Consider the following 71,527-nt stretch of genomic DNA (forward strand, 5'->3'; position numbering starts at 1 on the left):
TATAGCATCTCTTTCCTAGTCTCGAGGCTGCTGTGTGAGGATTTACAGCTGATGCCTGAACAACGCATATAGCATCCAGCAGATGGGGGGGAAATCTTAAATCACATGATTTGACTGACTCATCCAAGTGGTAATACCTACTTTCATCACTTAATTCTCTGAAACTATTCTGATTTAAAGTTTGTGTTACAGTGTTATAATGTTGTTCTAGGAGGTAGTGCTATGGTCTTTCTAGTGATTTGGGGCAGACAGAATTTAAGATTGAACTGTATTAACCTGTAATTCCAAAAGGCTTTTCATTTGTCTGTCAATACTGACCTCTAGTGGCCAGCTAGAGCAATAGCATAGGTAGCTCAGCAGGCAAAGGTTTGTTCCCTGAGGAACAATCATAACATTAAGTTTAAAATATATTAGACCCTCGATGCCAATTTATAGCTTAAATCTTTAAAATTCCACAATAATCCACTGATCTCATAAATATCTGTGTACTCTTATTTAAAAACTAAGTGATAGCTGGCAAGTTCTTAGCTGTTTGTTTGTTTTTTAAAGAATTAAGGAACTTCAATGGCTTAGAAGCAGAACAAACTAAAATGCATGTTAATGTCAATCTTTGCATGCAGGAAAATGAGGAAGAAAGCATTGTAATGGCTTCTTTTCCTGGAAAGTGTGCACACATGATGCTGATATAAAGAATGACTCTGTCTTACCTCAGAGCCCTGATAGCATCTCCCTCATTCACCAAGGACTTCCTTGTAAGCCAACCATGCAAAGAGGAAAAGTCTTTATTTTTCAGGAATAAGTTATGTACTTCTATTAACATGTTGCTAATTCATTGGTTTTTAAAAGACGATAACTCTGGTAAGTCCACCAAAGAGAATCGCCTCTCTTTACAATATTAAAGTGGATCATTCTATACAAATAAACTGGGAAATATTTCCATGTTGCTTAAGCTATATTTATCATTTTGGATTTTCAAGGTAAAACTCTCTGACTCAAGTCAGTCAAAAATAATCAATCCAATAACTAGACTTCCTGGTTTTAGTTATTTTCTTCTAGTTACACTAGATATCCTAATGAGCACCTGAAAGCTAGATGTGAACATACTGCAACTTCCCGACACCAATCTCTCATCCTTCCATCTATTCCATCACCTTTACCTCACTGGGCCTGAAGTTCACGGCCACCTCTTTATGTTCCCTGTCCAAGGCCCAATACTCCACCCGCTCTCCTGTCACTCACTACCCTCTATTCCTTGCCTCTACCCCAGTTCATGCCACAAGGCTAACATAACCCTAACCCTGAATGCCACCTCTGTCTGCCTATGCTTAAGGAGAACTTGGCAACTTAAGAATATGTTTCAGATCTATCAATAGTCCCCAATAATCTACACAGCATCTCTGAAAATAAATAAGATATGGTTTGTTGGTAAAAAACTATTACTTTGAAAAATACGCTTCTACACTGTGGGATAAAAAAGGAGTTATGAAAAAAGCCAATTCAGTCCTAGCCAGAGCCACCAGGCCTGGGAGGGGCTGAGCGCTGACGCAGGCTCTCACTGTAGGAGGAAGATGCCTCGAGGAGCTGAGGGTACCCCAGCGAGGAAACGAGGGCCTCCGTTCTGCACCCGAGGAACCAGCCTCTGCCAACCGCCTGAAGGAGCTTCCGGTGCATTTTTCCTGGGGCCCCCCATAAAAGCCAACACATCGACGTCCACCCCGTGGAAGGTCGAGAAGAGAAACTAGCGGAGCCCACCCAGGCTTTTGACCCCCGAGACGGTGAGATAATAAACATGTGTTGTTGGAAGCCAGTTCCTTACGGCAGCCTTAGACCATCTGCCCTCGGCCAGTGCTGAGATGACTCTCAGCCACAGGAGGCCCCAGCTGAGCCTCGCCAACTGCCGCCCCACAGACGCTTTGATGACGTAAGCCACCCAGCGTTCGGCTGGGCAGTCATAAATAACGGGAGTAGAAATAAGGCCTAGGGGTGGAGTGCGTGGTGTTAAAAATCTCAAGCAAATGGCATTGGTGAAGGGTGGGGCCTTGCAATGAGAGGACAGGGTTAGTGAAGGCTGAGGCAGGCACCCGGAACTAAGGGAGGGCGTTGTCAAGGCAGAAGTCATGTCTGCACATTTACGTTCCGAAGACAAGGAGATGGTGAGGAGGGTTAAAGTGAACCTCTGAGGACAGAAGTGATGACTCGTTTGAGAAAGAATACCCTTGAAGACGTGGGAGTGGATGGGCTCTAACACCCAGGAGAGGCACTTCCCTGAGACAGAGGGAAGATGGGCATCAATATGGAGGGCCCACGCCTTTGGGAAAAGATCGCCTTGGTCTGTCCCACCTCCAGTGGACTTCCATCTGAAGCTTGAAGAATGTTCTTCTTTTTTTTTTTTTTTAAATCCTCGCCTCAGGATATTTTTCCATTGATTTTTAGAGAGAGTGGGAGAGAGAGGGAAAGACAGAGAAACACATCATTTGGTTGCCTCCTGCACGCACCTTGACCAGGCCCTGGGCCAGGGAGGAGCCTGCAACTGAGGTACGTGCCCTTGACCGGAATCAAACCCGCAACCATTCAGTCTGCAGGCCGATGCTCTATCCACTGAGCCAAACTGGCTAGGGCAAGAATGTTCATTTTGAGCCACAAGTTTGAAAGCAGCTATCATCATCATCATCATCATTTCTTGTTTTCCCTAGTGTATTATAAAAGCATCCCCTCCCCCACAAAAAACGGTAAACTTAGAGAGGTATTTTATTGAATTAAACACACACACACAAGACCATGAAAGACATTTCCTTACTTGAGCAGTGCCTTATCTAAACACCTTGCCCCCAAATCGTGGCTAGGTCCCCGGTCCTCTCACACAATTCAGCCTCAGTAATGTGCATTCCCACTTCATACAAACACAGGTTAGCACAAGGTCTGTGCTTGTTCCCTCAGCACTTGGAATTAACATTTTTGAACACTTTTAACTTTTTGGGTTCTGTGAAAGGAACGTTTTTAAGGCATTTTTGGCAGGTGCGCTGGCTAGCTTCACTGAACCCATTCATGAGTACAAGGGAGCTTTCTGCACTGGTTGCAGACCAAACCTAAGATGGAACTTACTGGGTAAACACTCCTGTTTACTTGTCATGGTAAATCATTTGATTTACGGTTGAACGAGTTCACTGTGCACAATCGTTTTGTGTGATAAATAAATTAATAGGTAACATAGAGGGGCCAAGACAGGCGGTCGCTTCAGGACAATGGAACACTGTGAGGCTTTACATCATGTGAATTATAATTTGTGTCGCTATACATTGCAATTAGCATCTTCATCATCATCATCATCACCATCACCATCATCATCGTTTTACTTTCACGTGGAACAGAAGTTTCTCCTAGAAAATGACCTTGAACATACACCTCATGGAGTAGCTAGGGTAGCGATACCCTTGTGTCTGTCAGGGTTCTCCAGAGAACCAGAACCAATAGGCTGTGTATGTGCACAGAGATTTATTTCCAGAAATCTGCTTACCTGGTTGGGGAGGCTGGCAAGTCCAAACTCTGCAGGCTGGGCTGGCCGGCTGGAGACCGGGTGGGGGGAGCCGGCAAAGGCCTTCTGCTTCAGAATTCCCTGGCTTTTCTGCTCCTCAGGCCTTCAACTGGTTAGCGGAGGCCCACCTACAACAGGAAGGGCAATCAGCTTGACTCAGACTTCACCAATTTGGGTGTTAATTTCACCCCCAAACACCCTCACAGACACATCTACAATAATATTTGGTCACAGAGCTGGGCACCATAGCCCAGACCCGTGGTCGGCAAACTGCGGCTCGCGAGCCACATGCGGCTCTTTGGCCCCTTGAGTGTGGCTCTTCCACAAAATACCATGGCCTGGGCGAGTCTATTTTGAAGAAGTGGCGTTAGAAGAAGTTTAGGTTTAAAAAATTGGCTCTCAGAAGAAATTTCAATCGTTGTACTGTTGATATTTGGCTCTGCTGACTAATGAGTTTGCCGACTACTGGCCTAGACAAATTGACACGTAAAATCAATCATCAGACTCTTTCTTAATTGTAATCAACTGCAATGCAACTTTTAACATTGGGCTGGAAGGATACACTCGTGAGGAACAGAATTGGGTGCAACAAGTCACTACCAGGGAGAAGCCTGTCGGATGCCCACCCCTGCCTCCATCACTTCTGCTCTGCTGGATAGAGCGTGTGCAAGGCATTGATCTCCATCCCCTCCACCCCTAATCTCTGCTCCTGCTCTTTAGTCTACATGGACCTGGTGTCTGGAACCATGAGGGGGAGGAGGGGAATGGATGATGGGCATAAGTAACCAGCAGAGTTGACCACATATCTAAATCTGAGTTAACAATTAGAGAGATATGAAAGCGTGTGATTGTGTGCACTTGTGTAGATGAAGAACACATTTAGAGGAAATCGTAGGTAGTGTAATTCATAGCTTAAAACCCGTTAGTATTGCAGCCATCCATCGGCTCTTGTGGTCACACGTTACAGCTCTGCCAGCAAGGATTTGCTTTAGGTCACAAGGCAACTAGATTCGTTTGGATTAACTTTGAAAAAGGAGACGCTGTTCAGACTCTCCTTGATTTTAACTTAGCAGAAGTGAAGACTCAATAATTCGCTTTCTCACTCTTCCATTATTACAATGTTCTTGACCTCATGACTGATACTGCTAATTCTAATTCTTCTCCGATGTACCTAATCTGCTATAAAGAATAGTTGGATAAGCCAGGGAGGATTTTCTGCTTCCTGGCTGTCAGCATCCTACCAAAGTGTCTGCCAGTGATATTCTTAAATTGAAACATGATATGAAAATCTGATAAGTGATTACTTAATGAAATATGTAAATATGAACTTGACTGGATTATTGTCAAATTTAACTGCTAGACTGAGCTTTCAACAAAATTTAAAAGTTACAACAACACGATAATAATCAAATATTATTTAATTATGACAAAGTTGATACTCATTACAATAATAGCAGCTAGCATTCATTGAGCTCTTACAGGCACTTTACATATATTATGTCATTAAATCCTCAGAAATTCTTGAGCTTGATATTATAATTATTTTACAGGTGAGTTTCAGAGAAGTGAAGCGATTTCTCAAGATCACAGAACTAATAATGAGTTTTTCTTCACCCATTTATGCCTATCTGTATATACACTGAGTGGCCAGATTATTATGACCACCTGACGTTTGTAGGCAAATTAGCCATACACTGCATCGTATGGGATATGGAAGCCGAAGGCCTGTTCGAACACCTTTGCTGTCTGCAGTTACCAAAATAAAACGTCTCCAATTCGCACAGGAACACAAGGATTGGACAGTCGAGCACTGGAAAAAAGTCATGTGGTCCGATGAATCACGTTTCCAGTTGCATCATGCAGATGGCAGAGTGAGAATTTTGCGGAAACAGCATGAAAGCATGCACCCCACATGCATGAGTACAGCCCTTCAAGCTGGTGGGGGCAGTGTTACGGTTTGGGACATGTTTTCCTGGCATGATTTGGGCCCTTTAATTCGTGTGGAACAACGTCTGAATAGCACAACATACCTAAGTATCATTGCTGACCAAGTTCATCCTATCATGTCGATGGCGTATCCCAATGGAGATGGCGTCTTCCAACAAGACAATGCGCCATGCCACGGTGCTCGTATTGTGCAGGAGTGGTTTCAAGAACATGAGGGAGACTTTACCTTACTTAGGTGGCCCCTACAATCACCAGATCTCAATCCAACTGAGCGTTTGTGGGACGAAGTTAAAAGAGCCATCGGGCAGCTGGTTCCACAACCATCAAATCTCACAGAACTGGACAGTGCTATTCATCAGGCATGGTGTCAGATTCCTCACATCACCTTTCAACATCTCCTGGAGTCCATGCCAAGAAGAATGGCCGCAGTATTGAAGGCAAAAGGTGGCCCAACGAAGTACTGATGGGGTGGTCATAATAACCTGGCCACTCAGTGTATATCTGTATGTATATATACAGATAGGCATAAGTGGGAGGGAGAGAGACAGAGAGAGAGAGGGAAGGAGGGAGAGAGAGACATCCATTGGTTGTCTCCCACACACACCCAGCCCAGGGACTGAACCGCCACCTGGGCATGTGCCCTGACCAGGAATGGAACTGGCAACCTTTAGGTGCACGGGATGACACTCAACCAACTGAGCCACACTGGCTGGGCTGTAACTTAATATCTTAAATATTAATATGCTTTTCTTCATGTATCCATTTTTTTCTAAGAAACAACCACCCAGATTGTTATCCTGTAAGTTATAATGCCCTTACTAACAGGGCACAAGAAATCACCCTAGAAACTGGGGGAAAAACACAAAAAGGAGGCCGTGGCCCATTATCCCCACGGGTCTTTATTCTGACAGGTTAAGAAACATGCACCCAGGACGGAATGGCGGCGGGCTGCCCGTCTTTACCCTTCACCTTTTCGTTTCACTTCAAAACTACACAATGGAGGTTCTTACAATTGTGCATAAATCAAAAAGAGGTACCGGAATAAAGAACGAAAGAGATCATCTGAGCATGAAGTAGATCCAGGAGTTGGGATTCTTTGGTAGCTACTGGCAGGAAATGCAACAAAGGTGGGTGTCAGGGAAGGGAGGGAGCCTGGGTGCCTACAGGGACCGGCGGGGGAGCTGTGTCTCAGGGAGAAACAAGCCTGCCCCGGGATCAACGTCCAGGCTCCGCTCCTTTTGGAGGCCCTGTTCTGGGGCCTCGCTCCCCTTTAACAACACGCCTCGCTGTTTCCAAGCCACGCAGCGCCCTGTCACCAAGCCCAGCCCTGAAGAGCCCAGCCGATCACAGCGACTTTCACTGGACGGTCTGCTGCTCCCCCTGAAGCAAGGTCAGTGCTGGATCAGGATGGCTCCCAGCCGGTGAGTCTGGCCCTGAAGTAAACAGAGGTAGCTCCATGCGAGCCCCACGGCTGAGAAACGGGGAAGTCTGGAGCAAGCTACCCGTCTGAATGTTCAGAGATTTCTGCATATTTTTTTTGATAGGAGAGTAGGCTTTATTTTACATGAGACTGGTTGCCAGTTTGCTTAATTTTAGATAATTGAGGTATCGCTGAATAATTGTACTGACCAAAATCATTATTTTGGAAAACAAATATTGACTAAACGTCAGACTTCTGTTGTTTAGATGTACCATGAGATTACCCAGAAGACAACAATAATTTGTTTTTGATCTTACGAAACAGGCATTTTCTCTGACTTAATACACTGTGATATACAACATGGCTAAAACTATCTAAAAATAGGTAAAGGCTTTTAAAACCTTCACAGATAGAAGCAACCTTATGCTACTCCCTCCTTTTTGCTAAAAGTAGAGAAAAAATACTTCCACATGCCTTTTGATTATAAGAAGCATATACACACATTTAATCAATTTTAATTGATTGATACTTATAAAATTAATTTTCAAAAGCCACAAACTTTGATCATTTAGAGGTTATCTCATTTGTAGACTCTTCAACACTTTCATTTCTTTCTTTTATACCAGGTGCCTGTTGATAATGTTGCTAAAAAAGGTGAAATTAAACAGGCATAATAGCAGTTTCTTTTCCCAAAATGACATACATTTCGAGCTGGAAGAGAATGAAAATGGCACGTGCCTCACACCCATATAAGTGAGCAATAATCAGAAGAAGAAGAAAGACAAAGTTCTTGCTCAAGAATAAAGGACAGAGGGCATAAGATAGAATGTAACTCATGTTCCAGCCACAATCATGGTAGATTTGGGAACCATCAGGTCAAGGTCTGTGGTTGAAAGAATTAAGAAAACTCTGGTTAATAATAACCCTGTAAGAGACCTTTCTGAGCATTGTTTTTCAATGGGAAGTTGTGAATATTGTAACGAGGTGTCAGTGGAATGAGAAATGCTAGATGTATCATATGCAGAAGATGCCCACTGGCCGCTGGACAGTCTCCTGTGTGCTCTGGGCTCTGCCTGAGGCTGTGCCCAGGGGGCAGCTGCAGCCTCTGACCAGGTCCTGCACCAGGTCCTGGGGCCTCTGACCGGGTGGAGGGGCCAGCAAACGATTTCTCTGGAAGCCCTGACTGGTGGCTGGTGCCCACAAGGACCACATGGAGCCTCAGGCCCCGGAATTTTGAAATCAAACATTGACAAGCGCAGCTGGTTTGAGTTTGGTTGAAGTTTGGATGCTGAAGGGATCTTAAGAGCTCAGCAAATATGGATGTGTGTGGCTTTCTTTAGCTTTTCCCATTTGGAAAAAAATGTCCTGAGGGGAGAATGGGAAAATGGCATCAGTTGGTCCTTAAGTAAACAGAAGGAGAAATTTCTAGAAATGGAAGAGTTGAAACTTCAGCATGTCCCGTTATGTACGCCTCTTGCTGGCTTTGGTGTTAATGTGTTCAGGATTTGATCTCTAGTGAACAAAACGTCAAGGACAGAAGTGCCCACAGGTGACCGTAGCCAGGTCTCGGGCCTGCCCTGCTGGGGGTGAGCGGGGCACCTGGGAGCAGCCTCGGGAAGGGGCACATTGCCCTTTTCCCCACAGACATGCAGGCAACGAATTCATTTGAGACTCAGAATCATAGCGGGCCTCATCCGGCTGTCACAGCAGCCGGACCACCCACGTTCAGCCAGTGTCTGTGTGTGGCCGGTTAAAAACTTAAAAAATAAAATAAAAATAAACAAATCAAATGAAAGATGAGCTAGTCAGAAAGGCAGAGCACATGATGGAATGAAGAATAAAAATTGGCAATCCTTATTTATGATTAAACTTTCATCTTTCTATCCTTCTATCAGCCTAAAAACCATACACTGTACTGTATGACACTCCATCTTCAGTTCCTGGGGCTTAAAGCATTCGCCTTGCCTGGGACAAGCTTGCCATCTAGTGGCCGTGACTGATAACTGCAGAATATGCGGCTGACTTCGGTGCACACACAGGCATGCATTGTTACCTCGACTTAAGCCATTCTTTTTATTAATTATTATTATTATTATTATTATTATTATTATTTTCAACAATTTATAGAGTGCCTATTATGAGCTGGGGTCTGGAGCTACAATGGTGGGAGAAAATAACATGGTTCCTAAAAATCTAGTGGGGAAGACAAACATTACCCATAAAATCAGCAAGTAAAAGTAAAAACAAAGCGAACAACTGTATGGCAGATTCACTGATTTAAAACTTAATAACAAGCTTATGAGGAAGGCGGTGTCTTAGTTTTACAGATCAGAGAACTTGGCAGAGCAGTTAAGGAACTCCCCCCTAAGTCACAGAGCTGAACAGGAATATAAACCGAGGCAGTTTCACTCCCAAAGCTGTGCTTTTAACTGCCTCTGAATGCAAAACGGAAACCCTGACACAAGCAAGATAAAGATAAGATTGGCTGACCCGCCCGTGTGGCTCAGTGGTTGAGCATCGACCTGTGGACCAGGAGGTCACGGTTAGATTCCCAGTCAGGGCACCTGCCAGGGATTTGGACTCCATTCCCAGTAGAGGGCGTGCAGGAGGCAGCTGATCAATGGTTCTCTCATCATTGATGTTTCTAGCTCTCTCTCCTCTCCCTTCCTCTCTGTAATCAATAAAAATATTTTTTTAATCGCACTAGGTACAGTGAGGGAGAGCAGACTGCAGGGTGTGTGCAGTGGAAGTGAGGAGACCGATTGGAGGGCTAGGGCAACATTCCAGGTGGGGGATGATGATGAAGTGCACGAACCAAATCAAACTTAAAAATGACCGGAATACAGAGGAAACCGTGTCATACCAGAAGGTACAAGGCATACGGGAACTTAAAGGCAAGGTCCCGTTTGGATGAAGACCAGGATCATTAGGGGATGCATTTGCCGCATGTCCAAGTGTGCAGAAACAAGAACCCTGAGTGTCTCCAAGCAAGAGCAGACGGTCCTACTTCACTGCTGCACGAGGCGAATGTAGGAGTCAAGCAGGGGTTAGTCAAGACATGAGCCCTGGCCTGAGCGCCCACCGGGCTGCTGTGTGCACGACGACCCGAAGACAAAACACGTGTGTGTTTCAACAGTTAGTTCCGTACACCGGGTTCTCCTGCCGGCGTGGACCTCGCAGAATTGCAAAAAGAACTTGCTGTCTCCGAGGTAGCCTATCCCGACAGTAAACCCACACCCACAGGCTCACACCGCACCCTCCTCGCCGGCTGGCGGGGCGGGAATCCCGCCGCCAGGGCGGCCGACTGCGCAGGCGCCACGCCCTGCCCGCTCCCCGCCCGCACATGCGCAACAGACTCTTTCTGTCGGGCTTCCCTCCTCCTTCCTCAGCTCTCTGTTCCTTCTTTGACAACTTCTTAAATCTTCACACTCTCTCAGGCACGTTTTAGTTTTTAATACCTTCCGCAGCCGCCTGGAATTCTAACCACGTTCCTTTCCAATCACTGCAGAGCCACGCCCTCCAGTCCCAGGAACCGCCCTCCAAAGTGTCACTCTCGCGAGAGTCTCGCGAGAAGGCGACCACCTCTCGCGGCATTTCCGTGCTACCAGAATCCTCCGCGGGAGGCGGAAAACTTACACATTGCTCCCAGCTTGTGTTTTGCTGCGGTGCTGCGCTCCGCGTCCCGGTCCTTCCTTCTCCGGGGCCGATGGCGGCCCCCGAGCAGCCGCTGCCCGCGGCCAGGGGATGCCCGAGCTCCGCTTCGCTGTCCCCGCCGCGGGGCGACCGAACCCTCCTGGTGAGGCACCTGCCGGCCGAGCTGACCGCGGAGGAGAAAGAGGACTTGCTTAAGTATTTCGGGGCGCAGTCCGTGCGCGTCCTGTCCGATAAGGGGCGACTGGTAAGGGCGCTCGCGTGGGGAGATGCGCTCGCGGCGTGGGGCTCCCCTCTTTTCCATCCCGATCTCCCGCGGGTCCAGCGACGTTCTGATGGGCGGAAGCCTGGAGCGGTGACAGCGCCGCGGGAAAGGGAGGTGCGGGGAAAGGCGAGGCTGAAGCACGGACCGTGGCTTAGTTATGTACCCATCCTGGGATCCCAAAACGCCTCGGAAAATGGGGGTGCTGCTCCCAGTCTCCGTACTCTCGGAACTAGGGAAGAAGGACTTAAAAAATATTGGTTCGTTTGTAAGCCAGGAATAAGACAGTCCATGAACATAGAGGAGAAAGTGCAATAGTAAATTGGAGTGAACTAGTTACAGAATTTCTATTTCATTTCTTTTAAACCTGACGATGTTTTATCTGGATTTGTCTGCATTAGAAGAGGAACGGCGCTGTTAAGTTTCTGCAAGGTGGTCTCTGCTGGGGAAAGTCATCCCTGGTGCTCAAGTCCCCCTTAGGACTAGGTGATTGGTTCTGACATGCAGCCAGGGTTGAGGTTCAGTGAAAAAAGACCAGTTTTGATCCAAGTGTCAGGTGCAGTAAGTCCTCAATGTCATTGCTAGGTTCTGCAACTTTAAGCAAAGGGACATACACGGAATCTGGTTTTACCATGGCTGATTGATAGAAACAAGAGTTAATCAAGCTCCTGAGGCAGCTCATCAACTTGTAAGGAGAGGACTTTGAACAAAATGACATTCATTATTCAAGGACCTGCTGTGTGCCAGCGGATACAAAGATTCTATGCGATTCAGTTTAAGTGAACTTAAGTCATCTTGGATCGGATTAGACAAAAGTTACAATGTACTCAAGCAACTTTAAATGCTTTAGGCAAGAACTCTTTCTTAGCATGATAATTTGTTTTCTTTTGACTTAGTGTTCCTTTTCTGTTATAAAAAATATTCACAATTTATATTTTAAAATAGAGTTCCTCCTTTGAACCCTTATTACAAAGATAAAGCCCAAAGGAAACATGCACTCAAGGAATTTTCTTTCTAAGAACATTTTTAAACTCTGCATTTGGGTGTATAAAGTTTAAGATCTTTATATGTATTATAAAATGGCAGATATTTTATATTTTTGGATAGTTTAAGGATAGTCCTTTGGGTATAGTAGTAGTTTTTAAACTTTTGATGTGTTAAACTATTTGACAGATGTCTAGCGAGCGCGTGCGTGCATGTGTGTGTGTGTGTGTGTGTGCATACCTGTAACAAAAAAGGCTACATAGTTTCCATCTCCAGTCTGATCCAGAGAAGATTCTAAACCACTGTGATGAAGTTAGCTTTAATCAGTTAAAATGATCGTGATTTTTTATTCTTTTCCAAGATTTTATTAATGTGTCAAATCACTAATAACTGGTAAAATATCAGACTTCCTTATGAAAAGCTGAAATTATATTTGAAGTAATTTTGTACCTTAATTCTTTTTCAGAAACATACAGCGTTTGCTACTTTCCCTAATGAAAAAGCAGCTGTAAAGGTGGGACTTTTTCTTTACTATCAAAATTAACAATTATCCAGTTTGGGTTCAAAAATAACACATAAACTATAGTTTTAAAAAGCAAAAGGGTTTGTATTTCAAGATTTGGCTCCACAGGCTACCTTGGACTCTTGTCAATTGGCAGATCTTACCCAAAGTCTGGGTATTGGGATCTGAGAACAGTAGATTAACTGTGAGCTGGATTTAACCAGATTTTAATTTTGCTAAGTGATAGGAAGCCAGTAAGAAAGGCTGGGCAGCCTGAAATTAGAAATGGGTAAGAAAGAGCCAGAGAAGTGATAACAGCATTAACAAAGGGCCTGTGGAAAGGTAGGTGGTCTCCAACAAATCACTGTTGGTGCAGTTATCAAATTTCCTATTCTTCCAACTGCAGGCACTGACAAGACTCCACCAGCTGAAACTTCTGGGTCACACGTTAGTTGTTGAATTTGCAAAAGAGCAAGATGAAGTTCATTCCCCATGTCCCTCTGCAGGCACAGACAAAAAGAAGAGGTGCGTAGACAGTTGGGTTTTCCTCACATTGATACATCTCTCTCATTGAATCTGGTACATTAAAACAACGTATTTTTGTTCCTAGTCGTGCATTAGGAGTTGATTTAATATTAGGAGTTAATGTGGGAAGAGAGTTCCGTTAACGACGTTGTATTGCAGACAGTGGGTGTCATGCATAGATAGGGCTTTTGCAATCAAAGACTGGCATTTGGTTTCAGTTATAACTCTTTGTAAGTTATATAACCTTTGCAAATAAGCTTTACACCAGTGGTTCTCGAAGACTGGTAGTCCCTGGACCAGCTGCATCCTCTAGGATCCTGACTGGCACACAGAATTTTGGGCCTTAACCCCGTTTTCTAAGTTAGAAACTGGGGGAAAGGAGCAAGGCAGCTATAGAAATTGGGGCGTCACTGTTGTACACCAGGTGAATTTCGGGGTTTTCCATCTTCAGTGAGGTTTACCACACCGTCTTCCTGGGGTTTCAGTGAGGATGAAATGGAATGTGGCATGTCATGGACAGTACCTGAACATTTTATTTATTATGGAACCGTTTTCATAATGCCATGTGTGAAAAGATAACTTCTTTCTCTGTATGTATTTTTTCACTCTATTTCTAAAGTTCAGAACTTTGATTCTGTGTGTCCTAGGTCTGAGGAGCCTGTGGAAGATGATAAAGAAAAGAAAGAACTTGGTTGTTTGACTGTAGAAAATGGAATTGCACCAAACCATGGGTGAGTGCTTTTTCTTTGTATTTTGTTGTTCTTTTAATTTTGTTCTGTGTGTGTGTATGTGTGTATTGTAAATCAGATAATTTATTCAAAAGGGATTTTTTTTTAAAATATATTTTATTGATTTTTTACAGAGAGGAAGAGAGAGGGATAGAGAGTTAGAAACATCGATGAGAGAGAAACATCGATCAGCTGCCTCTTGCACAACCCCTACTGGGGATGTGCCCGCAACCAAGGTACATGCCCTTGACCGGAATCGAACCTGGGACCCTTCAGTCCGCAGGCCGACGCTCTATCCACTGAGCCAAACCGGTTTCGGCAAAAAGGGATATTTTGTCATGTCTATTTTTAACCTGTTGGTTAAACATTTTGAGCTATAAGAATTGGTCACTGAATTTGGTTCCATTAGAATGTTCCGAGCCACAAGATAAGGTCTGATAAGAAAATTCTTACTTTCCTGTAATGCGGCCAGAAGACAGCTTTCTTCCTAAATGTGCTTGTTTGGGTCTATTAGGCACCAAGCAACCCTAGAGTACTGAGTTACTGGATCGGTTCTGCATGTTACCAGATTATCTACAACGAGTTCTTGACATGAAACTCGGGGGAACACATAAGCGTTTTCAATGTCTTTTCCAGGCTGACATTTCCTCTGGATTCCTGCCTCAAGTACATGTACCCGCCGCCGTCCAGCACCATCCTCGCAAACATAGTCAACGCCCTGGCAAGTGTGCCCAAGTTCTACGTCCAGGTGCGTAGAGGGAACCCAGCGTTCCCCGCAGGAGACGCATGAGGAACTTGACTTTTGATTTTCCTGCCAATTCTCAGAGGTTCCCGTAGGGTCCTAGTTAGACTAATGCCGGCAGCCATGGATGTTGCAGTAGCTTAACGATGTCATAACCAGTGCAGGCTGCTGTAACTGCCACAGAGCAGGCGGCTTATAACCAACAGAAAATGACTTCTCACGTCTGGAAGTTCGAGATGAGGGTGCCAGCGAGGCGGGGTTCTGGTGAGGGCCCTCTTCGGGTGGCAGATGGCCTGGCATGTGACCTACTTACTTCCCAGAGCCCCATCCCTTCCCCCCGCCTCCTAATACCTTCACAGTGGGGGTCAGGATTCAGCTTGTGAATTGGGGGTGGGGGGTTGCGTCACAGACATTTAGTGTATTTCAAATGGTAATGAAATATTACTGCATTCAAGTTCAGGCTTTTATAAACTATGGCATAAGCAGCCTGTTATGTTTAGTATTAATGCTAATAAACACAAGATAATTTGGGAAATGCAGTTTCTGGTAATTCTTGGTTACTGTAGCATACACCTTTAAGTAGAGATTCTTAAAGGAAAAGTCGTGGTTGACCCCGTGGCAAAGGTTTGAAAGTATTGATAGTAACAGGATACTTTTTGAAGTACAGAATGTAGATAATGTTGATTTGTTATTTTACTTCTGTTTCCTAATTTTACAATGATCAAGGGAGAAATAGCATGTGAGAAGATTTTGTATTGTAATAATGAGAATAACGTTTGCAGAGCTGACAAAAATTTAGGAAGGCTGACCTGATACCCCAGGGCCTTGTTCCAGGCCTGTCCTGGGGTCATGAAGGTGAGAGGTCTGCCGGCCTCTGCACCACATTAATCAGTAGTCATCGCAGAGTTTTTAAGTACGTAAAACGTGAGCTGACACCATTTTACTAAGCGGTTCTAAATGCTTTATCACTTTAAGGTGCTTCATCTTATGAATAAAATGAATTTGCCCACACCTTTTGGACCAATCACTGCACGACCTCCCATGGTAAGACAGCTCTTACAATTTTCAAGATTCAAAACTGCTCCCCCAGGGGTGGGATTATTGAGACTAAATGCTCCAGATGCTGGGCCCTTGGCCTCTCCTGTGCCCTGAAACTAAGGAGCAGGTCCAGAGTCACTGTGAGGAGCATAAGGGTCACGTGGAGAATGGAGAGCGGGAGAGCCGCCAAGGAAGGCCGGCCCCCTGCAGAGCTGTTAGCCCTTTGATCCAGAGCAGCGTGCCCCTGTAGGATAATTACGTGGAGCCGACTTCCTTATCTCACCCGCTGCTGCGGTTTTGTGGCATATAGAGCTTTCCTTGCAGAAGAAAGGTTGCTAATATTTTAATTAGAATTTACTATGCACATCTGTCAGGGATGGAGGTAATAGGTTTTGTGTGCTGTGGAATAATTCTAGTTATTTTGCCACAGTCCTTTTCCAGATAACCGCAATGAGAAATCATTTTCAGTGCTGACATTTACATAGAAAATTTTCCCGCCACCGCAGTGCCTGGCTCAGTGCAAGGGTATTAAGATTATGCCAACTGCAGTTAACAAATAAACTCAAGTCTTAGTCACTTGACGCAGTATAAGCTACTTCTTGCTCATGTCAAGTTCATTCCAAAAATAGGGCAGCATGATGCTCTGCCCTACTGAGTCATTCAACAGACCTCGGTTGTCCCCACTGCGCATGTTCCCACGTCGGTGAGGGCTTGCCGTGCAGCCTGCCGAGCACGAAGGAAGAGAAGTTCATGGGTGGAAGGTTTTCATGCCAACCCTTCGTTGGCTAAAACAGTTCCCCGGTGAACTCTTAACTGCCAGGGAAGTTGGAAATACTTGGTTACTTTTGCATACACTTTTAAGTAGAGACTCTTAAAGGTGTACGCCAGGTGCCCAGGAAGAAGCAGCACGTGTTTGCTCAGCTAGCCATCAGCCATGCAGGCGTCCCTCCGTGTGTGGAGTGTGTCCGAATATCATGAGCTACAGAGAGATGAGAATCGTGCATCGAATGGAGTGGTTTATCTGTTCTGGAAACATCATCGGTTTTGTTGTTGTTTAGTATGAAGACTACGTGCCGTTACACGCCCCTCTGCCACCTGGGTCTCCTCGGCCCCCGGAGGAACCGCCTTTGCCGGACGAGGACGAGGACTTATCGAGTAAAGAGTCCGAATACGAAAGCAGCGATGAGGAAGACCGACAGAGGTCCGTGACTTCATGTCATACTTGTTTAGATTCGAAGAGACACATCTGAGAAGAGATTCTCTTGCTCTTCTGAATTTTACTGTAATTCTTGGTAATTTGGGGACATTAGAATTTGTTCATCCCCAACGCCAACCCCTCAAGCATATAGATAGTAGTTATACATTTTTTTTAAGTCTCACCTAAGGATATGTTTATTGATTTTTATTTATTATTTTTTTGGAGAGAGGAGGGGGGGGTGAGAGGGAGAGAGAGACAGAGGGAGAACCATTGATGTGAGAGAGAAACATTGATCAGTTACCTCCTGTACTCGCCCCAGCCAGGAATCAAACTGACAACCTTTTGGTGTACGGAAATAATTTTTTCCTTTCCCTTCCCCCAAGGCAGAATGGCCAAACTAATGGAATTAGCAAATCTTCAGCCCAAAAGACCAAAAGCAACAAGACAGCGCCATGTGAGAAAAAGGCGAAAAATAAAGGACATGCTGACCACACCTGCGCCCGTCTCTCACAGGTAGCTGTGCTTTGGATTATGGAATAAGGGTTCTGTAGGCGCTAGTCTGCTTGCGGAACTCACATTTCTTCAGTACAGTTGGGCAGAGATGTCTGTTTGCCAGGGAGTTCTATGTATTTCAGTACCTTAATCAGATTAAATTACTCTTAATTGTGATTTTAATTTCATGGAACTTTTCTATGTCAATTTCCCTTGCGCTCATAACTTCGTAAATTGAGAAAGGCGTTTGTTAAAATGATCTTTTTCTCCATTTTCAGTAGTCCTCATGTACTGTCTCTCTCACTTGCTGACTGACTATGCAATCTATCTAAACTAGGAACTTAGTAGGACTCACAGTAGAACGTGTCAGGGTTTCTGGAAGTAGTTAATGCAGGTTTTACTTGGTGAAGTGCCTGTAGTGTTGAGGGCTTTGTCAGTGTTAGCTTTTTAAAGTACAGTAAACACGAAATAGTGTTTGCCTGGGACATTCTTTGCGGTTGCGAAGTAACGCTGTGATTGTCTGTGAATGCAGTTTACACCCGGTGCTGTCACCGTCGGATGTATTCGATCAGCCACAGCCGGTCGGGAATAAAAAGATTGAGTTCCATATATCTACCGACATGCCCGCTGCATTTAAGAAAGATTTGGAAAAGGAAGATGATTTTGAAGAACAAAATCCTGGTAAGCACGTTCTAGTTCTTTTTTCCGAATAAAGGAATGCTCTTTATTTTTTATTGAACTTACTGGGGAGCCGTTGGTTAATACAGTTATATAGGTTTCAGGGGCACAATTCTATAATGTATCATCTGTATGTGGTTCCGTGCCAAGTCAGGTCTCTTTCCACACATTTGTCCCTCCTTTACTCCTACCTCCCCCTTCTCTGTTTCCCTCTGGTAATCACCTTACTGGTTGTCTATGAGTTAATTTCTTTTTGTATTTTTTTTTAATCCTTTCACCTTTTTTAAGGAATTTAAAGTAAATGCTCTTTATTTTATTTTTTTCTTTATTGATTAAGGTATTACGTATGTGTCCTTATTCCCCCATTATTCCCCCCCCACACACACACACTTATGCCCTCACCCCCCTGGTGTCTGTGTCCATTGGTTAGGCTTATATGCATGCATTCAAGTCCTTTGGTTGATCTCTCCCCCTTACCCCTACCCTTCCCTACCTTCCCTCTGAGGCTTGACAGCCTAATCCATGCTTCTCTGACTTTGGATCTGTTTTTGTTCATCAGTTATGTTGTTCATTATATTCCACAAATGAGTGAGATCATGTGTTATTTATCTTTCTCTGACTGGCTTATTTCGCTTAGCATAGTTCTTTAAATGCGATGTAAACACGTTTCTCAGTCAGCGTTTGTGTTAGAATTATATTCCATACGCAACGTTTCTGTCTTAGTATTTGTGAACTATATGTAAAACATGCAGTTAGGGCTTCCTCAGTACCGTGGGATACTGTCCATTGTCACCCTTTTTATATGATTAGAACTGGTGCTTTGATGGGAATGTCACATTGCCGGTTGCGAGTAATGGACTCCAAGGAGCACTGGAGTCTGGTTTGTACTGGTGTTCACACTGGAAATGCACTAGAAGGATTCTTACGCTGACTTATTTTTTCATTGCCCGTTAAGTGTGATGTTCAGTGGTTTTGTGTGTTGGTTAGGACACAGCAATGTGACTACCTTGTGAGTAGATGCCTGCAGGCGCCAGTTCTGTTAGTACAAGTTTTGTACATTATGAAGACACTTTCACACTCCTGCCATCCCTGAAATATTTACTGTCTGAACCTTGACAAGTAGACTTGCCCTCCTGTTCTAAAGTAATGAGAAAAACACCAAAGGGCTTAGTGCCAAAGACGTCTTGAAATTAAAAGTGGAAAACAGACCGTCTTGAAAGGAGGGGTTTTTAATGGCTCCTGTTGACCTTAACCCTTAGATTTACCTGCTGCCCAAGGCGATGCGTCCACTGTGGGATTTGGAAAGATCTTCCCCAAACCTAACCAGAGCGTCGCAGAGGAAAGTAAGGAAGACTCGGACGAGACGCCGTCCGAGTGTATCTCCAGGCGGGAGCTGGAGAAGGGCCGGGTCTCTAGAGAAGGTAATTCCATGGCAGGAACCAGCCTTGCTCCCTTTGAGGCTTTCAGATTGATCTAAAATATCTTAACTTTACTTCCTTGTTTTGTTTTTAAATAAGAAATGGAAACGCTTTCGGTTTTCAGAAGTTATGAACCTGGTGAACCAAACTGTAGGATTTATGTAAAGAATTTAGCTAAACATGTTCAAGAAAAGGTAGGTCAAAATTTGTAAATGAAGCTTATTATTTTACGATTAATTTTTTTTGGCTGGACTTTCTTACTTTTTTTTTTTTTCTTCTTATTGAAATCCTAGGACCTTAAATTTATTTTTGGAAGATACGTTGACTTTTCATCAGAAACACAACGGATCATGTAAGTGGCCGTCCTATTCTCAGAGTTTTCTTTTCGCCGGTCAGGAAGTAACCCTGGGTCATCCCCGCGCCGGTCCCTTAGTGAGAAGCGGAGTCGGCAGGCTTCTTTGCCAACGGCAGGTCGTAACCATCCAGGGGTTTCATCTCGGTGCAGGCCACGTGGTCCCGTTGCAGCAGCTCAGGGCTGCGTTCGGAGCGTGAAAGCAGCCACAAACAAGACCTGAAACTATTGGTGGCCGAGTTCTAGTAAAATGTACTTTAGAGAAGCAGCCTCATCACATACCCGGTCCCAAAGCAGAGGTTCGCCTGCACAGGAATCACCCGGCGAGGGTCGGGGCCCCTCCCCAGAGCCTGGGTTTCCGGGCTGAGGCAGGGCCTGTGGCTCTGCGTTCCTCCGAGCTCAGGGATGCTGCCAGCGCCGCTGGGCCGAGTCCACCTGGCAAACCACTGCGGGTGCTTCGCCCTGTGGCCCAGAGCAGTCGGGCACAGCTTCTCTCTCCCCCCGCAGTCACTTCTCTGAGCTGGACTGAGTCAAGCAAGGCTCCTATGAGAGCATAACGGATATGCTTTGTAAATGATAGAAAAGCCGATGTTTGCAGTTACAATTTTATTCTTTGAAATTCCAGAATAGTTGGCTCCCAAGTCCATAAGACTGTTGGCCATGTAAACTAGAAGCAGAAGAGGTGAGGAGAGAGATTCTCAACTACTTAATTTTGTTTTAAACTTCTTGAGCAACCAGCACTTTTCCAGCCTAGTCTGGCCTTGTGTACCTTTTTAGATGGGTATGCACGGGTCTTAAAATTCTCCAGTATATGCATTAGTCCCCGATGCCTCTTAATAACAAAGGTTTTCTTGCTGATCCTTTTTCTTGTTGCTGACTTTAAGTCATGATGGTAAGAAACATAAATAAATATTTTATGTACATCGGTATGTACAAATGTGTGTATACATTCTTTTCTTCTATTTCCAGGATTGCCTGCAATTAGTTTCATGGGGAAAATAATTCTATATGGAGAAAGTTGTGCACAACAAAACGACAGATTAATAATTGTTCCCCATGGGACTTAGTCATGTGAATTTTAAAATTTCATTGCATTTTTTCATGCTTTATATGATTTTCCTAGTCCTATAGACTCTCTAAATGGCAAGCAGTACATTAGTTACAAGTTATAATTGCTTTTTCTAAGGAGTCTCCAATATAGCTTTGTGTCCAAAATGTTAAAAAAAATACACTATGAAAGAGTGGAATTCTACATGTGGAATAACACATGTGCTTCGTATTCCGGTCTCTGACTTGAGCTCATAAAACGACAGTGAAGGAAGCACTGTCTCCGTGGGCATCCCTGTGGAGTGGTGATTAGTGACATCTCTTCCTGCTCTGAAACGCTGTTCTTTTTCTGGGGTTATGATCAGCCCTTCTGTTCTTGGTCAGATAGTTGTGTTTTGTCTCTTGGGTAATAGTATTGAATTGGTTGCGTGGGATTTTTAAAAAATAGAGATATGACATAACTTAAGAAATGTGCTTCATAGTTGCTAGTAAGATATTTTTTAAATCACATAAATACATTTAAGATAGCTAAAAAATATGTGTAAGCGCACCCTCAAACTTCTATTGTCTACTCATAGAATCAGTTTTAGAACTGACTACAAAATACAGTTCTAGAAAGCGAGGAATTGATGTGCTAATGAGGTTGTATAGTTGTTTTCGCTCTGAAATGGCGACATTCCCATTCATCTGGTCACCGTGGTTTGACGTTCTTCGACTCACGCCCGCTCGTTCTTCTGACCTCCAGGTTTGACATCCGCCTGATGAGGGAGGGCCGCATGAAAGGACAGGCCTTCATTGGGCTCCCAAACGAAAAAGCAGCAGCAAAGGCCTTGAAGGAAGCCAACGGATACGTTCTTTTCGGAAAGCCTATGGTGGTTGTATCCTTTTAGCCTGGCTGTTCCAAACTCGAGTTTTTAGGAGAAGAGTGTAGTTGAAACTAATTTTTATCAACCTTTAGGAGACTTAACAACTGACATTCTACCTGGAGGTACTCGCTCACAGACGCACTTAGCTGAGAGAGATGAGTGTTGTTTAGATGAACATGGGAAATGAAGGAGCCTCAGCAGCAGCGTGAGGTTATGGAGACGTAGCCAAGTCTAAACCTTCCTCTTACACCCCAACAGTGCGTGTGCACGCTGAGCCTGCGCCTGCAGTCCCCCGAATTCCTTCAGGGTCATTACAGAGATACAGTTCATTGTAGTTTTATCGTATATTTTATCGTACTGTAATTCATATTTGCATTTAAGAATTTTAATAAACAAAATAGACCATTGGTTAATCACCCTGCTTTTAGTGAATGTAGTTTGCAAGTTATTCATCAGTGGGATAGATGAAGGTCTAGTTGTGGAAGATACTGACTGGAGAGAAAGGTACATTTTTTACTTCTCCCCCAAATCGTGGACAGCAGGCAGATAAAACATATTTAACAAACGTCTGAGAGTATAAAAATAAATATAAAAGATAAATTCAAAAACTGTACTTCTACCCTGAATTAGAAAGTTCCTGATAATTAGGAAAGATTGCTTCCATGTTTGTAAAGGAAACCTTAATTTTTAAACATTAGCAATTCGCTCGATCTGCTAGACCAAAACAAGATTCTAAGGAAGGAAGAAGGAAGTGATGAGAATCGGTAAAGGTAAGTGTGGGTGGGAATGAATGAAGGAGACTTTGAGGTTCTGCCACCTAAACTCTAACGGAGGCGGGCCCTGTCGTTCCCCGCCCACCACACCTGTCTGCCTCGGAGCTGGCAGAGCAGTAACTCAGTGAAAGCCCTCAGTCAGGGCCATGCAGCCATCTCTCCATCTCTGTCTCTGTCTCACTGTGCAGTTAATTCTCAGTCAACTTCAACATTATAACTACAGAATAAGGCCTGTTTGTATATAAAAGTTATATTTGGAAAATGGGTTTTATGAGGGGAGTGTGTGTCAGATTGCCAGAGTTTCTGTTCAGGAGGTCTGGGGTGGGGACCTTGGGAAACCAAGAAACCTCTCCCCCCCACCTGCCCCCCAGTTTTTCTGTGACGGGGTGTGTGGGGCAAGCCAGGACAAATCAGTCATCCTTGGTGGGCCTGAGCTTTTGATTACTAATTACTAATTGAACACTTAAGAGAAATACATACGTGTCTTTTGTGGAATGAAATCTTTTGTCTTTCAAATGTGTAATTCTAATGCACATTCAAGTAATTTTATTATTAAAAATGGTAGAATTACATTTCCAACTTTAAAGTTGTGTTACATTGATGAAAGAAAAATGAATGGAAATATATCATTTTTTACTTTTATTTAAAATATTTCTGCCTTTGTATACTGGAAGAACATGAAGTAAATGGGTCAAAATTACTGGTGTTAAGCTGAAAAAATTATTTAACTTAGAGAAAATTTTGCTTCATGTTTATTCCTTTTATGAGATACCTTAAATATTTGAATTTTGTTTTAAAACATCCATAGTGGTATAGTCAGAAGTCCTACAAATGCCTTAGAGGAACATTTAACAAGAAACAATATTTAGTGTGTGTTTTTAAAAAATCATTTATATGTAAACATGTGGAAAGTGAGAAGAAATTAAACTGCAACCCGCTGTTCTTCTTTAGAAGCATTCCTGCGTAAATACCGCTGTAATACTGTCATGCAAAGTGTATCCTTTCTCGTATCCTTTTGGGGGCAGTGCTTTTGTTTTTTGTTTTCCTTAGAGATGTTTTGTCCCTCCCACCCATTGGTCCAGAATAAGCAATACTTTTTTGCAACTTAAAAGAAATATTTCTAAATATCAGTGTTGATTGAACCAATCTTTTATGGGTTTGTTTAGATGTGCTGCTAAATTTTCTAGACTTTCCTTTAGGTTACGTAATTTTTTCAGGGAAAGTTAGTGAATCAGGTCAATTTATTTACTTGTAGAATGTATGTATTTACTTTACTATAGAATTTAGCCCTTTTTCTTCATTTATGTAATTTCTAGATCAAATTCAGTAACATGTGTTCTGTTTTCTGACATATTAAAGGCCCAGTGCATGGATTTGTGCACTGGTGGGGTCCCTCAGCCTAACCTGCAGGAATCAGGCCAAAACCGACTCTCCAACAACCCCCAAGGGGTCCTGGATTGTGAGAGGGTGGTTCTCGGGTGATGCACCCCTGAACTGGGCTCCTTCCTCTCTGGTTCCGGGTGCGTCACCCGAGAACTGCTGCTGCCATGTGTCTGCAGCTCAGCAGCTCCTGCATTGAGCGTCTGCCCCCTGGTGGACAGTGTGCATCATAGCTACTGGCCAGTTGGCCAGTCGCTTAGGCCTTTATATATATAGATTTAGTTTAGGTATTCTGTATAATGTGTTGTAAAATTTGGTTGGGAAAATGTTTTTTTCTTTTATTTTAAGAATTCAAATATTACAAAATATTAGCTAGGTAAAAAATAGCATAACTAGATTCCTATTTAAATTCCAAATAAGAGAAGCAGACCTCACGTTTGAAGTGTTGTTGAAATTTCCTTTGAGACAGACAGCAAGTAGGAATACCTTTTTCCTCTTTCTTTTTCTAAACCAAACAAAACGAAAGCAAGAAGAAAAGTGTAACAGAGGTGGAAGACAGAATGTTGACTCAGGGTAGCACATTAAGTGGAGAGAAATAGTCTCAGTGGATATGTCAGAACAGTGATTTCCAGACTAGTTCATGACCAGGATTACCCAGAACTGAGTCTCAGACTTGATTGCACACTGAAATAACCTGGGAAACTTTTAATGTATTGATTAAAAAACAAAAACAAAAAACACTAAAAAAAATCTACTGATGCCTGGGTTCCTCCCCCAGAGTTTTGACTTATCGATCGGGTATGCAACATAGATTCTGGGGTTTTTCAGACCCCCCTAAGTTTTGACTCTAATATGTAACCAAAGTTGAGAACCACCTAGGAAGGATTTTTAGACTGAAATTCCTGAACTGGGTCCTAGAACTAATAAATCAAATCTCTGGGAATCGACGAAGAATCTAATTTGAAAGGTTCCTTCCCTTAGTATAGTTATAAGGACTGACCAGTGTGGATATGAATTTGTGAGATTAAAATGGTTAGCTACCTAACGTCACCTACCCGTCTGCCTTTCTAGGTAGGAAAATAAAGGTTGGTTGGTGCCTGCACATTTCCTTCTTGCAAATCCTGCTATTCTTAGTCCTCTGAAAACAATTCAAACATCTGTTAACAATCACTCTCATCCTAAGAGTGCAAAAAATTATAGATATTGAAATTGCTTTTTTCCCCCAATAGGGAGTTAAATGTTTCATTTTTTAATGTTATAAATTAGTTTCTTTATAAGCTGTTTTTTAGACAAAATGTTGTACTGACATGATTCACTAATTTTCTAAGTATAAATATTTTACCTTTTATTTATTTTTAAACTAATGAACTGCTTTATACTCATTACTGCTTTCAATGAATTTTTATGGTATTTTAGGTTCCTTTTGAATTCCATGTCTTTCCTGGGTTTTGCACCTTTGAGAAGAAATTGACCATCTGGGCTATGGAACTGTGCGTAACAGCTTTTAAAGTGTATTTAAAAATTAAGTGTATTTGCACTTAAATTAGTTTATTGGACATACATTATGTGCATTTTAATCAGCTTTCTATATAATAAATTATTTTTTTCACTAAAATAATATTCTTAATTTTAATGTTTTACATAGCTAGGAAAGTATGATGGTGGTTTTACAATATTAAATTAAATTGTATTTTAATATTACAAATAATGTCCCTTTTTAATTCCTACCTGCATACCAGTGCACTTACTTGCAAAATTTTCTTTAAGTAGGAGTTTTGTTTGTCTGGCTAGGAGGTGTGTGTGTGTGTGTGTGTGTGTGTGTGTGTGTGTGTGTTTCCAGTTTAGGGAATTTGGTTAGTCTTTGATTTTTGTGCCGCCATAATCTGTTAGAATATCATTCAAAAGGTACAAATGTTTCCCATATAAAATTCCCTTCCCTTGGTGAAATTAGTTTCAGCTGTAGGTAAGTAGGAAAACTTTCATATACAGACATATCTCACAGATATTACAGTTTGGTTCGAGATCACCACAATAAAGCGAGTCACATTTTTTTGATTGTCCAGTGTCTGTAACAGTTATGTTTATATTGTAGCCTATTAAATATCCGATAGCATTTTGTCTAAAAACCCCAATACACATACCTTCATTTACAAATACTTTATTGCTGAAAAAAAAAATGCTACCATAGTCTGAGCCTACAGTGAGTCATCTCTTTTTATTTGCTGGTGGAGGGTCTTACCTTGATTATTAATGAGCAATAATATTTTGAAAGTAATCTTTTCTACTGAGCAGTAGGCTTAAAATGTTCAGTAAGCCATGTTGTAAACAGATGTGCTGTTCCGATTTTAGAGCCCGGCAGAGTAGATTTAGCGTAGTCCTCAGATGCCGCAGCACTTTCAGAATGGTCAATGTGCACTGGCTTCCACTGCAAGCCACAGCTGCCTTAGCCCCTAACGAGAGCGTCAGCCTGTCCTCTGAAGCGCTGAAGCCAGGCATCGGCCTCTCCTGTCCCGCTGTGAAAGTCCCAGTGCAGTGGCATCTCCTGGCCAGGGTCACTGTTGCCTACACTGAAGCCTGTCCTCCATCATCTTGGCGGGCTCCCTGGCCGACTTGCTGCAGCCTCTGCATCGGCACCCGCGGCTCACCGCCCTTTTGTGCTGTGGAGACGCCGTCTTTCCTTAAAGCGCGTGCCCCAGCCTCCACCAGCTCCAGGCTTGCTCCTGCGCTTCCTCACTTTCCCCCCCTTAGAACTGACGAGAGCTGGGGCCTGGCTCCGGATTGGGCTTTGGCTTAAGTAGGTTGTGGCTGGTTTATCCTATCCAGACGGTTAAAGTTTCCTCCCGGTCAGCAATGAGACAGTTCTGCTTTCTTGTCATTGGTGTGCTCACTGGAGTGACACTTCTCATTCCCTTCAGGAACTTTTCCTTTGCTTCCACAGCTCAGCTGTCTGGTGCTGGAGGCTAGCCTGGGCCGTCTTGGCTGTGGACAGGCCTTCCTCACTTAGCTTACTCCTCCTGAGCTTTGACTGAAGAGAGAGACGTGTGACTCTTCCTTGCACGTGAACACATAGAGGCTACCGTAGGTTATTGATTGGTCTCTTTTCAATACTGTGTTTCAGGGAGTGGGGAGGCATGAGGAGAGGGGGAGGCAGGGAACGGCTGGCCGGTGGAGCAGTCAGAACAAACAACAATAACAATGTCTGATATGTAAACTCTGATTACCAAACGTTCGTTTTCCTTCTACAAGGGCTCGGATGAGTGGGAAGCAGTGAGACACCTCAGTGTTTGTCCCTTTAAGGAGTCTGCCTCCTGTTAGTAACATGAACAGTCAGTGTGATCCTGGTCAGTCAGTCATCAGACAGAAGGCACAGCATTCAGGTTGCTGTTTTAGGTGAATCAGAAAGTATTTACTGTGCAAATAAGATTCTTTCAAAATCAATGTGAAGAGATACTAAGGCTTTCAGAGGGAGTAAGGGAACAGAATCAATAGCTGATGCGCACCTAACATTCACCAGGCGCTGTGCTGAGTGCTTAGATGTAGTAATTGTTTGATGTTTACCATCCCATAAGAAAATACGTCCCTCTGTGAGTAATGGAGTTTTTAAGTAAACTTCAACTGTAAGTTAAGACATTTTGTTTGTTCCATTTAATTTCCCTAACTCATGCATATACAACAAAAATAGTGATCTCAGTAGGATTGTTCAGTAGACATGAGAGCAGACCGGTGTGTTAGGCACGTAAGAGATAGAGCTGATGCCTCTTAGGAGGAATAGAGTTCCCACCCAAGAACCTAAGCAACGGACATTTGTGGAAGCAAGCTGTATAGAGGCACAGCAGTCACAAAGAGAGCTGGGGGGGAGGGGGGCGCGCTGGAAGATCTCAAATACGCTACTGAGACTCAGCAGCATGGAAAACGTGCCAGGAGGAGAGGCCTGCACCAAACCAGCTGAGCTCTGACGCCATGGGGAAGGTAGGAGGTCAAACAAGGCTTAGAACATCTACAGTGATGGGGAACCTATGACACGCGTGTCAGCACTGACACGCGTAGCCATTTCTGATGACTCACGGCCGCTGAGGCGGCTGCATGCCGAGGATGAAACATTTGCTGCTCCTGAGGATGAAACATTTGCGAAATAATGTTTTTTCCTCAAAGTGACACACTACCCGAGTTATGCTCAGTTTTTTGGCGAAGTTTGACACACCAAGCTCAAAAGGTTGCCCATCACTGATCTAGGATAATACATAAACATCGAAATGGGGATCGCATCTACACTTACCAGTAGTTAATATACCAGGGTCCTTGAAAATCCCAGAATACAGAAGAAAGTTTGAGCCACAGATTATTTTATTACCTGAAACTTTTCAAAGCTTAGACAAAAATAGATACAGAGAACAGCATTACGTATTTATGGAGGCACTGACTGCCTCACTGTGGAAGAAAAAGATGAAAGGAGAATGAAGTTGGAGTGGGCAGCGCTGTATGTATTCTATTTTTCTTTAAAAAGCATGTTTGAAGAATATCTTGGCAAAATGTTAACATTTATTAAACCTGGGTCTTGGGACATGGAGTCTTTTTTTTTTTTTAATTACATCTTTCTGTATGACAAATATATCACAACTAAAACGAAAATAAAACAAAATAGTGGCATACCTCTAAACCAGTTTCTCAGCTATTTTTTAAAATTACTGTCCCTCCCAAAGGAGCATTTTTAGACTTTTTTAATGAACCTACACGAAATTTTAAAATCACAGCACACTGTATGTCTGCCTGTACACTGTGTGTGTGTCTGTCCTGTGATAAAAGGAAGATTTTTCTTCCTCCCTCACCGGAGAACGAAACAATGGCGAATAGTCTGGAAGACACGTGATTCTGTGCCGTTAAACAGTAACATCATACAAAGTGTGTCCTTTGACCTCAGCCAGATTAAACCAGATAGCAAGTAACAGGAAAACTTCAAATTTCCTGGGTATTAAATAACACATTGCTAAATAACAAATAGAGCAAATCAGCATTCTTAAGGGAAATTAGAAAATAATTGAATTTGAATGAATGAAAATACAACAAAAATTTGTGAGGTACAGCTAAAGAAGTGTTTAAAGGGAATTTGCTTATGTTATAAAAGGATAAAAACAACAGATTGATGATGTACATTCGACTTTAAGGAACTAGAAAGTGAATAAATTAAACCCAGAGCAAGCAGGAAAAGGAAATAACAGTAATAAGCACAAACCAATACTTTGTAAACAGAAAATATCATTGTAAACAAAACTAGTTCTAGCCAGATTGCAAAGAAAAATAAGAGAAACCCCCCTACCCCCCTCCAAATTGTAAGAATATAATACTGGAATTTGAACAAATTTGTTTTCATAAATTTGACAACTTCAATGATATGGACCAATTTCTTGAAAGTGAAAAACTACCAAAGCTTATTCAAGAAGTAGGTGGCTTGCACAATCCTTTTTCTATTTAATAAATTTACTTTGTAATTCAAACTCTTCCTGCAAAGAAAGCTCATAGTCTAGGTATTTTCAATAGTAAATTCTGCCAAACAGCAAATGAAAACCAACAAACCAATGGAAGCGAACACTTCCAAATTAATTTTCTGAGTCCTGCATCATCTTGATACTAAAACCAGGCTAAGTACGAGAAAGCTACAATATCCCTATTTCTCATGAGTATAGATGCATAAGTCCTTAATAAAGTGTGAATAAGTTCATCAAACTATGTAAATAGAATTATACATCATGGTCAAGTGAAGTTTATCCTGGGAAGTTCAGACTAGTTCAAATTCTGAAAGTCAGATGTAATTCATCATGTCAACAGAGTAAAGAAAAAGCATAAAGGAAGAGAAAGCATTTGACAAAATTAAACATCCATTCATAAAAACTCAGTATACCAGGAATAGGAAAGAGCTTCCTTAATTTGGTAAAGAGTGTCTACAAAACCTATGGCTATGCTAATACTTCCTGGTTAAAGGCGGAATGTTTTCCTCCTAAGGTGAGAGAAAGGCAAGGAAGTGCACACTCCCCACCCCTATTCAACATCTTGACAGCCAGTGCATAAACGGGAAAGCCATACAAATCAGACGTAAAGAAGTAAGTTGTCCTTGTTCAGAAATGGCATGTAGAAAATCCCAGGGAATTAAAAGGTTCCTCCAACCAATAATTTGTTAAGGCTATAAAAATAAAAGGTGTAGAAATCAAATGTACATCTATGTACTAGCAATAAGCAACTACATTTTGAAAATATTCTAAAAGTACCATTTGCAATAGTACCAAAGGGGAAATAATTAGCTATAAATCTACCAAAATATGTACTACACCTGTACGGTGAAACGCCCCCCCCCCCCCCAATTATCTATATATATAAAAGCCGAATATGCAAAGTGTCCCCTCAGGAGTTCGCTCACTCGCTTTGACATGCGCTGACCACCAGAGGGCGGCGTGGAATGAAGGGAAGCCCTGGCCAGCAGCCACTAGGAACCCTACCCGTGCACAAATTTCATGCACTGGGCCTCTAGTTGATAATAAAAAATGAAAACTTAGTCCTGGCCGGGTAGCTCCAGTGGTTAGAGCACTGTCCTGATTTGCCAAGGTTATGGGTTTAAACCCCAGTCAGGGCACATACAAGAATCAACCAATGAATGTATAAATAAGTGGAACAATAAATTGATGTTTCTTTTCTCTCTTTCCCTCCCCTGTCCCATCCTATCTCTAAACTCAATAAAAATTTTTAAAAATGAAAAATAAGTGGAGATAATATATACATGTGTCAAAAGACTCATAATTATTGTCCAGCCAGTGTGTTAACCTATGTATAAACGTGGTTCAATTCCAGGTCAGGGCACATGCCCCAGTTGTGGGCTCGATCCCCATTGTGGGGCATGCAGAAGGTAGCCAATCAATGATTCTCATCATTGATGTTTCTATCTCTCCCTTTCCCTTCCTCTCTGAAATCAATTAAAAAAATATAATACACACACACACACACACACATACACACACACACACAAATAAAAGCCTAAGTGACCGTTACAACAGAACGACTAGAAAGACTGACCAGTTGCTATGATGTGCACGGACCACCAGGGGGCAGATGCTCAACACAGGAGCTGCCCTCTGGTGGTCAGTGTGCTCCCACAGGGGGAGCGCTGCTCAGCCAGAAGCTGGGCTCATGGCTGGCGAGTGCAGCTGCGGCAGCGGGAGCCTCTCCCGCCTCCACAGCAGCGCTACTGAGCAGCGGCAGCAGGCACAGCAGGCTGGGATGAACACAAGTGGCGCGGTGCCCGGCCCAGGCTCAGGCTTCTCCCTGGCCGCCTGCTACTTGAGCCCTGAGGGGTCCCAGATTGCAAGAGGGTGCAGGCCAGGCAGAGGGATCCCCCACCCCTGCACACGAATCCGTGCACCAGGCCTCTAGTATGTATGCAGACTCACGGTTGTTAAAATATTGACTAAACATTTATTCTTTCCCATTCAAAAATTCTATTTTGTTGATGGTGCCAAACAGATTTATTTGGAAAACGAATGAACTAGAATAGCACAATTTTGAGAAAAACAAACTGGATGACTTAGATTACCTAATTTTAAGACTCATTTTAAAGCTATGCTCTACAGGAGCCCCTGAGGGAGAAAGAAAGGGACAGAGAGTACATGAAGAAATAAAGGCTGAAAACTTCTCAAATCTGATGAAAGTCATGCATATAAACATCAAGGAGCTCAACAAATTGCAAGTAGATGAATTCAGAAACCCACACTGACACACATGATAATTAAATTTTATAAAAGACAGGATCTTGAAAGCAGCAAGCAAGATAAGTGAATTGTCACATATAAGGGATTCTCAATAAAATTACCAGTAAATTTCTCATCTGAAACCTTGATCCGAAGCCAGTAGACTAATTAGTATATTCAAAGTGCTAAAAGAAAAAAACCATCAAGGAACCCTATACGTGGCAAAACTGTTCTTCAAAGTTCAGAGAGAAATAAGACATTCCCAAATAAACAAACCTGCACTGGAAGAAATGCTGAAGGGACTCTGGCAGCGTGAAATGAATGGACACAAGACAGGAGCTCAAAGCCATCTGGAGAAATTCAGATCACAATAAAGGAAATAATGGGCAACGACAAGAGCCAGGATTACTGTGACAGTGGTTTTAACTACAGTTGTTTTCCACATTATTTAAGAGGCATACATTTAAAAAAAACAGCCCATAAGTTAGTATTGTAACTGGTTTGTAACTCCACACATTTTGCACATAATTTAAGACACTAATGCATTTCAAATATGTGTGGGGCACATAACGTATAAAGGTGTAGTTTGGGGACTTCAGCAATGAAAGGAAGTGGGAAGAGACCTGTAACGGCCGTTCTGGTATGTTGTTGAAGTGAAGCTGGCATAGATTCCAAATACAGTGTTACAGTTTAAGGATGTGAACCCCCTGGTACCTACAAAGAAAACAGCTACCGAATATACACAAAAGGAACTGAGAAAGTAATTAAAATACTTCACTACAAAAAAACAAAAAACAAAACACCACACACACAACTAAACATAAGACACTACACTGGGAAATGAGAGACCAAAAAGCTACCATGCATATAGAAAACAAGCAAAATGACAAAAAGTAAGTCCCTCCTTTTCAGTAAGTTTTAAGTGTAAATTAATTGCTCTTCTATTTAAACACAGATATTAGGAAATGCAGTAAAAACACATGGTCAAACTATATGCTGTCTACAAGACTCTTAGATCCAAAGATAAAAATAGATTTAAAGTGAAAGGATAAAAAAAAAAAAAGTTACATGCAAGTAGTAAGCAAAGAAAGCAGGGTGGCTATACAGACAAAATAGACTTTAAATAAAAAAGATTGCAAGAGAAAAGACAATAGGTATTAATAAAAGTTTCAATAGAGCAAATGGATGTAACAATTATAAACATTTACACAACTTATAACAAACCATCAAAATGTATGAAGCCAAATGGACAAAATTGAAGGGAGAAATAGATATTTCTACAATAATAGTCGGAAACATCAGTACCCACTCATGATAAGGGATAAAATGAGAAAATAAGGAAGGAAATAGGGGACTTAACATCATAAATCAACTAGATCTAACAGACATGTGCATAACACCCTACCCAACAATACCACCATACATGTTCTTGTCAAGTACACATGGGACATTTTCCAGGACAGACTATATATCAAGCTACTAATTATTCAAAGTATTTTTAATGTATTCAAAGAATTTTCAATGAGATTAAGTTAGAATTCAATAACAAGGGAAGCTGGAAAATTCACATTCCTATTGAAATGGATGCATTCTTGAACAACCAATGTATCAAAGAGGAAATCACGTGGGAAATTAGAAAATATTTAACTGAAAACAAAAACAAAATGTACCAAATGGTAGGATGAATTGATAGTGGTGCTAAGGGGAGAATTGACAGTTATAATTACTTACAAATAATGAAGACCTCAAGTCAGTAACCTAATTTGCAACTTAAGGAACTAGAAAATGAAGACTTAACAAAACAATCTTAGAAGAAAAGAAACGATAAAGATCAGAGTAGAGATCAATGAAACAGAGAAAGAATAGAGACAAATCAAACGAAAAGTTGACTGAAAGAAACAACAAAATTAACAAACCTTTAGCTAGATGGACAAAGAGAAAAGGACCCAAATTACTGAAGTCAGAAATGAAAGTGGGGACATTGCTGCATAGTCTACAGAAATGAAAAAGAATTATGGAGGGTACTATGAGGTGTTCTACACCAACAGATTAGATACCTAGATGAAATGGACATCTTCCTAGGAATGCAGACCCTTGACTTCCTACATCCCAAGAGAAAGCAAATGTCACATAGACTGTCTTTTGAATCAAAGAGCGTTAGGGAACTTAATGGTTGTAGCAGAGAAGAATAGGTAACAGAAACTACAAATCCTCAGCGGCTTACAGTAACCACACGTATGTCTTATGCTCATCATCGATCAACAAGGGCACTAACCCTTCATCGTAGCCACTTCCCAGTTGGCCACAAAACTCCCTTTTGACACAAGATTTAACAAAGAGGCCTCAAAGTCCAACATATTCCTCCTGCTTGCATTTCACTCCCAAAGCCAATCACATGGACACTCCCCAACTCAACAGGACAGGAGCGTCTAATTCCCCCGAGGGAAGGAGCACTGAGTAGGAACAAGAAAACATTCTGTGGGTGCAAATGAGATCAAGTGCTAACAGGGGAATTAATTCTGTGCAGAGCAAAAATTTGAAGAAACAAAAAATAAGAGGCTAACCCTCACTCTGCAATCTTCTAAACGTATTACTGAAAGGTTAAAGCCGGGCAAGCTGAATAGCCACCTCAGCCTGTGAATAAAGGAAAACTGAATTTATTTAAGGAAAAGGGGATGGGGATGGGGCCATTGAAAGGGAAGGGCTCCACAGCACTGAGCCAAAGGGTACTGGGCCCATGATGGCAGCAAAACATGCTCAGGAGAGTGCAACCAGGAAGGGCTCAGACGCAACGGAGGGCCCAGGCGGGGCTGCTGTGGCTCCCTGGGCAGTCAGAAAAGGGGGCCTTGGACACGGGTTCAGGGGGTGAGCCCGGGACGAGCTGCCACTGCCCATTGCTCCCCTGGTTGCAAGTCTCGTGGGGTCCCTTGGAGGTTAGGGGATACGTGCCTGTGGATCAAGGAACGGGGGAAGGCTTGCTCCTTTGTCCTGAGAGTCTCTCTCTCTTGCAGATGGAACCCTTAGGGGAGGTCTCAGAGGAGGGGCTAATAGAATATTCATCAGCTTTGCAGGTGAGCTCTTTCAGGGCCTGGTCTCCACTGACCGGTTGGCACCAGGGCAGGGTCATTAGTGTAGCTGTTCCTGGGGCAGCCACTGCATCACTTGTCTGGTTTTGCTGCTTTTCTGAGCCTGAAACACAACTGAGGACGAGCTGTTATCTCTAGGGAGGAGAGGGCAGGGGTCTAAACCGCATGGCCAGCGATATGAAAAGTCAGGCTGTCCTAACCACGTGGGCAGCCACACTCTAGGGCAGCGGCCGCCAACCGGTGGTCTGCGGACCACTGGTGGGTGGTCCGTGAGGTCCGAAAGGTTGGCGACCGCCGCTCTAGGGGAGGACAGGTTACCCTGGGGAGGGGGGCGGTTCTTGTGTTCCCAGTTGTGCCCCTTGCTGGGCATCCAGGGCTTTCTGCCCGGCGAGTTTCTGTACCTGGCCCATGGTCCTTGCTCTGCCCACGTCTGACTAACAGTTACTACTAGCCAAACAAACATCCAGATTCCAAAATACCTTCACATACAATCCTCTCTTCGTTTTCTAGGGCACCCAGTGACAGACTGATAGGCCTGGGGACAAGCTCCCTATGGAGTCACACTGGTTTTGATTCTCAGTCTGAACACTTACTAAAATTTGACCTTGGCCAAATGACTTAATGTCTCAGTAATTAAAACGGTACAAGCATAGCTCGCTCTTGCATTTACACACGTGTGAGAAATCAAAGCGATAATACACGGAAATGGCACGCAGTAGCATTGGATGCGTGTTGCTAGCTGTTTGTAGTTATTTTTAAGTATTTGACATATACTGTGATTCCCATTGGATAAATGAGGATCGACATGTAATGTACAGACTTCATGATTTTCTTCCAGGCTCACCGAGCCGATGGCAAAGCCTGCATTCAAAATTAGATTTTTAGTTTAGAGACTTAGTTTACATTCTAGTCACACTTATGTTACGTAACTCATTTAACACAATGATATTCTAATCTGTCTGTAAGGGTGTGTTTTTTTTAGCAATCCCCCCCCCCCGCCTCCACCCCCCAATGGATTAATATAAACCACTCAGAAAAGCAAGGGTTGCTGAGATTGGGAGAGGCTCTGGAGGAAGAGAAAGGAAGGACAAAATGAAAGCAAACTGGCAGAGGAATCCGGAGAGGCTGCGGGCTGGAGGGGGTGGGGCCAGGGAGGGGAGCCCAGGCTGGCTTGGAGACAGCCCTGACCTGCTGCCAGGTGGGGCTGAGGCTAGACCGGGTACCACGTGGGTTTGGAGAACTCAGCAGGGTCCTCAGAGCAACCACGGAAAGGAAGAGGCTTAGGGGCAATTCATAAAGTCTAAAATGCAGCATTTTTTCCCTAATTGAAGAGAAAAAGAGAACTGTTTGTTTCCTTAATTTGTACCCTTGAAAAGAGACTGAACAGAGGATTTGCGAGATTGCTGGCTTACAGAAGTTGATGTGGTAAGTTACTTTACTGTTTGCTTTTTTTACTATCATATAATACCTTCCCCCCTTTTTGTCTTGAAATGAGTGGCTTCTGGCATGGGATTCGATAGAGTTCAAAGTGGCACAATCTATTTTAGGTTTGTTGACAACTCAAGTTTCAGTGCCCAGCAGCACAAAACGTACAATTTAGATTTGAAATGCGTTGGAACGTTCACTCAAAATGCGGCGCTCCCTGCAGAGAGCTGTAGGCAAACTTGACTGTCTGCCTGCTCTTCAATAACCTTCCCACGTGACTTACTATCCTGATCTCAGGTGCATTTCTCTTGCTTTTATTTCTCCTTTCTTTTGGTAGAGGGAGGGCTCATAGGCGACAGGGTATTGTTTTAAGAAAATTGTACATGAGATTCCATGGAAAACTTAGAGGGATTGTGACTATCTTTAGAAGAGAAACCATTACCTTGAACTATTACTACCTACGTTCTAGAACACTGAAAACTGGGAAAACAGAAAAATATAAAAACACCCGGAGAGAAATATAAGTGATGAAATAACAGACATAGATGTGACATTGGAGGTAATTCTGTTAAAATTTTTAATGATGCTTTTATTAAGTTACTTGCTATAAAGATATTAAAGAGCATCTAGACTAATGACTACAAATGACAAGAGTAGAAAACTTTGTTCGTGGTTAATGCTAATTCATGTACATGTTAAAATATATATTTGTATCTGAGATGTGAGACTGCTGGGGATAGGGGTAAAGAAAAGGCACACTCACACATTACTTCCTAAGACATTGCGTTAAGCACATGATTTGATGGAGAGGCGAAATGTTCTGTTTGCTTAATTCATAGACATTCAACTGCCAAAGAGTTTCTTAAATCTTAGTGCAGAAATTTAAGTAACTGAAAAATTAGGGCTAGGGGTAACAATTTTTTAAATATATATATATTTTATTTCAGAGAGGAAGGAAGATGGAGAGATAGAAACATCAATGATGAGAGAGAATCACTGACTGGCTGCCTCCTGCATGCCCCACACTGGGGATCCAGCCTGCAACCCAGGCATGTGCCCTGACCTGGAATCCAACCTTTACTTCTTGGTTCATAGGTTGACACTCAACCACTGAGCCACGCTGGCCAGGCCTAAGGCAACATTCTGACTATGAATTTAGTTGGCTCTGCTTGTTCTTTTCCTTCTATCTTTGAAGGGCATCGGAAATAAAATCAAATGCTAAGTAAATAATATTTGACTCGGGACTCCTTTTTATGTATATAAAGTGCCAGATGTTACAAAGGCTGATATTCCCTAATAAAGAAAACATTAAGGTTCTCAGAGGTCAGCTGCATTCTTTTCCTGGACAATCTCATGGTTTATTGATAATACCTTTCCGATTATGAGTAAACACTTTGTGCCCCGAGTATTTGCTCGTGTGAACATTAACTTTGTAAAACACGCTTCTTGCAGGAATATAAATAGTTGCTGGAAAGAACCCTGACAACATCCGAGCAAGATGAAGTTCTTGCTGTTGCTCTCAGCCCTGGGGTTCTGCCGGGCTCAGTACGCCCCCAACACCAAGCCTGGGCGCACCTCCATCGTCCACCTGTTTGAGTGGCGCTGGGCGGACATCGCCCTTGAGTGTGAGCGGTACTTGGGCCCCAAAGGATTCGGAGGGGTGCAGGTGGGTATGGCTCACGGTGCACATCGTGGGGTTGGCGGGGCTTTAGAGCAAAAGGTCTCCTCTGTGTCTGCGAAGCTCAGAAATTGAATTTCATATGCCCTCCAAAGAGTATTGTTAGCAGCGTTAGGTTCTGTTTCTGGTATATTCTCTCTTCAGTGGGATATCACCAATAGACTGTTAATTGTGCCCAGTGCTTATTAAAAACTGAAGCAGTTTATACAAAGATTGAGAAAGAATTTAAGTCACTGATTGTTTTCTAGACCATCCAATGATACCAAGTAAGCCACCGTTTGATACCTAAGATGGTTTTCTTTGTAGATCTCTCCACCCAATGAAAATGTGATCATTAATAACCCTTCCAGACCTTGGTGGGAAAGATACCAACCGATTAGCTACAAGTTATGTACAAGATCAGGAAACGAGGATGAATTCAGAGACATGGTGACCAGATGTAACAACGTTGGCGTAAGTGAATTCGTTTTCTTTAAAGTATCTGTCAGACAATAGTGTGGTGAAGGCCTGGCGGGGGGCGGGGGAGGGGGCGCGGGTGTGGGGTGGAGGGGGTTAATGATGGAATATCGGGGGACAACTGTAATACTTTCAACAATATACATTTTTAAAAATTAAATTACGTAAAAATATAATTTCTCTCTGCCCGCCCCCCGTCTCTTGCTCCTTTTGAGAACATTTCCCATATTTTTTTTATTTTACTTTATACTTTACCTGTAACTAAAGTTTAATTGTAGCTTATATTTCAGTCTTTATCATTCTTTGTATGTGTGCCATTTATCTACCAAAGACGTAAGTTGGGATTTAAAGGCATTTTGCTTATAAGGCAAAAATCAACCTTTAACCCTTATAACTGTACAGATTTCCGGGGAATACTTTCCAGTCAGGAATTGGAAATTCCAGCGACAATGTCTGGGTCCCTTCTGCATGGCTTGTGTCTCCATCCATCATCCCTGGGTCTTCTTCCGCACAGGCTGTTTGATGATAAACAGGAGCATCCCTCCGATGAGGAACATAATAAGAGACTATGTTTACCGCCCTGTCTTCAGAGGCTGAGTCGGTAGCAGAGGGCGACCCGTGGACATTTCAAAGATCAGCAATCTCTCCTCCGCTTACTCCTACCTCCCCCACAGAGGCTCCTTGCCTTTGTTCATAGGCACGGGAGTCTCTGGTCCTATTCATTGATCATGTATGGAAACATTTGGGTTGTGGCTGGCACGCATGTAGGTCTTCGGGTCACCTGATTTCCTTGCACACTTACTTGTGGTCTTGTAGGCAGGTGCGTTATAACATAACGAAGAGGAAGAACTGGTTGGGAGTGTCAGGAACATGCTGTCAGCTCCGGGCGGTAATGTTATGACGGCTCCCTCCCCGCCATCCATGAGCTGAAGCGGAAGTGCTGCCTTTCAGGTCCACATTTACGTGGATGCCGTGATCAACCACATGTGCGGCAACGGCGTGAGCCCGGGGACCAGCAGCACCTGCGGGAGTTTCTTCAACCCCGGAAGCCGCGACTTCCCCTCCGTCCCGTTCTCGGCCTGGGATTTCAATGACGGTAAATGCAGATCTCCAAGCGGGGACATCGAGAACTACAACGACGCCTATCAGGTAAGTAGAAACACCACCGCAATCGGAATAAAGAGCTCCCATGACCTGCCTTTATCTGCGCACAGCTCACTGATCTCCACTGAAGCGCTACCTTAGCTTCCTTAGGAAAACAGGGCTCCAAGTCTGATTGGATAAAAAGAAAACAACTCAAAGCAATAGGTACCACCCTTTCTCCAAGTAACTGATTCCCAGTTAAAAGCTCGGCCACTTCACTTCCTTCATGCTCTGTTTTCACACTAGCAAGCACCTCAAAGGCATGTCCAGCCAGAGTGTCCATGTCCCCAGGGCCCGAGGCGAAGACGCCGCTAGAGAGATACCTGTTAATGAACACATGAACGACTGGCCACGTGGGTCCTCAGGTGGACACCGTGTCTTATGCATCAATCGCGGACTTTCTGCCTCCACAGGTCAGGGACTGTCGTCTGGTCGGTCTTCTTGACCTTGCCCTGGAGAAAGACTACGTGCGCTCCAAGGTCGCCGAGTATCTGAACCACCTCATTGACATCGGGGTGGCCGGCTTCAGAATCGATGCCTCCAAGCACATGTGGCCGGGAGACATGAAGGCCATTCTGGACAAACTGCATCATCTGAACACAACCTGGTTCCCTGAGGGAAGTAAACCTTTCATTTACCAGGAGGTGCGTGGAGACATGTGTGTGCATACACAATGTAGCTTAATTCATCAGAAAACAAGTGACATATCTCATTAAGATATAATTTCTGTAGGGGAGGAACTGAATCATCTACACAGAACAGGAATCAGTTGTAGAGGACAGTGTTCTTTTTTTAATATATATATTTTATTGATTTCAAAGAGGAAGGGCGAGGGAGAGAGAGAGAAACATCAATGATGAGAATCATCAGTCAGCTGCCTCCTGCACGTCCCCTGCTGGGGATCGAGCCTGCAATCTGGGCATGTGCGCTGACCGGGAATTGAACTGTGACCTCCAGGTTCATAGGTCAGCGCTCAACCACTGAGCCACACCAGTCAGGCGAGGACAGTGTCTTTTAACCTTTTGTTCAGAGGCCCTTCTTCGTCCAACTCTCTAACTCTTGATCACAAGGGGTTTAAGGAAGAGCAGAGATTCCGTTTAGGCTGTGAGCGCCTCTTTGTAATTGACCATCTCCCATCAGAGACCATCAGAGAAGACGGATCACAGTCTAGCTGTCCTGAGCCAGGCTGTGGGAGGTTCGGTCTTGTCTGGAGCACTATGAGCTGTGTTCTTTCAGGCACACTGATTAACCTCCCCGTGCTGCTGTTTCTTCACGTGAGGAGGAGGGCTACGGTCACAGTGATTGTTGTTGCAGGAAGTTAGATGAGTTAGAACTTATCAAGCACTGAGAAGTGCTGTCGGCCAGATACTGAGTGCTCTGTGAGGTTATCTGTTTACATGGAAGACTCCATTGGGTCCGGGTTTTCACAGGACAGCAGGCCGCCTTGTCTAGTCACTTTTAATATTGTAGCAAATACCTTAACAACAAAAATGAGAATCTTGGTATAAGGAGAATCATCTGGGACATGTCAAGTAACAAATTGTTTAAGACCACTTAAAAATATTTTTATTGATTTCAAAGAGAAAGGGAGAGGGGGAGATAGAAACATCAATGATGAGAAAGAATCATTGATGGGCTACCTCCTGCATGCCTCACACTGGGGATCCAGCCCACAAGCTGGGCATGTGCCCTGACCAGGAATCCAACTGTAGCCTCCTGGTTCACAGGTCGACACTCAACCACTGAGACATGCCAGGTGGGCTAAAGCCGTTTTCTATATGACATTCACTGGCTGGTTAAAAGTATAACCCAAAATAGCATTCCCCCCTACATTTCTTCTGACTTGAATAATTCTTCCAGGTAATCGATCTGGGTGGTGAGCCCATTAAGAGCAGCGACTACTTCGACAACGGCCGCGTGACAGAGTTCAAGTACGGTGCCAAACTGGGCACAGTGCTGCGCAAGTGGCATGGGGAGAAGATGGCCTATCTGAGGTGAGTGGCACACGCCTGGTTCTTGGAGTCACTTTACAGACTTAGTACATATCACATTATCCCGACAGGCGTTATCTTATGAAGACCTTATGTAGGCCCTTGTGAGGATTCAGTTACCAATAACACGGGGGCTAGCTCCCCAGACGCGAACGGATCATCTTTATTATTGAGAATGTCAGTCCCAGGAAGTAGGTCTAGAAACCCATCACCTGGGGATTCTCATCTATGGCTTATATGACTCCTAAGCTGGCTGCCTGCACTGGCCTGTGAAGTCCAGGTTGTTATTAAAATGGTGTGTCGTTGAGAAAGTCCCTGCACTGTGGCCATGCTGTGGCATTTCCGAGCATCCTATCAAATGTTTCCACACTTTAAAATGTCTGTATTATAGATGCAAACATGGAAACCTTCTTTTAAACTGCTTTGCCGTTCTGCATGAGATGGACGTTGATCCTTCTGAAGTCCATCTCAATTATAATCCCCTAAGACTTCCAAAGGGACTCTTATAATTACAGAAATACCTGTAACATGAATGTAATACAAGTATTTGCGCTCATGTACACATACGGAATGTATTCACAGATAACAGAGCTGTATCTATACAGGATATATGCGGGGACAGGCAGAAGTAGGTTTATGGTTGTGAGTTTATTCCTCTATTACTTATGTATTAGTTGTTGTATTATTTACTTGTATTATTTCCATATGAACAGCTGTAGCCCTACTCTTGCTCACCCCTGTATATATAACCTTACAGAAAAATTATTTCCATTAGAGAATGTCATTATATACTGAAAGAAACACGCATGTAAGTTCCTCTATGGTGTGTGTGTGTGCGCACAGGAACTGGGGAGAAGGCTGGGGCTTCATGCCTTCCGACAGAGCCCTCGTCTTCGTGGACAACCACGACAACCAGCGGGGACACGGCGCTGGAGGCGCGTCCATCCTGACCTTCTGGGACCCCAGGTGGGAACGGAGTCCTCCATTGGCTCTCCCCTGACCTTTTAACAACACTGAAAACACTGCTTCCTTTCACGATGGCATCGTTTTGTAACTTCCAGACTCTACAAAATGGGAGTGGCATTTATGCTCGCCCATCCGTACGGGTTCACACGTGTCATGTCAAGCTTCCGGTGGCCGAGGTATTTTGTGAATGGAAAAGTAAGTGTTGGTGTTGTGCAACATACCTTTCTCTCAAGAAAAGGAAGGCAGCTTTGTTCTAAGTTTACCTGATGCTGTTACATTTATTATTTGTTTATCAACTCTTTAAGTGTAAGCTGATGCAGGCCTCTGTTAGCAATGTAGTGGATATTAAAACACTAAAATTCATGGTCTCTGTTGCTAAATGGTATGTAAGCTATTTCTGAAACATGAGAAACATACCTCCTTACTTCCCCTGAACACTTGAACAAAAGGATACAGTGAGTATAATTGGTACCTCTTATAACTACCTGCTACTACCTGGTTGGTATGTGGATTACAATGAACACTTGTAAAGAACTTAAAACAGCACCTGTTCATAGTTTAAGTAATATAAATACTGGTTAAATACTTTTAAAAAATTGTATGGAAGGCAAAAAAATATAGTTGAATTGAGGTTAAATAGGCAAAGTATTTTATAAGAAGAAGGATCATATATGTATTAAAGAACAGAAATGTGCAGAGTATACTGGGAAAGATCCAGAGGAGAAAAAAATTTGGTAAATTCACTCATCTGCATAAAAATTTAAAAAATATATATTTTTATTTATTCAGAGAGTAAGGGAGAGGGAGAGAGAGACAGAAACATCAATGAGGAAAGAGAATCCTTGATCAGCTGCCTCCTGCACGCCCCCTACTGGGGATCGAGCCTGCAACCCAGGCATGTGCCCTGACTGGAATCGAACCTTGACCTCCTGGTTCATAGGTTGAATGCTCAACCATTAAGCCACACCAGCCAGGCTTTAAAAATGTCTACCTTTTTTGATACAACAAACATCAACAAGGCATCATTCTTGACCATGGAGACACAGCAGTGAACAAAACATGTAACAAGTCCTGCCTTCATAGAGCTTACATTATAGTAATGACTTCTTCCCTGATCACTCAGAGTAGCATCCAAGGTCCTTAATTTAATAGATTTTTCTTATTTATTGTATCTTCTCTTACTAGAATGTAAATTGCATGAAGTGAGGAATTTGTTGGCCTGTGTCCATAGTGCCTGGCATATGTTAGATATTTAATAAATATTTGTTGAATGAATAAACGAACTTCCCCATACCATACATTTTTTTTTTTTTTTAACCTTTGAAACATGGCACTAGAGAATGAGAATTCGGAGGGAAGGGATGAGAACTTGGTGAAGGGTGGCCGGCTATTGAAGGAGTTGGATTCTACATGAAGACACTCTAGAGACAAACAGGAGAGACTGGGTTTGGCATAGTGGAGAAGGAAGAGGCAACTCTAATATTTAAAATCTGAGCCTTTTTTCATTCTTTTTGCTAATGAAGGATATTAATGATTGGATTGGGCCACCAAATACTAATGGAGTAATTAAAGAAGTCACTATCAACCCAGACACCACCTGCGGCAATGACTGGGTCTGTGAGCATCGCTGGCGTCAAATCAGGTGGGGCCCCTTATTCGGAGAGAACCTCTAATAATAAACTTGCTTAACATTTTATGTTAAACTGCTGAAGTATGCATAGCAATCCTACCGTGCTTTGCTTTCAGGAACATGGTCATGTTCCGAAATGTGGTTGACGGCGAACTTTTTACCAACTGGTGGGATAATGGTAGCAACCAAGTAGCTTTTGGAAGAGGAAACAAAGGATTCATTATCTTTAACAATGATGATTGGTAAGTAGATATCCATCAGAAATTATATTTTACACTAACGTGTTCCGGGTTTATTCTTTTCTCTTGCTGCTCATTTACTTCTTCTTTAATATCAGAAAGATTCTTTAGTCAGTGGATTACCATCATAGAGATGGGAAATGAGCCAGAAAAAAAAAATGATGGTTCCTATTCTTTTGATCTTTTTGGTGTCCTCTTGACGAGGGCTCTCTGTTCTCAGAAGACCGGTGTTTGTGCACCTTGTGTATCATGTGCAGGTACGAGGCACATTCTATGCGCGCGTATCCACCCGTGTTAGTGTACAGGTTGTGAAGTCACTAGATGAACATGTTGCTTGACCCCCTTTTATATAAATGATGGAAGATGACTGCCCAGCACTGAAATACCTTTTATAGCTCTTTTTCTCAACTAGTCTCATATCTGGTTCTCTGGTCCTTTTCTTCACTTCCGGCTCTCCGTGCCAATCGTTTTTCAAAGCATACGTGTACCGAATATGTATCTTAGGGTCAGCGATTCACCTGAGGAGAGTTGAATTTTACACTCGAGACAAGAGCATGGCTTAGACCTTTTTGCAAGCTGCTGAAATGTCTTTGTCCAAGGGCAACTTCTATTTATGCTCAGCTCATTCCAGCCTAAATTATATTCCACAGACAAAAAGAAGAATCCAGTATATCTCTTCTTGTGGCTATTCCTTTAGTTTCTGTCTTTTGTGGATGGGAGAAGCAAAATAAATGTATGCAACAGCTTTCTATTTAAAACCATATACTTCCTCAAAGAAATGTTAGATTATTTTTATCTCCAGCCCAAATTCGTTTTGGTCTCTTGAAAAAAAAGAAATATTTTTGGAAAACATAATCAAATTAAAATTTTTGACAGTAATTTGTATTTCTTTAAGTTCAGATGAGGACATATTTTAAATATTTGTGTACCACAGGAAGTACTTTTCCAAAATATATATTTTTGTTGATTTCAGAGAGGTAGGAAGAGGGAGAGAGAGAGAGAAACATCAATGGTGAGAGAGAATTATTGATCTGCCCCCTCACACACCCCTTACTGGAGATTGAGCCCGAAACAGGGCATGTGCCCTGACCAAAAATCGAACCTTAATCTCCTGGTTCATAGGTCAATGCTCAACCACTGAGCCATGCCTGCCAGGCATCTCAGAAAGTACTTTTATCCAAGAGAGCCCATACAACTCAAATCTTCACCAATAGTCCTCAGCCGTCATGTTTGGCAGTATTCCCTGTTGACCAGGAAGTTGCTCAGTCTCCTAGAGGATTACTTCTGTTCCTGAGAGAACTCATCCCACAGAGAGGTCTCTGTGTTGGAGTCTCTTCTCCCTGAGACCTCACTGTGTGGTGTCTGTGACATGAAGGGCAGCCGCTCGTCTCCGAGATCACCTGTGTCCTTGCTTTTCATTGTGTTGAGCTCAAGTTAAATCTTCATGTTTCTGTTACAGGCCATTATCTTCCTATTTGCAAACGGGTCTTCCCGCTGGCACCTACTGCGATGTGATTTCTGGAGATAAAATTGGTGACAAGTGTACGGGAATCAAAATCTACGTCTCTGCTGACGGCAAAGCTCACTTCTCTATCAGTAACAATGCCGAAGATCCATTTATTGCAATTCATGTGGAATCTAAATTATAAGATTTGAATTAAATACATATGACCCCAGAGAAATAACCACGTGTATTTCTTTCTTTTTTACATATATAAATTCTTGTCACTCATTAATTTTTTTGTAAAAGCTATAATAAGTAACTAACTTGAAACATAAGAAAAGCATAAACACTCACATAATTATATAATTATAAGATAATTACAATCAACAGTTTTATTTTAGAAGACTCACATTAGCCTATTTATCTGAGTTGGGGGTCTAGGTGAAAATGGTAAAGGGATTACCAAAATAAAATACACACCCCCAAAACTCATAGACTCAGACAACAGTATGTGATTACCAGAGAGAAAGGGGGGTATAGTAGAGGGTAAAGGGGTATAAATGGTGATGGAAGGAGACTTGACTTTCGGTGGTGAACACACAATTCAATATACAGATAATGTATTATAGAAGTGTACACCTAAAACCTATATAATTTTATTAACCAACTAGAGGCCCGATGCACGAAGATTTGTGCAAGAATGGGCCTTTCTTCCCCTGGCTGCCGGCACTGCCTTCGCTCTGGACTGGAGCCGCCTTTCTGCCTTCCCACGCTGCCCAGAGGCCCAGAGCAGCTGGGGCGGTAGGTAACGCCTGCGTTGTTGCCATAGTGACAACACAGGCGTCCCGCCCTGCCCCCAGCCACTCGGTGCCTGCATATGCAAATTAACCCTCCATCTTTGTTGGGTTAATTTGCATACTCACTCCTGATTGGCTGGTGGGCATAGGGAAGGTACGGTCAATTTGCATATTTCTCTTTTATTAGTGTAGATGTCACCCCAATAAATTCAATAAACACTAAAAAAAATAAATTTCTAAAAACTCAGGCATCTTGATGAATAGTAATGCCTGTTGCCCGGCAATCGTTCATTGGTGTATGCTTTTATTTATTTCTCCCCTACAGTGTTTCTAGCAGTTAGTTAGGAATAGCGGATTTAATGCTGAATCCTGAACATTTGGGGGCTTTAACAATATGAAAGCCCCTTTGCAGTTAATAAGTTAAAAAATGAACAAATTGTGCAATCTGTAATTCTTAGTTATTTAGAGCCCACAGGAATCTCTGCCTCTACATTCTTTCCCCTTTTTGTTCTCTTTCCAATGGCTTTGACCTGATGTTGATGGGCTTTCTGTTCTGCCTCTGAGCCCCCGGGGTGGATGGATTTTACTCAGGGCTTTCTTGACACCAGATGCTCCAGGTTTTCCTCCTGGCTCTCGAGCTATTCATTCTCCTCCACCTGGACTTTAAATGCGGGACTTAAGGCTCTCATCTAGGTCTTTTTAGAGCTCTCAGTTATTTTTCATAAGAAAAACATGTGTGGAAATAGAAGCCCCAACTCTGAAACCCTCTTCTTTTACCTACAAATCTATCTATTCCTTGCCCCGATCACATTCCTCCTGCCTCCTTCTACCACTTGAGTTAATAATACCATGCCATTCCAGTGTTATCGTTCTGAGGACTTTGTTTCATAGATTGTTTTCCTCTTCTGATTTAACAGTCTTTTCCATTTTGCTAGATTTAGTCCCTTCATACGACACGTAGTAGAGTCTTCCAGACAAAAAACTCACGACTCCCATTTATTTGCTCTCCTGCCTGGTCATTTTTTGGGGTGTGTTTTCATCACCAAGTGATAACATTTCAGTGGCTTTAACCAGTCCTTTTTCATCTCTTGACTGTCCATTTTCTAGTATCACCACTTCATTGAATCTTCTCTCATCAACATCATCAAAAACATTTATGTGGCGAATCCAATGTACGTCTCTACCATTGTCTTATGTCACTTTGCACCGATTTTCAAAATGCTGAGCCACATTGCTTCCTCGGCTCCTTTGGCTTCTGCACTTCTTCTGTCTCCCACGTTTCCTTTTCTCTCACTGACTGCTCTTTTTTCACACATATTTTATGGGCTCATCTTCTGTGTGACCTAAGGCTCACACAGATGTATATTTGTACTGTTTTACTCCCTCAGTCTCAGGGCAGTGTTTGGCACATATCATGTAACACTCAATGCCTGTTTGTAAAATAAATTGAGATCATGACAGGAAGAAAAGAAAAAGATATCATTTTTGAGGACAGAATTATTAGTAAAGATATAGCCTTAGAGTAGAGAGCTTCTTTTTATTCTCTCTCCCATTCTTCCCAAGTTTTACTGATTCCTGGTTAGCCCTGATTTCTCAGGTCATAAATGTCATGGGATCTCAATAGAAATGAAAAAGGTATTTGACAAAATTCAACAACCTTTCATGGTAAAAACTCTCAATAAATTTGATATAGAAGGAATGTGTCTCAGAATAGTAAAGGTCATTATGACAAGCCCACAGCTAACATTATATTTAATGGTGAAAAGCTAAAAGCTCCTCCTCTAAGATTAGGAGCAAGACAAGTGTCCATTCACCACTTCTAGTTACCACAATACTGGACATTCTAGCAAGATCACTTAGGCAAGACAACGAAATAAAAGGCATCCAAATCAGAACGGAAGAAGTAAAATTGTCTCTGGTTCCAGATGACATGATCTCATAATGGAAATTCCTAAAGTATCCACCAAAAAAGTGTTAGAGCTAATAATAAAATTCAGTTTAAGCGGCAAGATACCAAATCAATATGCAAAAGTCAGTTGTGTTTCTGTACACTAACAATGAACTATCAGAATGAGAAATTAAGAAAGCAATCCAATTCACTATAGCATAAAATAAAAATGCTAAGGAATAAATTTAACCAAAGAGGTGAAAGATTTATACACTGAAACTGTAAGACACTCATCACAGAAATTGAAGAAGACACAAGTAAATGGAAAGGTATCATGTGTTCTTGCATTGGAAGAATTAATATTAAAAATATCCACACTATCCGAAGTGATCCAGGATTCAATGCAATCCTTATTAAAATCCAGTGGCATTGTTCATGGAAATAGAAAAAAAATCCTAAATTCTATGGAACCAAAAAAGATCCAGAATAGTCAAAGCAAACTCGAGAAAGACAGACAAAACTGGAGACATCACACTTCCTTGTTTCAAACTGTATAACAAAGCTTCTGTCTTCAAAAAACTAGATACAAAGGGGGAAATCAGATATATTAAATGTAGCATACAATTTGTTGCAGAAAAATCACAAGGTTTTAGAAGAAATCATTTAAGAACTCCAATAAGAAAACAACACAATACTTGGAAAAAAACCCAGAAGGGCAGTGATATACTAAAATACCTTTAAAGGTCTTTCACAAGAAATTGAACAGATGGGCAAATATAGCCTGTTTGCTCTTTTTGTCCTTGAACATAAATTCTGGGAAAAGAAAAAAAGAGAGAAGTGTGGCTCAGGGCCACTTACATAATCTGTTTTTAGGTAGAACTCGGCGTGTTGAAAGAATTTGGGTACAAAGAGCACCACTTACGCTAGAGTAAAAGGTGATATTTATTATTTCCCTATAATTGCGTACCTGCCAAGACCAGCTCACTACTTTCCTATTCTTTTAAAGACACTGTCCAGTCAACAAACAATGCTTTGTTCATGATCAATTCAATCCATGGCCTTTTTTGGAGCACCTGCCTGCACCTCTGTTTCCTCATGTGTAAAATGAAAATGACAACTCCTTTTTCAGTTTGGTGTATTAAGGGAGAAACTGTGTATATAGCATACTAACCACTGTTGCTGGTTACATGCATACTTCATTTCCTCAGTCAAGATGTGTCTCTTACCCTAATGCTGAGAGCTAGCAATTCGCTATTTCTCCTAAAACCGAACTAAAAGAAGAAAAAGAACCACAAAGTCTTGGGACTGGAGCAGAAGGCAACATTCTACTCTAATGTGAAATCTTGCCAGGTTCAACCTGTGTGCCATTAGCTGAAAGTTAACAGAAAACCCCGCTTGGCCATGGCCAGCGGTGTTCAGTGGTTAGAGCACCGGCCTGTGCACGGAAGGGTCACAGGTTCAATTCCAGGTCAAGGGCATGTACCTGGGGTGCAGGTTTGATCCTTAGCCCCAGTCTGGGCAGGTTCCTTGAGCCTCTCTCACATTGATGTTTATCTCTCTCAAATCAATAAAAACATATCCTTGGGTGAGGATTAAAAAAAGAAAGAAGAACATTCCTCTTGGCTTTCTTGTTTCCAATTCAATTCTAGCTCATAGGGTCGAATTCAGTTCGAGGTCTAGGATTGCCAATCAGAAATTTCAGTCTCAGCTTTGCATGTTACGATCTTACCCGTGGAATGTGGCCACAAGTAAAGACGATTAGGTGTGTTCCAATGAAAATGAGCATTAATCAACCCAAGGTGTCCTATTAAGTGTACAAGCACTCGCTGAGGCACTTTGAAACACGTCACCCATGCTTAAGTACAAAGTATAGTGGGGAAGACAAGACAGAACTGCAGGATACATTAAATAGAACACAGAGGGAAGTGAAGTTATGCAAAGTAAGAATGGACAGTAAGTGGCTTGATGTGAAAGAAGGCAGATCTGAGAGGCTCTGAGAAAAATGTGGGAAAGGAAGGTCTCCATAGGGAGCAGGAGGATTTGTGAGGAAGGGGAGGGGGAGGGGAGCCCAGAAGAATACAAGTGCTGATGACCAAGGCACCGAGGATGAAGGAGACTGGGGTGGAGCACTGAAGGATCAGGGAGGCTGCAGAGGGTGTACGGAATGCTATTGGAAAGGAGGCTGCAGAGGCAGAATGAAGCTAACCAGTGAAATGCATTTTCTGCCAAGACTCTTCTAGTTGGCTGGACGTATGGACACCAGTGAGGGCATTCCTGAATAGAAAGGGTGTTACTATCTATGGGAGATAATCAGGTGTGACCTCGGGGAAGTGCTCGGGATTATGTTCCTATGTTGCTATTAAGACAGAGTTAGTTAACGACGTGTTAGTGCACATGACCTTTATGGCTTTCTCTCCTCCTCCCCCGCCCCCCGCTGTGTAGTTGCAATGGCACTGATTCTACTGGGGTCCCCTAAGCACACAGGTCTGCCAGTCTGCCCGTCAGTTCCGAGGGCGCGGGCCTGTCCTGCCAGTCCCCGCGCCAGGCGCCTATTGTCATGTTGAAATAACTGATTGGGAATGACAACTTGCTTCCCGCTCACTATTTTTATATAATTGGGGATGGAAATAATGGAACTACCCCTTGATTTAACTGTCAGTCAAGTGACAACACCAGCACAGCATGAGATTCAACAAAGTGCCTCCATCTGCCAGGCGCTGGTGGTTTTAGGAATGCTGCTGGCTTCGTAGGAGCAAGTTCAGATATAAAATGTTTTCCCATATCACAATGAGTATTCATGCATTTTAAAATTAAACTATAGAATTATGTCCTGCAAAATTCTCTTTCAATGAAGATAGACTTTTAACATTTTCATTGGAGAGAAAAAGCAGCATTTGGTACAAAGCATTTTCTGCCTTTGATTCCAAAAGGGGCCAAACCAATGAAGAAATCTGTATCCATGCCACGAAACAGCTGAAAGAAAGAAAGAGCCCTAATTGGTTTGGCTCAGTGGCTAGAGCGTCGGCCTGCAGGCTGAAGGGTCCCAGGTTTGATTCCGGTCAAGGGCATGTACCTTGGTTGCGGGTTTATAAATCAATAAAATACAAAAGAAAGAAAATTATATCTCAGAAAAACACTTTCTGAGAAAGAAAATGTTTTTGGAAAAACAGAGTTTTAGAGAGATTTCATTTTAGAGGTACTATATGAAAACATCTTTAGTCTGCAGGCTAGAGACATCCCAATATACATAATACATTTTTTTTCTGGGTCCTGGGATCAAACTAATTGAAAAAGCAAACAAAAGAATAATGAAGATAGAAACCAAAATACCACCTTTGTTCAAAAGCCTAGCTAGGAAAATACAGTCTGTACCATCGGGCAAGTGGCATTCCTCATGGTGAATCTAAGGATCCAGCTTTCCCACTCAGCAGCCTACACTGGGGCAGGGCTCCCCTGGACAGGGGCAGAGACTCTGTAGAAAAAAGAAAAAAAAAAAGGCTTGATATCTTTGTCAACAATAAGGCACGGCCAGCAGGAAGAGGAGGAGCTGGGCTGCATGGCCCCAATCTTTCCTTCCACACTCACCACAAAGCGCGTTCCCGCCTCGATGGGCCCTCATTCACCATCAGCAGTGAGAGCGTCAGAGCTGTTTCAGTCATCAGGCCGGGTCTCGGCTTCCTCCTCGTTGGCTTCGGGGGATTGTTTACAATGGACTCACGTTAGCACCTATCCCTGCTCCCAGATGCCTCCTCCGCCTGCATATCAATAATTCTACCGGGAATGGACTTATCTTAGTCAGCTCAAGGTACTTGCTAGGTTAGCAATACAATTATGACCGTATTTAAATGCGTGGGTGCTTAGATTTTGAAATACCCTTTAATTCAATACCGTGTTCATTCCTGGCATTGGAAAGCTTACCTGAACCCAAAGCCTTCCACAATGGCTGCTTTCTATGGCAAAACCTATCGTTTCTGAAGTTTGTTCTCATGGGATCCCAGGGGAAAGGAAACCACGTCAGGAAAGAAGTTTCTGGGAAACAGTGTCACTCAGGGTCTCCCTCAGATGCCCCAGGGCGCAACAGTGCACTGAGCGAGGGAAGGGCACAAATCTTACCCCTGGTCCGACTTTGGGCCCTTGTCAGATTTGGGTCCTCGTGGAATAGAGGCTATGGAATTACCTTCTTTCTGTTTACTGTCTTATTGTAGCTGATGTTCTTTGGTTGTCTGTATTATTAATACCTGTTAACCTCGGAATACATGTCAGATGGAAATTGAAGAGGGACGCTGGGACCTCGCTAGAGAAGACTCCTTTTCGAGATACAAAGCGAGGTAAATGGAGCCTCCGCTTCCTAGAGGGCCATTCAGTGAGCACGGGCGTCACTGTGGGAATCCCAGGCAAGTTCCGCCTTGGCTCCTGCCTCCGCTCAGTGCCCGTCCCCTCTGTCATTTCCTTGCCTGGGGTATTTCTTCTTCTCTCTCCTCTTTTCTCACAAGTGTTATCCTGCTCGAGATTGGCTCTGCCCTTCCAATAGAGGGCACAGTCACACCTCATCTTATTGCTCTTCCTTTCACTGCGCTGCACAGGCAAAGCGGGGGGCTTGGTCTAGCCTCCCTGTCGGCTGGGCTTCTGGGGAAAGGGAATCCTGGTGCGTGGGAGGAGGAAACAACCTTCTGTCTGAAATGCCCTTTTTAAAAAATATATATTTTTATTGATTTCAGAGAGGAAGGAGAGGGAGCGAGAGAATCATCAATGATGAGAGAGAATCACTGATCAGCTCCCTCCTGCACGCCCCCCACTGGGGATCGAGCCCGCAACCTGGGCATGAGCCCTGACCGGGAATCGAAGGGTGACCTCGGGTTCACAGGTTGATGCTCAATCACTGAGCCACGCCGGCCAGGCTGAAATGCCCTTTGTTGCGTGTCCCTGGCTAAGGGTTACCTCTAACCAATAGATCCTAGACTCGGTGAGGCATGGCAGCCATCTTCAGCTCTCTGACTTTTGAAATGGAGACTTGTTATACCTCGTGTTCCTACTGTGTAAGACAACCTGCGGACCTTATTTGGAGACCCAGCCGTTGTTGGGAGCCAGATGCTCCTGTTCATTCTGGAACGTGGGCCTCTAAGGCTGCTGCTGACATCACAGGCCTTTCCCGACTTGCTCTGAACCTCTTGATTGACAGCACCCTTGAAATCACGAGCAGAAGGGTGATGCGGGATGAGGTCTCTGCCTCACTGTCTGAGCTGGCAGTCCCATGCTGTGTGTTCCCTCGGGAATAAAATGTACTCTCTGGCACCATAGAGGGAACTTATAACCCAACAAGCTTCATTAACGCGTCATCCGATTTTCAGCTCATTCTGAAAAGAGGTGAGAGACAGGCAAAGGTACCACAACGAAAATAAATGATCTGAGAGCAGACATGGAAGTTTAGAAGAAAAGAGTCTACTGAGGCAATATACACCAAACACAGCCGTCGCAGCTCACAGGGCCTCCTCGCACTCAGCACACACACGCGAAGTGTTAGGGGGAGTAAGAGACCTACTCAAAATTAGAGTAAGAACCAGAAAGGAGAGTACCTGTGGCCCATGTGAAGTAATTATTCAACAAGGGAAGGAAAGTAAACAAGAGAGGAACATAAAATCCCAGCAACACAAAATCAATAGCCTTCTTAAAAACCACCCAAAATCATTGGAAAAAGTAATTTAAGAAATATAATTGACAATAAACAACAAAACTATAAGATACCTAAGAATAAACCTAGCAGAATTATAAATTGATACTATAAAAACAATCCTAAATTTTTTTTAGGACACTTAAGAATGAAAATGGAAGTATATTTATACACACGGATGGGATTCTTGAAATGAAAACTGTGATAACTGAAATAAGAATTCTGTAAGAAAGGTGGAATGTAAAATTGAGGAAATCTTCCAGAAAATAGAGGAAAAAGACAAGAGAGAGAAAATAAGTAGATAAGAATATTATTCCAGGAATTCCAACATCTAATTTTGACGATTTTTGAAGAGGCTCTGGGGAAAACAGAAAAGCGGCAGGCATGAGCTCAAGGATATGAGTATGGAGACCTGAAATTGATATGCTGGCTGTGATGAACATCATTAATATTCCAGAAAACGGAAAGGAAAAGAGGCGCGGATAAACACTTCCATAGGAAGAGAATGACTTGTTCTCAGCTCCTGGATCAAAATACTATGAGCACGAGAGGGAAAAACATTTCTAAATGAAAGGTTTAGCACCTGAGAGCCAATGGCAGGCGGTGGACGGAGGCGGGGCTGATCTAGATTCTGACCACACAACTGATCTGCGAAGGAACCCGAGACAAACGACTTGAGCTCTTGGGACCTCAGGGTCCTCCTCTGTCAGCAGGGACAGTGTCACCTACTGATAAGCTTGCCAGGAGGAACCAGAGGCCAGTGCAGACCTTGGCGCGCAGTTAGGGCTAAATTCCCGTTCGCTGTTATTAGAAAACCTACGGCCAGCATCACGGGGAGCAGAGCACAGTCGAGCAAGATCGGAAACATCCCCAGGGCAATGGTTTCCAACTTAGACATTTCAGGGCAACCACACTTGCAGCCATAATTTGTGGGGAAGAGTCAATGTGTATTCCATGTAGACACCTAAAAATATGTGACTCCCGTGTACCTCTTCTTTTTCTTGAGCCCAAATGAGTAAGTCAATCCAGGTGGAGGAAGATAACGTTTCTGAGACAGAGAGAATCCCTCCCAGAAGAGACAGGAAAGGGCCTCGGAATATAATGACCAAGTCCAAGGACAGTAGGACCCCATCGGCTGGGAGAAACCAGGAAACGTTAGATGAAGACAGGAGTGGGATTTGTGAGAAAGGTCACTTTAGGAAAATAAAGCTGATGTATTGTCTGAGGGGCTGGACCCCGGGGGAATTTGATGAAAAGGCACTCTAGGAAATGGTTGCAGGGCTGGGGAGCGGATCATTTTTAAATGCCAAGCAAATACAAATAATTAAAACGTAACTTTCAGACGAGGAAAGACCACCGTCTAATGCAATGTTATGATGCTTGGCTCAGGATGAGAAATGTTTGTGAAGACGTAATATTGAAAGCAGTAAATTTAGATTTAACTAATAAAGCCTTATTGGGAGCAGGGGAAACAGGACATGCGCACAGCGAAGGATGAGTTATGGAGCTCATTGCTGCCTTCTATATTTGGAAGTCAATGCATAATATCTACAGTGGGCGCGGGTGGTTCAGAATAGATTTCACCTATAAAAAAACCCCAGGAGAATCCTTATTTTCCAGTTTAGGTTTATTTTTAAATATCGAAGGTCACCTGAATGAGAGTGCCAAAATTAGTGCTAGATTCAAACCTTTAGAGTCATTAATTACTAAAATCCATTTGGAACCCGCATTCCATTATAAAATAATTTTTTAAAAATACTAGCCCTGGCCGGTATGGCTCAGTGGGTTGGGGCATCATCCCGTACTCTGAAAGGTTGCAGGTTTGATTACTGGCCAACAACCCATCGATGTTTCTCTCTCTCCCCCTTCTTCTCTTTCTGAAATCAAAGAAAAACATGTCCTCGGGTGAGGATTTAAAAAAAAATACTAAATTGGATACAAATGCAAGAAACTCTAACCAAGTTCTGAGCTTTGCATTATGATATTTTAATGATCTTTCAAAAACTATAAATACAAATGTTTCCAAAACGCACAGTCTTCCCGTTTCAGGTTTTCCGAGGCCACTAGCACAGGCTAGTTTGCCTGTCGCATCTTCCATCTTCGGTTAACACCTAGGCTGCCAGCTGTGGCCTCCCCTCAGTGTGAAACACACTTTGCAAAACCCTGGGGGTCTGGGGGCCATTGCTCCTGGACATTTTGGAGAAACGTGTATTCTACAGCATGACCACACAGTACCCAGAGCTGGGCTTTGCTGAGCGTGCCAGGTCTGCACCGAGGCGCCGGGAAGAAAGAGGCGCTCCTGCTGAAGGGCCGACTCCAGTGGGCTTAGCTTTGGCCATGATCTGTGTCCGGATGGAAACACTGTCTCAGGTGTTATCTGCTCTGTGCTTTCTCTAGGGACGATGGGGAAAAGCAAACACACTCTCTTGACTTTCTCCTTTCCTATGTTTGACACTAGTTGTTCCCAATCTCCAATAATGATTGACACATACAGGGGAGGCTAAAGGTCCAGGGCAGGAAAAGGCAAGCCTGGCCAATCTCCTGCACTGCCACTGGAGTGGGAGGAGCAGCATCCTTCAAAGGCATTCTGACCTGGCCAGTGTGGCTCAGTGGTTGAGTGTCCACCCATGAACCAAGAGGTCACCGGTTCAGGGCACATGCCTGGGTTGTGGCTCACTCCCCAGTAGAGGGCGTGCGGGAGGCAGTCAATCGATGATGATGTTTCTATCTAGCCCTCTCTCTCTAAAAACCAATAAAAACGTATTTTTTTTTAAAAAAGCATCTGAACGACGTCGACCAGCAGGGACACGAGTAGTGGCCTCCAGCAGACAGAGAGGCAGTGAGGAGGAGTGTCCGTACGGTGGGCCATCCAGGCATGGATGGGAGACAACTGTTCTTTTTCCTAAACTGTAAAATGGTGATACTGATCTTTGGAAGTAGATTAGAATGATCCCCATAAGGACTTTTATATTCTCCCTTTCCCTCAAGTGTCTCAGATAATACCTTCCATCACTTTGTCTTTGATGAAGAAGGAAGTGCACAGGCCGATATGGAGGCCCTGGTGTGGGACCTGATCCATTCCCCAAATCAAGAGCTTTTCTGAAATCTGTTAGAACTTGAGGCACAAATCGAAGTAGGTGCCAGGAAGTGTCTGTTGTTTCTGACCTACTGTCTTGCTTCAAGTTAGTTGAAGTCATGTTAGGTTTTGGAAGAGGTTGATATCCTTGAGCTCATCCTTGGTAGATGACTAAAGTCCAAGCTGCATTTTAATACAGGAACTTTGAACTTTAAAAATAGCACCTAACCCAGCTGGCGTGGCTCAGTGGTTGAGCATCAACCTATGAACCAGGAGGTCACAGTTCAATTCCCGGTCAGGGCACATGCCTGGGTTTCGGCTCAATCCCAGTAGGGGGCATGCAGGAGGCAGCCAATCCATGATTCTCTCATCATTGATCTCTCTCTCTCTCTCTCTCTCTCTCTCTCTTCCTCTCCCTTTCTTTCTGAAATCAATAAAAATATATTTAAAAATATATATTTTAAGAAAAAGAGATTTATTCTGGGGATACCAGCGGTTCATAGAGTTAAATCATCACTGGTCGGTGGATGCTCTGCGTGCCGTGAGGTCAGGTGTGGCCAGGCTCGTACTGCTGCCAAGTTCATCACTGCATGTCACTCAGAGGAATGCTGACAGACTGCCAATTAGAGTGAGTTTTCCTGTCACCCCTGTCCTCCATTTTTATTGTTCAAAGATGAACACTGTGCCATATGAGCCCATATGTTAGGGACAGTCAAAGAGCTAGGAAAATACATTCAATATAATTGGGTGCTGTAGCCCAGGCACGGGTCAGGGAAGGCTGCGTTCTCTTTATTCCAGAGATTTTGGAGGAAAAGTCTTACATGAGGAACTGGAAAGGTTTTTAAGGGGGGAAATAGCTCAGGCAGCTTAGAAAAGTATTTTCTAAAGTTATTATTGCATTAACAGAATTTTAAGTTATCTATTGAAAGAAATAGGTAATTTGAGAAAAGCTCATAAAAGTAAAAACGCTATTAGGAGGACAAATCTTCATGATTGGTCCAATACCTATGTGTATTTAAGGAGACATTAAATCTTCCACCTCCCAGGCTACCTGAGCTCTCCTGTGGTTTTGATGTGCCTCTTCCTAATGCTCAGTGAGGCTGAGCACCTTTTCATGCACCTGCTGGCCGTGTGGATGTCTTCACTGGATGTTTATTCAGGTCCTTTGCCCATTTTCCAATGAGTTTATTATTATTTCTTATGACATTGAGTTTTAAGAGTCCCTTATATATTTGTGAGATTTACCCCTTATCAGATAGAAGGCTTGCAAATCCTGTCGTCCATCCTGCAGGCTGTGTTTGCCTTTGATTGATGGCTTCCTTTGCTGAGCAGAAGCTGTTTTCGACTTTGCCGCATCTGTTTCTGGTGTTACAGCCCAACTGCCCCTTCCTTGCCTGCCTTGTCACTCCTAAGTGTCCCCCCCCCCACCCCATTTTGCTCTAGGCGTTTTGTGGTTTTGGGTCTTGCATGTAAGCCTTTGATCCATTTCGAATTAATTCTTGTGAATTCTGAAACATAGGGGCCCAGTTTCCTTCTTTCGCATGTGGATGTCAGGTTTTCGGACACCGTCATAGGCGAGACTGTCCTCATCCCATCGTGTGTTCCTGGCAACCGTGTCCAAGATGAACTGACTGTCTGTGTGTGTGCTTACTTCTGGCTTTCCTCCTCTATCTCAGTGCTCTCTGTGCCTGTTTTTATGCGAGTACCGTTCTGCTGTAATTAGTATAGCTTTGTAATGTCGTGAGAAATCAGGAATGTGATGGCTCTAGCTTTGCTCTTCTTTCTCAAGGTTGGTTTGGATATTTGAGATCTTTGTGGTTCCATATCATACCAATGGGTCAGAGGAGAAATCAAAAGAGATATAAAAAAAAATACCTTGAAACAAGTGAAAATGGAAACACAAACATACCAAAACTTATATGGTGCAGCAAAAGCAATTTGGAGGGAGAGGTATAGCAATAAACATGTACATTAAAACAAGAAATATCCTATATAATAAAGAGGTAATATGCAAATTGACCTTCACACCCTCACAAGATGGCTGCCTACAACCAGGCCAGCAGGGGGGTTATGAGGGACAACCGAACAACTGAACAGCAGGCTGCGTGGGATGACCAGGCCGGTGGGGGGGCAGTGGGGGGTGACCAGGCCAGCAGGGGGGGCAGTTAGGGGTGACTAGGCTGGCAGAGGGGGGCAGTTGGGGGCGACCAGGCTAGCAGCGGGGGGGGGGGGGGGCAGTAAAGAGGCAATCAGGCCGGTGGGGGGGCAGTTAGGAGTGACCAGGCTGGTGAGGGGGGGTGCAGTTGGGGGTGACCAGGCCGGCAGGGGGGGGCAGTTAGGGGCGACCAGACTGGCAGAGGGGGACAGTAAGGGGTGACCAGGCCTGTGGGGCGGGGGGCAGATAGGAGCGACCAGGCCGGCAGGGAGGTGGCAGTTGGGGGCAACCTGACCGGCAGCAGGGGGCAGTTAGGGGGTGACCAGGCCAGCAGGGGGGGCAGTTAGGGGCGATCAGGCAGGCAGGCAGGCAGGTGAGCAATTAGGAGCCAGTGGTCCAGGATTGTGACAGGGATGTTCACCTGCCGGTTTCAGGATCAGGCCTAAATTGGCAGTTGGACATCCCCTGAGGGGTCCTGGATTGGAGAGGATGCAGGGTGGGCTGAGGGGACCTCCCCCTGGCTGTGCATGAATTTCATGCACCAGGCCTCTAGTCTCAAATAAACAATATAACTTTACACCTGAGGAACTAGACAAAGATCAAACTAAGCCCAAAGTAAGGAGGAAGAAAATAATAAAGATCTGAGCAAACATACCTAAAATAAAGACTAGAAAAAGAATACAAATAAATCAATGAAACTATGAGCTGATTTTCTGAAACAAAACAAAATTGACAAACTTTGAACTAGACTAAGAGAAGAAGAGAGAAAACTTAAACAAATAAAAGCATAAATGAAAGAGAAGGCATTACAACTGATACCACAAAATACGAAGAGTCATTAAAGACTACCATGAACAATTATATGACCACAGGTCGGATTACTTAGAATAAATTAATAAACTTCTAGAAACATAACCAACCAAGGCTGAATCATGAAGAAACAGGAAATCTGAAGGGAATAAAATTCAGTGGGCAGGTAGACATATAGATTCGGGCTTAATAAGAAAAATCTTTGCCGTATCCATGTATTCGGTTTCAATACATATATTAGTTATTTGAGTTTTCAATATATAAGTGGTAGTTGAGCCATAGTGGAGTTTCCTTTGTACCGTACTTTCCGGCGTGTAAGACGACTGGGCATATAAGATTTTCCTGGGTTAAAAAGTCGTTTTATATGCCGGAAAATACGGTATATTGGACTATATTGATGGGATTAGATATAATGGATTAGATATATTGGACTACCGTATTTTCCGGCGTATAAGACAACTTTTTAACCCAGGAAAATCTTATATGCCCAGTTGTCTTATACACCGGAAAATACGGTATTTGTAGAGTAAAAAGAGAGGAGAGAAGAAGAGAGGAAAATGAGATGAAAAACTAGGAGTGAAAGCATGGGAAAAGGAGCTAATAAAAGGGGTAAAAAATGGCTATGGAGGTCAGAACTAGGAAGTAGTGTAACAAAAACAATGGGGCTAAAATAAGGAAAAGACTCATGTGAGACACAGGGGCAGAAAGACTGCATAGACAACTGGCTACCTTGACATTGGTGGCCGTGGAGCATCAGTGGAGTGGTGTACACGGAGACCTCCTCTCTGACAATTGTAGGGGGCAGTAAACAACTTCAAATAACTGTGTTTAGAAACTAAAGCTTAAATTCCATCAGAATATCAGAGTAGTTTGAAGACAATATACATAACATGGGCCTTATAGAGCTTAAGAAGGTTTTGTAAAAGAAATATATGATTACAAGGAGATTAATAGAGGTTTGAAAACAATGGGCTTTTTATAGATTTTAATTCAAGTGTATGAATTTTTGATAGTTTGTGTTTTCACAGTACTGTGGCATTTAGATGTTGAAGCTTTGCAGAATTGCTAGCTGAATTGAAATAGATAGCTTAAGCTTTCTGATTTCCATTTAAATGTTCAACAAACCATCACCAGGAAGTAGTTTTGCATGGTCTATAACAACTTTAAGAGTTTTGCAGCTGTGCTAGGAATACATTCAATTATAGTAAATATGACTTTTAAAATTACTTTTTGCTATACCTTCAAGTTAGTGTAGAAGGAAGTGGTTTGTCTAGATATCATTGTGAATATAGGTTTGAACATTGGATATTTAAAAAATAAATAAAAAAACCTCTGGCCCGGCCGGTGTGTCTCAGGGGTTGGGCATAGACCTATGAACCAGGAGGTCACAGTTCCATTCCTGGTCAGGGCCTATGCCTGGGTTGTGGGCTCGATCCCCAGTAGGGACAGTAAGGGGTGTATAGGAGGCAGCTGATCAATGATTCTCTCTCATCATTGATGTTTTTCTCTCTCTCCTTCCCTCCTTCCCTCCCTCTCTCCCCCTCCCTCTCTCTTCCTCTCTGAAATCAATTAAAAATTAATTAAAAAAAACTGCACACATAAAAAGAAAAAAATTGCAGCAACTATTTATTATAGATAAAACTTAATGAAAAAGAAAAAGTTGAGTTTTCAGGGTTGACTTCTTTTATTACAGAGCGGTATTTTTATTAAGTGGCTGAAAGTTTCATTAGAGTTCTCAATATTATCTATTGAATTCTAGATGATTTCATGTTTAACGTTGATAACAATATGATTGCAGTAGGAGGGCCGAATCTGAAATCATGGCATATTAGAGCAGGAAGACAGGCTGGCTGTCATTTTGTTGCTCCCAAACCCCTGCTTTTCAATTAAGAAATAATTTGAGGAAGTTAAAGGACTAGAAGGTACATCTACATGGAATGGCCTGGAGGTGCTGCCATTTTCTGTCAGAACAATGTAGGAAGTTTATGAATGACTACTTTTATTTTTTAATATATATATATTAAAAATGAAGATTCGTGCAATAGACCTTCATTCACCTGGCTGCCTGCACCAGTTTTCCGCAGGCACCAGGGACCCAGGCCTTGGCTCTGGCCACCGCCTTCTGCCTTCTTTCAGGGTCAGGGCTTGGCCCTGGGCCTCCAGCAGCGAGGGGTGGGCGCTGCCAGCCCCGCGCCACCAGCAGTGATGGGAGCGGTGGGAGGCCCCGGCACCTCCCACTGGCCCCGGTTCCCTCAGGCGCTCAGCGATGGGAACACGGGAGGCGCCGGTGCCTCCTGCCGGCCCAGGTTCCCGTGGCGATGGGGGGCCGGGCAGTGCCTGGGGGCCGCCATTTTTACTGGGTTAATTTGCATAGCGCCCTGATTGGCTGTGGGCATAGTGAAGGTACAGTCAATTAGCATATTACTGTTTTATTAGGTAGGATATATATATATGTGTGTGTGTGTGTGTGTGTGTGTGTGTGTGTGTATCAATGTATATATATATTGATTTCAGAGAGGAAGGGAGAAGGAGAGATAGCAACATCAATGCTGAGAGAGAATCATTGATGGGCTGCCTCCTGCACACCCCCTCCTGGGGATCGAGCCTGCAACCCAGGCATGTGTCCTGACTGGGAATCAAACTATCACCTCCTGGTTCATAGGTGGATGCTCAACCACTGAGCCATGCTGAGTGGGCTTGAGTGACTGCTTTTAATTATAAAAGGTTTTCCATATGCTGCCATGAGTGAAAATACTATGTCAATCCCATACCCCTGAGAGTGGCTGGAGGTGAATCTTTAAATACTTAGCTTTTTTAGCTGGTTCAAGTTCTGTTGATATCAGAAAGCACAAGGCACAGAGGAGGGGACACCTTTTCATTACATTTCATATCAGGATCTCCTTAGGTACCAGAGTGATGGCCAGCAGGTGTAGACAGAGCACTGGATTAACAGATAGATTGCAGCAGACGTAAAGTAAGCATGTGACTCACACCTACGTGTGACTCCATCTCATCACTGAACTCTGCCAATTTCAATAAACCCCTTTCCGTATTGCACAATAACATTTTTTTCAGAGAAAAATAACTCAGTGTCTGAAAAATATCTATTTGCTGTGAAAAAGAAACCCAAAAACTTAGAGGATGAGACCCAATTATTTTAGGACTAATTATAGTTATATTTTTTTCACTAGTGTTAACAAAAGGGCTCCAAGAATTTTGAGACATACTGGGGCTAAGAGTGCAGCTGAAGGAATGAAAAATTTTAATCCAATGATAATTACTGTTAAGCTCACGCAAGGTCACAGAAAAATGGAAGCTCAGTGTTCAAGGAGCTAAAAAGGTAAAGAAAGGAAAGCAAACAATAAGATAATAAAATATACCAAATAAGGATTAAAATATTATAAAAATGTAAAGAAAGGAATAATTTTCGGCCTATTTTTCTAGCCTTTTACTCTTGTTGACTGCTTCATAATGGTGATTTGGTTGTCAAAACAGTCATTGTAGAAAAAGATAAAATTACAGTACTGCCGACTGGGGTGGGACAGACCTGGCATAGTTTTCATTGGTGCTGCTTCCTTTTCCTCTCCCCTTAGTATTCCCAAGTCAGGGCCCTGCAGTCCAGCTAATTGCCCAGCCCCGCAGATAACAGAGCGATAGAGTTTTAGGACAGGGAATGGGCAATTTCTCTTGCTATCAGCTAGAGTTTTGTCAAAGTAATGTGCATAGCAGGAAGATAGATGTCCTTATTCCTCTTATTGTCTAATGGGCATTCGATACTAATTGTTATTTGAATTGTACAAGCACACTAACACTTGGAGTTTCCAGATCAATATAGATCATATCATAGAATAATTTAATTACTCAGTAGATTAGACGATGGCCTTCTAAATGTAGCACCTGCCTGCATGCTGGGAGAAAAGAAACACACTGACAAACATTTAAAAGTGTTTAAAGCCTCCATCAACGTAGGCCTCCAGCACGAAATGAATCCCGCTATATTGGTCCTGTTCACATTTTTTTACAGAAATAAAAATTTTCAAAATAATTTGCATCTTTTAAAAATTGATTTGAGAGAGAGAGGGGGGAGAGAGAGAAACCAATTTTTGTTCCACTGATCTATGCGCTTATTGGTTGATTCCTGGATGGGCCCTGACCAGGGATCAAACCTGCAACCCTGGTGCATCAGGACAAGGCTCTCACCAGCTGCCCTCCACGGCCGGGGCAAACACTGCACCTTGCATCTCTGGAGAAAAGGAGCAGGAATACAGACGGAAAGAAAAGCATGAGATAATACAAAAGGAATACCCTTCCCAACTAACCTTTGTTAAAATACTTGTGCAGTTCTGAGCAAGGAATTGTGACAGAACAGAGGTGCCTTCCTGGTTGAAAAGTGCCATTCTCTGCGATTTCGTGATTTTTCAATAGTTTGTTTCTTGCACCTGGTTTTTGATGGTCTTTCTATTCTTTTATAGGTTTGTTGAGAGCAGTAGTCAGGACCCATGGCCATTTCTTTCACAGATGTTTGTGTAGCCTAAGGAAGTGTGTCAAATATGGTGGCTGCTTGATGATTGTTAGTCTAATGGTTAATTAATACTAAATGAAGATTAACATGTTCCTTTAATATGTTAATTTAAAACGTCCTAAAGAAATCAAAGCCCATTACTTCTCTCATTATATTTTTATATTGTAGAGGTCAACACAGCTGGCTAAGAATAATGAAATACAGAGAGAATGACAGTGAAATATCTGATCACCAGGGGGCACTGCAATTTCAGATATGAGGCTAAATAGAGCATTTCTCTTCTGGGGGTGATTTTTCTCTTTTAATGATAAAAGTGTTTTGAAAATACTTCATGCTATCTTAAGAATTTTTAGATCTCAGATAAACTTTTAAATGGAAAACTTCACAATTAGTGTTGCCTTTGACTACATTTTTTTTCCCCCCATCAAGGTCTGTGAATTCCCTACCTCAAACATCCAGCTTTGATTGAATTTAGATATGCAAATCGAATCCAGTGCCCGTGGGGGAGGGGAGAATACGCAGACAAACATATTTCAGGCCATACTAGCTCTATTTCTGACTCTTATTTCTTTGTCGACTTGTGAAGAAAATAATGGATCCCGTTTTACTAAATGTCATGATTAGGGGTGACAATCAACTTTTGTTCTTCGGGTTAGTCATTAGCATTTCTCATTTTTAGGAAGAGGGAAGGGTGCCGGTTCTGAATTGGCATGTTGGAACGGCGGCAGTGCCATAGAGCTCCTACCAATGTACAGACATCTTGAAGCTGAAATCAAGACCAAGGTAAAGCCTGGCTGGTGGCTCAGTTGGTTAGAGCGTCACCTGGATATGCCAAGGTTGGGGGTTCAATTCCTGGTCAGGGCACATACAAGTATCATCTAATGAATGCATAACTGAGGGAAACAACAAATGGATATTTTTTTCCCTCTCTCTTCCTCTCCCCGCCCCCCCCCCCGCTTCCTCTCTCTCGCTCTGAAAATCAATAAATAAATTTAAAAAGAAAAGTAAAAAAAAAAAAAAATTAAAATAACATCACAGGCTCTTATATTCTCTGAGAAATATTCATTTAGGCTCATTTTTCACACAGTCGTGGTTTTTAGAGCTATAATGATAATTACAGAGAATCATATTTACATAAAAACATAGAATCAAGTAGCTGAGCCACAAACACCATAAGGTGAGAGTGAGGCTCGTTGAGGACCTGGAGTCTGATAAAGGTTTGCTAACGGCAAACAGCCACCTTGTCGACTGTAAGGAGCAGAGCACCCTGCCCACACCACCTTCCTGCTCCATCATCGGGGAGCCAGCCTTCGTTTAAAGACGCAGTTTGAGAAAGAACAGCACACCAGCCTTAAGCATGGCGCCGGCGTGTGGTTCAGGACGAACGGTGCTGGAGCTCAGACCTGAACTGCCATGTATGAGCAGCCTGTGCATGTCTTTGGAGCTAACGCATGATCTGGCCTCGCAGGCGTGTGGACAGCATGTCAGTCTTGTAGGTCTACCTTCGGCAACTAACCTGCGAGGAGCCAGTCCCCTGCATATTCTCCGCATCAGCTCCTTGGAGGGAAGCAGGGGGAAGAGAAGGCAGAGAAGATGTCTAGTTCTAAATAAAAAACAAACCCTCCACCAATGTCACCTTCTCAGAGAGCCTCTTCCTTGACTCCTCACCCTACCTGGTGCCAGACATGGCGGGTGTGGACTTGTGTGTGCTCTGTCTGCCTCACTGGAGTACAAAGTCATTGGTTTCTTGATTTCAGAGTGGAATGGATACGGGGATGGGGTGAGAAGCGGGGGGAGAGAGAGAGAGAGAGAGAGAGAGAGAGAGAGAGAGAGAGAGAGAGAGAGATCAATGATGAGAGAGAATCACTGATAGGTTGCCTCCTATCTAGGGATCGAGCCTGCAACCCAGGCATGTGCCTTGAGCGGGAATTGAACCGTGACCTCCTGGTTCATATGTTGACGCTCAGCACTGAGCCATGTCAGCTGGGCAGGTTTCCTGTTCTGTTCTCTGTGGCATCCTCAGTGTCTCAGCCACCCAACCCATAATCAGTGCCTCAATACATGTTTGTTCAATAACGAAATGAATTTTCATACATCATGGATCGAGAGATGCGATTTATTTTCATCATAGTAAGCAACCAGTAGCAGATACTTAGTGAAAACGAATTTGGGGAGCTAGTATTAGAGAATGCCTAAAATTTGGCTTTACCTGACTAAAACTTTTGCATGTCCAATGTGGTTTTTCTCTAATCAGTCCACACTATGGAACATAGAAAAATACGTCCAAGTTTGAGGAATCAGAATATTTGAGCTGTGGCCACCAAGGGGACTCCCCCACGGACATCCACCGGATAAAATCAGAATATTTAGGTCTGACTTCAGCCTTAGACATACACACATTCAATATTCCGATATGGTCTTCTCACTGGGGATGCTATTATTTTCAGAATAATAATGTGGCCAACTCTAACTTCTCACGCAGGGCGCACTCACCCCCTGGGGACAGCTGGCTGAGCTCCACAGCCAAAGCGCTCCCATGGGGTGAGGACAGAAAGGTAGCGTGTGAGCCTCTACAGACTTCTATGCACAGAGATTGGGGAGATAGCTCAAAATAGCTTGCCTTGAATTCTAAGGATGTAACTCAAAGATGTTTACACATTTTATAGTTTACTTCATAATCTATCCATGTCTCTTTGAAAATAAAAATAATGCTCTCACTTTCTTACTGTCTGAAGATAAGGCTCTGGGATTCTGTTCTTTATATACCACTGACACACGGCCCCCAATACAACATTGAGCTCGATAAGCGTTGGCTTATGCCATCATGTGTCCATTTATGGATTCAGACGCCCGTTATGTGCCCAGTACTGTGACATGTGCTTGGGGAACAAAGATAAACAAATGTAGGAGCCACACTAATAAACAGATGAGTACAATGTGGCACCTGCAGTGATAGAGGTGAGCACAGGTGGGTATGGGAATATCGGGGGAGGGGTACACAGTTGAGCCTGAGTGTTAGGGAACATTTTATTAGAAAAGCTTCAGCGGTTGAGCGTTGGACCAGGAGCACAGGCCCGGGTTGAGGGCTCGATCCCCAGTGTGGGCCGTGCAGGAGGCAGCCAATGAAGGATTTTCTCTCATCATTGATGTTCCTATCTCTCTCTCCCCCTCTCCCTTCCTCTCTATGAAATCAAGACAAATATATATATATATTTTTTTAAAAAGAAAAGCTTCCTAGACATCACCTTCTGGAACAATCTACTCTGGCCAGGGGTACAATGAAACAATTGAGGAATGTGGAAGTAGAAATCGGGAAAGGGAGCTCCGAGGAAAGCTGGGGGAGAGGATGGTACTTTCTTCATCTGCACGGTGATTGCCACGGCCGATCTAGCCCCTCATACAGACCTCTTCCCAGGACCCCGAATACTCCTGGAGGAAGGCTGTTACTGTGGAAGGCCAGGAGGCACTATAAATGAGTTAATAAAACGTCCTGTAATATGAGTTTACCCAGAGTTCAAGGCGACAATGTGTCATTTTTAAGCATACATTTTAGGTGACAGGCCATTAATATAAAACTTTAATAAGACAAGGAACCCAAACCAGGCAACCTCACTTTACGTTAAATACGTTTTCACTGTGTTGTACTGACATTCCCCGCCCATAGACATCATGGCAAAGCAAACCAAACTGAAGAACAAGAGAAATTTTATGTAAAAATGAAGAATTTGTTGCTCATGGCTGGCATTTCATATGTTGAAGTTACAGGCTTATCATTTTTAAGATAATTCACTAAACCGTCTTTATAGTCTTCATGTTCCCAACACAGCCTAAAAATTTATGAAGCTTTCACCTCAAAATCTCAATATGAGTATTTTTTTCTCTACATGAATTATATTTTGGTGTAGACATTTTATTTTACTATTTTTTAAATCCTCACCTAAGGACATTTTTTTTTTTCCATTGATTTTTTTATTTTTTTGCATGCTTGGTTTTATGTTTGTTCGTTTTCTAACCCTCATAACATTCCCAAGAGCTAGGAACAAATGATTATTTCCCATTTCACATGGAAAGCAGCTGAAGATAGAAGAGGTTAGAAAGACTTGCCTAGGGTTACACAGTTTGGGGTAGGCTGGATTTGGACTTAGGTCATCTGACCCAATAGCTCATACTCTAAATCAGTGCTCCCAGATCGCTAGTGTAGTTGGTGAGCAGATCCATAAAGAGATACCGCTTGGTACACTCCGTGATACAGTGGCAGGATCGAGGAGGCTCCTGTCTCAGGGAAGACAGGCTGAGGGCCTGAGGTGCAGAGGACTAACAGGAGCTGACAAACAGGAGTGATCAGCGAAGTTGCGGTAGGTGGAAAGAAGGACACACACCACAAAGGAACAAAAGAGGAAAGAGCCTTGCTGAGACCGTGTGGGGTTATATCGGAAGAGCTCTAGTGAGGAGGGATAAAAACAGATGAAGAGACCTCAGCCGGTGTGGCTCAGTGGTTGGGGGTCGACCTAGGAACCAGGAGGTCACGGTTCGATTCTTGGTCAGGGCACATGTCCGAGTTGCGGGCTCAATCCCCAGTGTGGGGTGTGCAGGAGGCAACCGATCCATGATTCTCTCTCATCACTGATGTTTCTACTTCTCTCTCCCTCTCTTTCCTCTCTGAGATCAATAAAAATATGTTTAAAAAAATAGATGGAGAGGCAAAGAGGGGCCGGCCATAAAGTGCCCATTATACATATCTCCATAAAGATGTGTGGTTGTTGTTGTTTTTTTATTAGGGCCACAGGGCATTATTGAAGCATTTGAAAACCAATGAGAATATCTCCATTACAAAGAGATCGCTTTGGAGGGTGTGGACAACCTGGAAATTATCAAGTGGGGCGAGACTGGAGTCAGGAGGTGCAGAAACTCAAGTAGAAGTAATTCTCCCCTTCGGGCTCCCAGATTAAACACAAGAACCGGCATCTCAGATGAGAGCTACTCACCGTCACCAAGTTCGGTTGAGCCTAAGTCACCTGAGGGTCAGAGAGGTTTAACCACGTGTCCAAATTGACACGGCTGTCTGGTGGCAGACCTGGGACTAGAACCCAACCCTCTACTCTCTCTGATCTCAAACACAGTCTGGGAAACACGGATTGCAAATACACCATTAGAAATACAAAAAACAAAAAAATTCCCTGTGTGTTTAGAAATGTCCTTGAATAACACACACAGGTGTAGAGTGATGGTTAAATTTCACTTCTTGCCTTTCCTTCCCGTGTGCTTGATTTTCTCAGTCTGTGGCCTCCGATATTCCAGTTGCTACTTTCCCAGTGATCTGGGTAGAGGGTCCTCCCGTTGCCAGGTGTCTGTCTCCTAATGTCTCAGGGAAAAGCAGTGAAATAGAGACGGGAATCTGGGCTGGGGGGCAAATTCCCTCCACAGCCCACAGCCGTTAGCTCTTAAGAGGTGCCATGGGAGACCTCAGGAACAAACATCTGTGCGATTTTCCTCTTAGGAAGGCTACGAGGCAGCCCTTTGTCATTGTGCTCTGGGTTTTCTCTTTCTTTCCCAGCGACTGTGTCGGCCTGAAAGACAGTGTTCTCTCCCGAGACCCAGAGACTGGCATTTATGTGGACTTGGTCTGTATGTCCTAGGACGCTGCAAAGGTTAAGTAAATTCCATTCCTAATGCCAGGATCGCAAAACTGTAAATGCTAGGGGCTTTAGGTTTTGACAACTTGGGGCCCTGAATTTTGAATAAAAATTCTACCAGCACCTCGAAATATCAGATGCTGCAGGATAGCAGTGGGTTATACAGTCTTTAGTTCAGGATTTGTCAAAACAGGTTTTATGAGGACTTGGCTGGTTTTAGAAATAGAATTGGCCTAAATACACTCTGGCATGTGAAATATACATGCATATATATCTATATGTGTGTTTTGTTTGAAACTAAAGCTACAATACATTGTATGCCAATTGCCTTGTTCTCAAAGACAAATGTAGGGCAATTTCTTTGCAAAGGAAATTTTATAATTTACCTAAAAAACATCCAGGCGTATCATCTAGTCATTTTGGTCTTCAGGAGGTCAAGGGGTTGCCTCTGCTTAGATAACTTGTAGTCATTTTATGATTCCTCTTCTACTGACTGATTGGGAGGTGATAAAGCAAAATGGAAATTGAAAAGGAATCGAAGCATTTGTTGCAACGGAGCATCCGAGACACAAGCTCAGGGTACACTTGCATAGCCGCGGATGCTCTTTTGCAGTTAACACCTGTGTTTTTCTATTTATAGAAAAATCTCCCAAGTTTAGACACAGACAGAAATGGCTCACAAATTCAAAAAAAATTGGAATGCACAACGACCAGAAATCTCAGGGGATTTTTACCTAATAAATTTGCCAACAAATCAAGACCATAAGTAAATCCTTCTGCATTGCGGGCAATCAAATGCCCACTAACAGGAACTACTGCCTAAATTAATATAATCCCACAAGTGCTCCATCTGGTTCAAAGCTAATACCCCGAGGCTTAAAATTCACACGGGATAAGCTGGAGGATATCTCTTAATAATGGTTTAAATAAAAGGAAATTATGTGAAGATTCCGAATTAAATGCTCTCACACTGAGTGGGCTCCGCTCAAATTGCTCTTGTCTGGACTTGGCCTGTCTCCTGCTGTCCCTATCTTTTCACACGGCACACTCAAAGGAAGCAGAAAACCTTTTTTGAAAAAATATTGCTTGTTTCACTAAAACCTATGGCTACATCTGGCAACTGTTTGGTATAAAGATTGCATTGGGCATTGTGGCTCGCTGCAATGGCTCTCAGCACTCACACGTGCAGGTTCAGAGTCAAAGTCTTCACCTCTTGAAACCTACCGAGACCCCCCCCCCCCCGCCCCCAGGAAAATCGGTGGCTTTCTCCTCTGTTTCTAAGGACTGTCTTGGAGTATTCATCACACTGTTTTGTAACCACTTCTTCTAGCTCTCGAGTGTAGCACTAAGACCTGACATATTTCACCGAATGTGAATGTGACCATCATACCAAGGAGGCCACCGGGCCTGGGGACAGCATCTGTCATGTCACTTAATGGCGGTGTTGGCTCCACGTGGTCTTAGAGAGGGCCGCTCCTGGCTCCGGCGTGGAACCCTGTGCCCTAACGGCAGAGAGCAGAGCAGACCTTGTTCTCCAAGAAGTGTGTGTCTCCATCCGAGCTGACTGGGGACCACCCGGACTGTGCCACTCTATGCTGTCCACCAGACTTACATGAAACAAAGGATGTTGCACCTGTTCTACAGCAAAGAGATCT

General features: G+C 43.2%; 2 protein-coding genes across 4 annotated transcripts; both read left to right on the forward strand.

Moving 5' to 3' along the window:
• The first annotated feature begins 10,530 nt into the window (after positions 1-10,530).
• RNPC3 (RNA binding region (RNP1, RRM) containing 3) lies at positions 10,531-25,217 on the forward strand. 2 transcript variants are annotated; one of them, XM_008147093.3, is made up of 15 exons: positions 10,531-10,797; positions 12,263-12,310; positions 12,705-12,823; positions 13,471-13,554; positions 14,188-14,299; positions 15,269-15,337; positions 16,390-16,532; positions 16,917-17,042; positions 17,554-17,702; positions 18,959-19,120; positions 19,217-19,311; positions 19,411-19,469; positions 21,262-21,394; positions 22,081-22,152; positions 24,952-25,217. In XM_008147093.3, exons 1-14 carry the CDS (start codon positions 10,606-10,608, stop codon positions 22,135-22,137), a joined length of 1,548 nt encoding a protein of 515 aa, XP_008145315.2. In that variant the 5' UTR covers positions 10,531-10,605; the 3' UTR covers positions 22,138-22,152; positions 24,952-25,217. The 2 variants fall into 2 exon arrangements, with proteins under 2 accessions (XP_008145315.2, XP_054568143.1); XM_054712168.1 differs by lacking the exon at positions 24,952-25,217 and adding an exon at positions 23,107-23,150.
• Positions 25,218-35,545: 10,328 nt separating this feature from the next.
• Positions 35,546-45,550, forward strand: LOC103291131 (pancreatic alpha-amylase). 2 transcript variants are annotated; one of them, XM_008147094.3, is made up of 11 exons: positions 35,546-35,776; positions 37,229-37,442; positions 37,761-37,907; positions 38,862-39,059; positions 39,467-39,697; positions 40,914-41,047; positions 41,888-42,010; positions 42,106-42,205; positions 43,534-43,652; positions 43,757-43,882; positions 45,339-45,550. In XM_008147094.3, exons 2-11 carry the CDS (start codon positions 37,275-37,277, stop codon positions 45,526-45,528), a joined length of 1,536 nt encoding a protein of 511 aa, XP_008145316.1. In that variant the 5' UTR covers positions 35,546-35,776; positions 37,229-37,274; the 3' UTR covers positions 45,529-45,550. The 2 variants fall into 2 exon arrangements, with proteins under 2 accessions (XP_008145316.1, XP_054567538.1); XM_054711563.1 differs by lacking the exon at positions 35,546-35,776 and adding an exon at positions 36,010-36,073.
• Positions 45,551-71,527: the final 25,977 nt, after the last annotated feature.

The sequence above is a fragment of the Eptesicus fuscus genome, chromosome 22 (genome assembly GCF_027574615.1).
Source record: "Eptesicus fuscus isolate TK198812 chromosome 22, DD_ASM_mEF_20220401, whole genome shotgun sequence".
Taxonomy (NCBI): domain Eukaryota; kingdom Metazoa; phylum Chordata; class Mammalia; order Chiroptera; family Vespertilionidae; genus Eptesicus; species Eptesicus fuscus.

Excerpts from the sequence above, each read along its gene's own strand:
- RNPC3 (XM_008147093.3), top strand. The coding sequence starts at position 10,606 with ATGGCGGCCCCCGAGCAGCCGCTGCCCGCGGCCAGGGGATGCCCGAGC. Across the intron at positions 14,300-15,268 it reads TGCCCAAGTTCTACGTCCAG|GTGCTTCATCTTATGAATAA; the intron begins GTGCGTAGAGGG and ends TATCACTTTAAG. Across the intron at positions 16,533-16,916 it reads GATGAGGAAGACCGACAGAG|AATGGCCAAACTAATGGAAT; the intron begins GTCCGTGACTTC and ends CCCCCAAGGCAG.
- LOC103291131 (XM_008147094.3), top strand. The coding sequence starts at position 37,275 with ATGAAGTTCTTGCTGTTGCTCTCAGCCCTGGGGTTCTGCCGGGCTCAG. Across the intron at positions 37,443-37,760 it reads AAGGATTCGGAGGGGTGCAG|ATCTCTCCACCCAATGAAAA; the intron begins GTGGGTATGGCT and ends TTTTCTTTGTAG. Across the intron at positions 42,206-43,533 it reads GGTATTTTGTGAATGGAAAA|GATATTAATGATTGGATTGG; the intron begins GTAAGTGTTGGT and ends TTGCTAATGAAG.